The following is a 72,089-nucleotide window of genomic DNA, read 5'->3' on the forward strand; positions in this document are numbered from 1 at the left end:
AGCTGAGCATACGGATACCGTATGACTTGGCAGTTCAAATCCTAGATATATATACCTAACGGAAACTCGTAAATATGTTCATTAATAGATAGGCACTAAAATATTTATAGCACCACTATTCCTAATGGCCCCAAGCTGCAGACAACCCAAATGTCCATCAACAGAGGAATAGATAAATATATTGTAGTATATTCACACAATGGAACATAACGTGACAATGAGAATGAATTATCTACAACTACATTTGACCAAATGGATGAATCTCACATTTATAATGTGAATTTAAGAAGACAGACACTAAAGAGTATATTACTAAAATAGGAAATATAATTGTTGGACTCAATTTATATAAAATACCAAACAGACAAAACCATCTGTGCTGTTACAAGTCAGGATAGTGTTTAACTTGGGGATGGGGGACAAGGCCTGGAATGCTTCTGGAGTGCTGGGCTTCTTCATCTGAGTATGTTCACTTTGTGAGAGGTCACTGAACTGTTTGCTCATGCTATCTGCATTTTCTGTGTACATTATACTTTAATAAAAAGGTTTAAAAACAAAATAAAATTGCATGCGAGAAAGCAAGTCCCTTTTCTTATGAGTGTCATAAAAAACCATTTAAGGCAAAATGAGAAAGTGTCTGTATATCAGTGCCTAAAAAAAAGCAGTGCTCTTTCTAGAGAAGTCTCGCAGTTATTCAACTATAATCATATCCGAGACTAACCAAATACAGTGCGAGATGACTTTATCCTGTAGCAATCTACACAAAACTGCTCTTAACGTGCGTGTAGAATGCGAATGTATCTTATGCAAATTGAAAGGAAAACCAAATCAAAGTTTTAGGTACTGAAACCCAATTTGCCAACCACTCCTTTCCAAACAGGAATCCCAAAGAAAGCAGAAGCCTCAGTGGATGAGGGTCAGCATCTAAGGGGATGAGAAGTCTGTGGTCTGCCAGCTTCCATAAACGATAGCTTTTGGGATACAGGTTAGAATGCATGCACGTCTTTTTTGGATGTGAATCGCCTGCTGCCACAGCATGGAATTAATGAGGGAACAATTGCCACCTTCAGAGGTCTGTAAGGCTTAACAACTATATTTCTGTAACATCCACTACAGCCGTGCCTAAGTTGCCAGTTTAAACCTAAAGCGAGACTTTCAGCTTAAAAATTCTATTTCATTTTTTAAAAATATTATATTTTGGGGGTGCCTGGGTGGCTCGGTTGGCTGAGCGCCCGACTTCGGCTCAGGTCACGATCTCAGGGTTCATGAGTTTGAGCCCCACATTGGGCTCTGTGCCGACAGCTCAAAGCCTGGAGCCTGCTTCGGATTCTGTCTCCCTCTCTCTCTGCCCCTCCCCCCCTCACAAATAAATAAACATTAAAAAAATTTTTTTTAAATATTACATTTTTTAAATTCTATGGTGAAGGGAAGAGACAGAACAGTTCCTCATGGCAATCTTTTTTTTGTGTCTTAAATGTCAACGATCACAAAAACTTGTGGCTTCTACTCACAGACCTGCGTTCCCAAATAGTTTTCTGCCTTGACCTTGGTGCTCTAAAAACTCTTCTCCCCGCCCTAGGAATCTGAAAAAGAAGTGGCCAATATCGAGTACTTTTACACCCCGGGGGACGAAGAACTCATCAGTGCCGAATTTATCAAGTCCTTCATCCAAAAAGTGAAACATAACAGGTTCCAAGTCATCTCCTGGGGTCTCTATTTGTACCGCTTGTAGGAGCTTGAGGGTCTGTGGATGAATCATGCACCCAAATAGGACTATTGCTCAAATGCTTTATCAAAGCGTCTCCCTACGCGTCTAATTGCGCGTCAGCTTGCGGCGATGCAGGTACTTGTACTTCCCGTTGACTGAAGGGTACTTGGCTTTGCTTGCCTTCTGTTCACGGAAGCTGTAGTGTCACGGTCACTCCTCTTCCCGTCTACGAGACATCTGACGCGTACCCAGTTGTGAGGTCCAGCTGAAGGCGTTTGCCGCCAGTGCCTTTATAGCTTTTCTCCACTGTGCGTTTTCTGGTGTTTAATGAGGTTTGATCTGTCGGTGAAGGCCTTCTGACATTCTGTACAAGCGTAGGGTTTCTTTCCTGTATGAATGATCTGATGCATGCTCAACGTTGCTTTCTGGATGAAGGCTTTCCCACATTTACTGCATTCATAGTGCCTTTCTCCAGTGTGAGATTTCTGATGGATGGTGAGGCGGGACTTCCAGGTGAAGGTTTTCCCACAGTCACCGCACTTATAGGGTTTCTCTCGGGTATGGATTTTCTGGTGTGTTATCAGATTTGACCTGTCAGTGAAGGCCTTCCCGCATTCAGCGCATATGTTGGGCTTCTCCCCTGTGTGAATTTTCTGATGCACACGGAGTTGTGACTTCTTAGTAAAGCACTTCCCACAGTCACTGCATTCATAGGGCTTCTCTCCAGTATGAATTCTGTGATGTGCAATGAAGTGTGATTTCTGGATGAAGGCCTTCCCACACTCAGGACAAACGTAGGGTTTCTCTCCTGTGTGGATTCTCTGATGCACACTTAGTGTTGATTTCTGGATAAAGGCTTTCCCACATTCATTGCATTCATAGTGTCTCTCTCCGATATGAGACTTCTGATGTATTTTGAGGCGTGACTTCCATATAAAGGCTTTTCCACAGCCATTGCATTTATAGGGTTTCTCTCCAGTGTGAGTTTTCTGGTGTTTAATGAGATTTGACTGGTCACTGAAAGCCTTTCCGCATTCAGCACACATGTAGGGTTTCTCTCCAGTATGAGTCTTCTGATGTGTAGTGAGGTTCGTCCTATGAGTAAAGACCTTTCCGCATTCTGTACATATATAGGGTTTTTCTCCTGTGTGAATTCTTTGATGCACATGGAGTTGTGACTTCTTAGTGAATGATTTTCCACACTCACTGCATTCGTAAGGTTTTTCACCGGTATGGATTCTCTGATGTGTATTGAAATGTGATTTCTGGATGAAAGCCTTCCCACATTCAGTGCATACATAAGGTTTCTCTCCTGTGTGGATTCTCTGATGCATTCTGAGCGCGGACTTTCTTGTAAAGGCTTTCCCACATTCACTGCACGCATAGTGTTTCTCTCCAGTATGAGTCTTCTGATGTATATTAAGGTCTGAATTCTGGGAGAAGCCTCTTCCACATTCACTACATTCATAGGGTTTTTCTCCTGTATGAATTCTCATATGTCTGAAGAGATACGATCTGTGGAAAAAGGCTTTTCCACACTCACTGCACTTATACGGTTTCTGCCCAGTATGAATTTTCTGATGTGTAATGAGGTTTGACTTGAGAGTAAAGGCCTTCCCACACTGAGTACATATATAGGGTTTATCCCCTGTATAAACACTTTGAGGTCCATTAATCTGTGGCTTCTGAGTGAGGGCATTCTCACCTTTATTGCATTCATGGGATTTTCCCTCAGCATGCATTCTCTGATGCTCAAAGAGATGTGACTTCTGGGGGAAGCTCTTTACACACTCAGTACAAACATAAAGTTGCTCCCCGGTCTGAATTTGCTGCTGGGGGATGAGAACTTGTTTGTTGCCAAGATGCTTTTCACATTGATTAATTTTGCAGGCATTTGCCCCTGTGGCAGCATTCTCGGGGGAGGAAGAGCTGTGGGCAAAATTGTTATCATTTCCAAAAATCTTATCAAGGTTCTTTGTTGAATTGCTTTTATTATGGTTATGTAAGTTTAAAGTGTGCTTCAAACTCTTTCCAAATGTGTCATAGTTATGGAGTCTTTTAATTGAAGGAACAAGTTTGGAACTCACGTGAATTATTTTTTCAATATTTTTACATTCACAGCTCAGCACTTTCACAGGACTTAAAGGGTTATTTTGGCTTCCTGGATACCTCTCTAGCTCGCTATTATTTTGCCACAATTCTTCTAAAATGGAACACAATGGAGCTTTTCTTATAGATTGGCCAAATTTCTCACAGGGGAGTGGAACTTTTCCAGAAATTCTCTGTTGTTGTACTTTCCCAATATCCTCACCTAAAACGAAAAAGAAGAAAGTAAAAATGACTCAAAGGGCAATCAGCCCAGGGTACATGTAGTTCAGACAAGATGGGGCGCGTTTGGGGTGGTCTGGCCGTGGATGGGGTACGAGGTGGACACAGAAATGGAAGGGTCCATATGACAATAATGAAAATAGTAATAATGTAGTAATACAAAATTCTTCTAAAGCACTTACTATATACAAAATAATTTTATAGCATTTATGATGCACCAGGCACTGTTCCAAGTGCTTTATGCATAAATAGCTCATTCAGTCCTCACTAACCCCTAAGAGGCAGCTGTCATGACCAGTCAGATGAGAAAACAGAAGTACAGAGAAGTTGTGTAACTTGCTGAAGACCAAATCGCTAATTAAGTGAGGGAGATGGGCTGTGACCCTGGGAATTCATATCCATCATGTAGGAGGTCTTGATAATGAGACTAACCAGAAGAAGAAACCTAAGTCTGTTAAGGGGAATCCTAGCATGGAAGAAATATTTCAGATTATATGTCTTTATTACTTATCAGCTCTAAACCTTTCTCTCTCTTTTTTTAAAAAATTTATTTAGTTTGAGAGAGAGCCGGAGTGTACACGTGAGCGGAGTGGGGGGCGGCACAGAGCGGGAGGGAGAGAATCCCAAGTAGGTTCTGCGAGCCTGACGCTGGGGCTCGATCTCATGAACCGTGAGATCGTGACCTGAGCCGAAATCAAGAGTCGAACGCTTAACTGACTGAGCCACCCAGGCGCCCTTGCTCTGAACCTTTATAACCTCTCTGCTTTGTCTTGCTTTTCCTCTGAACCACAGGAGCACCAACATTAAATTTCTGTGCCTCAGAGACCCATTCCTCTGCAGCTATACCCAACAGTGTTGCAACATCAACCATCCAAATAGTAAATAGGTATCTGTGCTCCAACTCTATAGCCAGCTGCATGTTTTCCTTGGTCCCAGGGATCTATGCTTTCAACAAGAGCCAGATAGGAGAGGAAAAGCCACCTGAGGCAGAAAGTACAAGCCGTCCGCCCACAACTAATTGCACTTGCATTTACCAGCCTGCCTTTGTCCTCACCAGCGAAAAGTATGAGCAGAAGAGGTATGTGCAGCTTCCAAGCCGGGCCTGAAGTCAGTGGGAAAAACTCCTCTTTTCTCCTTTCTCCTTCCCACTGGACTCAGCAGTGACCCAACATTAACCACGCAGCTGACAATGGTGCCCTGGGGGATGGCAGGGCAATGACTTGGAACATGGCCCCTGAGTGACCCGTCAGGGGTAGAGTTGACCTGTTGACTGCATCCGTTCACCTCCGAATTCTTACATAAGAGAATTTATACTGAGTTTGTTGTTTGGTTTCTCTGCATATTCAAAATGTATTGTCCTTGCTATTAGCTCTAATTTCAGTACACTTCCAGGGAGGTTCTATCTGCTGTGAGTGTAGAAAGCCGACAGGGTGCCGCTCATATTGATACCTAATTTGGCCCAGTTTTCTGCTCCAACAGAAAGGCTGAACATGTTAACATTTCTTCCCTTTCCAAGTATAATGTATGGTCCTTTGAATTTCCCTGAGCAGACACTTGCAAAATCCTGCCAAAAGAGAGCAAGATATCCTCCGCTGCCTATCTCCCCAAATTCAATAACTGGAAGTTTGCCAAACATTTTCCAGGCTCTGCCTCAGTGAACTGAAGAATAAACATGCCAGGTACCAACCTATTGCCTCTCAGCTCTGAATCCACTCCCCTTTGCCTGCTCTACAAAAATGGATGTGAGTCTCTTTAGATATGTTTCCTTTGCCAACTGGCATGATGTTGGGCCTTTTCGGCACCGGGTGATGGAGAAACACTGCAGGAGGAAGGGGTTTTGCTTCCTGGTTACTGTGGGCCCACTCAGCAGCCCCCCTGCCGTCCCAGCAAGGGCAGCTCGTCAGCCACCGGGCTTCCTGCAGCCACCCGTGGCTTCGCCACCACCACGCTGCTGATGCACTTCTAGCTCTCCGGGCGCCCAGGTCTTGCAGTGTGGGCGGCTTCTCTAGACCTCAGCTCCTGCGGTGGGGACGACTTTTCGAGCACCTACCTCCTGTGGCTCATACGGCTTGCCAAGCACCCAGCTCCCGTAAACTCTGGGAGCTTCTCTAGCTCCAGGTTTGTGCAGTGCGACATGGCCAGCAGCACTCAGCAGTTTACCCTAGCACCCCTCTCAGACGATTCGTAGGGGGCTGCCTCCGCTGAGAAGCTTCCGCATGATCAGCTTTCTCTGGAACCCCAGAGAGCCGATTTCCAGCGAGTTCCACCAGTACGGCACCACAGTAACTCTTCTTCAGTGCTGTGAGCCAATGGCTGTGCCTCCCATCAAGGTCTGGATTCATCCCCGGGAAGCAAGGGAGGCCCTTCCTTGGGTGTTCAATCACAGCCCTAGAGGTACCAGCTGTTCTTTTTATCTGCTATTCCTTTATTCTTTAGATTTCTCTTTACTTTTACTAGCTAATCTCTTGTCACTTCAATCTCACCGTAGCCAATCATTCTTTATGTTATACTTTCGCTGTTCAAATTAGTAGGTAGTTTCTGTCTCCTGCTCAGCCCCTGAGTTATACAAGAAGAAACAGGCTCTTAGTTCTGGGAACTTTCTAAAAACAGAGAGGTAAAAGCCTCAGTTACCACATAGTCTAAAGTCTGTGCTTTCTTTCTGAGCCCCTGTGGAAAGAAAGGTGAGAAAGAGGAAAGAGCCACATATGCTAGAGTCACTGAGCCAGGGGCGCCTGGGTGGCTCAGTCGGTTAAGCAGCTTCGGCTCAGGTCATGATCTCGCGGTCCGTGAGTTCAAGCCCCGAGTCGGGCTCTGTGCTGACAGCTCAGAGCCCGGAGCCTGTTTCAGATTCTGTGTCTCCCTCTCTCTGACCCTTCCCCGTTCATGCTCTGTCTCTCTCTGTCTCAAAAATAAATAAACGTTAAAAAAAAAAAAAAAAAAGAGTCACTGAGCCATTTCATGGAACACCGAAATCTGATCACCAGGTGAAAATGTATCACTGAATAGACAGAGCACAGAATAAAGAGTCTGATTCATAGAACACTAACACATATGGTAGACATAAGTAAAAATTCTTAAATGCACATCAAAAAAAAATCAGCAAAATGAAAAAGCAACCTCTGTAATGTGAAAACATTTTTGCAAGTCATATATCTGATAAGGAGTTAATATAAAGAACTCATACAACTCAATAGGAAAAAAGAAATAAACCGATTAAAAATGGGTAGAAGAACTGAACAGACAGTTTTCCAAAGAAGACATCAAAATGGGGCTCCTGGGTGACTCAGTCGGTTAAGCGTCAGACTCTCCATTTGGCTCAGGTCATGATCTCACGGTTTGTGAGATTGAGCCCCACGTCAGGCTCCATGCTGTCAGCAAGGAGCCTGCTTGGGATTCCCTCTCTCCCCCTCTCTCTCTGCCCCTCCCCCACTCTCACTCTCTCTGGCGTGCTCTCTCTCTCAAAATAAATAAATAAACATTTTAAAACAAAAACACGGGGCGCCTGGGTGGCGCAGTCGGTTAAGCGTCCGACTTCAGCCAGGTCACGATCTCGCGGTCCGGGAATTCGAGCCCCGCGTCAGGCTCTGGGCTGATGGCTCGGAGCCTGGAGCCTGTTTCCGATTCTGTGTCTCCCTCTCTCTCTGCCCCTCCCCCGTTCATGCTCTGTCTCTCTCTGTCCCAAAAATAAATAAACGTTGAAAAAAAAATTTAAAAAAAATAAATAAAACAAAAACACAAAGAAGACATCCAAATGGCCAACAGGTACATGAAAAGGTGCTCAACATCACTAATCACCAGGGAAATGCAAGTCAAAACCACAATGAGATACCACCTCACACCTGCTACAGTGGCTACATCAAGATGACAGATAAGAGGTGTTGCTGAGGGTGAAGAAAAGGGAGTCCTTGTGCATTGTTGGTAGCGATGCAAATTGGTACAGCCGCTATGGAAAACAGTACAGAGGTTCCTTGAAAAATTAAAAGCGGAACTACCACATGATTTAGCGATCCCCCTTCTGGGTATATATCCATAAGAACAGAAATGAGGATCTCGTAGAGATATCTGCACTCTTGTATTCATTGCAGCATTATTCACAATAACAAGATATGGACACAATCTGTCAGTCAACGTTGAATCGATAAAGAAGATATATATATACACCCAAGGCAATATAATTCAGCCATGAGAAAAATATTGTGCCATTTGTTAGAACCTGGCTGAATCTTAAGGGTATTATGCTAAATGAAACAAGTCAGACAAAGACAAATACTGTATGGTATTATCACTTGTATGTGGAATCTAAAAGAAGTCAAACTCGGACTAGAGTGGTGGTTACCTGGGGTTGGGGGTGAAGGAAATGGAAGTATTGGTCAAAGGGTACAAACTGCCGGTTCTAGGTTCTATGAGGAACGAGTTCTGAGGATCTAAGATACGGCATGGTAATTCGGGCTCACGATACTGTATCATACACTTGAAAGGTGTTAAGAGAGTAAGTCTTAAATGTTCTCACCACAAAAAAGAATTGGTAACTAGGTGACAGGATGGAGATATTAGCGAAGGCTGTGGTGTTAATTATTTTGCAATACATAAAGGTATTAAATCAACATATTGTATACCTTAAGCTTATATAATGTTATGTGTCAATTATATCTCAATAAAGCTGGGGGGAAATAGCATAAAATGTGGTATGTTTAGGGGGTGCCTGGGTAGCTCAGTTGGTTAAGTGTCCGACTTTGGCTCAGGTCACGATCTCAATGGTTCGTGAGTTTGAGCCCCGTGTTGGGCTCTGTGCTGACACCTCAGAGCCTGGAGCCTGCTTCGGATTCTGTCTCCCTCCCTCTCTATGCCTCCCCCCACTTGCACTCTGTTTGTCTCTCTCTCAAAAATAAATAAACAGTAAAAATGTGGTATACTTAGGGATAAATTTGACAAAAGATGCACAAAACGTCTATACTGAAAGGTAGAAGATATCACTGAGAGGAAGTAAAGAACGCCTAAATAAATGGAAATGTATAACTTATTCATGGCTTCGAAGACTCAATAATGTTAAGATGTCAGTTCTCTCCAAACTGAGCCACAGAGTCAACATAATCCCAGTCAAAATTCACTTTTGTAGAAATTGAAACACTGATTCTAAAATTCAAATGGATATACACAGTACTCAGATAGCCAAAACAATTGAAAGAGAAGAACAAGGTTGGAGGGCTAACACTGCATGATTTCAAATTTATTATATACTAATCAAAACAGTGTGGGAATAGTATAAAGATAAATGAATAGATCACAGGAATGGAGTAAAGACTCCAGAAAGAGATCCACACACATATGGCAACTGATTTTCAATAAACATGCAAAGGCAAATCAGTTGACAAAGGATCATGTTTTTTTCTAATTTTTGTTTTTGTTTTTGTTTTTTTGTTTTTTTGTTTTTTTTTGAGAGAGAGCACAAGTGGGAGGGGGCAGAGAGAAGGGGACAGAGGATCTGAAGTGAGCTCTATGCTGACAGCAAGGAGCCTGACATAAGCCTTGAACTCATGAACTGAGAGACCATGACTTGAGCCAAAGTTGGACATTCAACTGACTAAGCCAACCAGGTGCCCCAAGAAAGGATCGTTTATTTTAATCTTTTTTTTAAATGTTTACTTTTTGAGAGAGAGAGAGAGAGAGAGAGCGTGCGAGAGAGAGAATCCGAAGCAGGCTCTGTACTGAGAGCAGAGAGCCTGATGCAAGGCTCAAACACACAAACTGTGAGATCATGACTTGAGCCAAAGTGGGACGCTTAACCAACTGAGCCACCCAGGAGCCCCAGCATCATTTTTTAAAAAATAAATGATGCTGGAATAATTGGATGGCCATGTGTAAAAAAGTGAACTTTGATCCATACTTGAATCACATAAAAAATTAATAGAAAAGAGATCACAGAACCAAATATAAAATCTAAATTTTCTGTGACCTTGGATTAGGTAAAGATTTCATAGATACAAACCCCAAACACACTCTGTAAAAGAAGAAAATAGATAAATTAGGCTCTGTCAAAATTTACAATGTCTCATGAGAGGTGCCCGGGCGGCTCAGTCGGTTAAGCATCCGACTTCAGCTCAGGTCATGATCTCACAGTTCGTGAGTTCGAGCCTGGTGTTGTGCTCTGTGCTGACAGCTTGGAGCCTGGAGCCTTCAGCCTGCTTCAGATTCTGTGTCTTTCTCTTCTCTCTGTCCCTTCCCCACTTCATGCGCTCTCTCTCTCTCTCTCATTCTCTCTCTCTCTCAAAAATAAACATTAAAAAAAATTTAATGAAAACTTAAAAAAAATAAATAGTGGGAGAGAGCCAAAGCATAAGAGACTGTTAAAAACTGAGAACAAACTGAGGGTTGATGGGGGGTGGGAGGGAGGAGAGGGTGGGTGATGGGTATTGAAGAGGGCACCTTTTGGGATGAGCACTGGGTGTTGTATGGAAACCAATTTGTCAATAAATTTCATATATTAAATAAATAAATAAATAAATAAATAAATAAATAAATAAAATGTCTCATGAAAGACACTGATAAGAAAATAAAAAGAAAAATTTGCAAAACACATATCTTATAACTTGTGTTCAGAATATGCAAAGAACTTTCAAAACTCAATAAGAACACAAAGTTCCCTATAGAAAACTGGACAAAATATTTGTACAAATACTCCATCAGGGAAGATATATGGATGTTAACTATTAGACATTACAAACATGCTAGTTAAAACCATAGTAAGATACTACCACCCACCTACTAAAATGGCTAAAAACATTTTAAATGGACAATTCCAAATGCTGGTAAAGATGGAGATCAACTGGAATTTTCATACATAGCTGGCTAGGATGTAAAATTTTACAGCTGCTTTAAAACTCAGTTTGGCAGTTTCTAATAAAATTAAACATACACTTACTATACAACCCAGGAATCCCACTCCCAGGTATTTACCCTAGAGAACTGAAGTCTTCTCATCACACAAAATCAGTAAATAGACTTCATAGCACTTTTATTTATAATCACCCAAACTGGAAACCATCCAAATAGCCCTCAAGTAGTGGATACACAAACCGTGGTACATTTATACAGTGGAATACCACTCAGCAATAAAAAAATAACAAACAATGGAAACATACAAGAGGATGAATGAGTTTTTAATGCATTATACTAAGTGAAAGAAGCCAGGCTCAAAAAGCTTCGTGCTATATGATTCCATATATATGACATTCTGGAAAAGGCAAACCTTATAAGGACAGAAAAAAGATGAGTATTTTTCAGGGCCAGAAGTAGTGGGAAGAAGTGACAACAAAGGGGTGTGGTGTAATTTTTTGCTCTATATTCTTGACAGTGGTGGCGGTGGTTATAGGACTGTATGCATTTGTCAAAACGCATAGAATTATTTACATTGATAAATTATTAATATCAATTACTGATAGCAATATCAATAAACCATAAAACTGTTTAAAATGGAGATGAGTAGAGGTTATAGAAAATATACAGATACAAGTTTGAATTGGAAATATGTGGCCATATTGTTTATCTCTTTGAAAGAAGAGTTTAATTATGACATACTAATTAATTGTTGGGTTTATTTCATAAAGCTGACAGCATAAATGGAATGTTTTAGGTAATGACATCTGTCATTAGCACTTAAAGAATGGAATCAGCAAATTCAATCAGGAATAGAATCATCGTAATCCAAGCATAAGAAAATAAGAAGCTGGTTTTAGGTGGTATTACTGGGAATTGAGAAGATGAGCTGAGATCCAAAAATGATATTTGCAAAAATGGAAGGGCACTAGGAACTGCAGGTAATTAATTAAAAAAAAAGACTAAAAGATTTAAGAAGCACTGACAGACTGTGACAGAATTTGAAGGTGAGAAGGTAATGCGTGAGATGATTCAAATTTCTTATGTACTGAGGATCAAGAGAAACATCTCAAGGAAACTTTCTAGGAAGCCAAATCTAGTACTAAAGTACCAGTGAAGGGGAACCTGGGTGGGACAGTCGGTTGAGTCTCAGACTCTTGATTTTGGCTCAAGTCATGATCCCAGGGCCGTGGGATCGAGTCCTGTGTCAGGCTCCCTGGTGAGCATGGAGCCTACTTGGGATTCTCTCTTTCTCTCTGCCCCTCTCTCTTGCTCGTACGCCTGCCTCTCTAAAATAAAATTTAAAAATTAAAAAATAAATTTAAAAAATAACGTACCAGGGGCACCTGGGTGGCTCAGTCTGTTCAACATCGGACTCTAGGATTTGGCTCAGGTCATTATCTTGCGGTTCATGGGTTTCAGCCCTGCATCATCAGTACAGAGCCTGCCTTGGATTCTCTTTCTATCCCTCTCTCTCTGCCCCTCCCCTGCTATCTTTCTCCTCCCCTCTCAAAATAAATAACCATAAAAATAAGTAAATAGGGGTATCCATATGGCTCAGTTAAGCATTGGACTTAGGCTCAGGTCATGATCTCATAGTTTGTGAGTTCGAGCCCTGCATTGGGCTCTGTACTGACAGCTCAGAGCCTAGAGCCTGCTTCTGATTCTGTTTCTCCCTCTCTCTCTGCCCCTCCCCTGCTCACACTCTGTCTCTCTCTCTGTCTCTAAAAAATAAACATGAAAAAAATTTAAAAAAATAAGTAAGTAAATAAATAAAGTGCCAGAGAAAACCGGACTGGGGATGTCAAAAGCAGAGTCATCAGAATTCAGTATGGATGAATCCTTGCATGTATATGAAGGAAAGACTGGTGAACAGTAGGCAGGGTCCCTAGAGCAAACTCATGTATGGGGATAAGGAAGAGGAGAAGACTGGGAAAAAGGGCAGGTAATAAATTGGATGTAAACCAGTAAGAAACCGAGGAAACCATAAGAGACTCTTAAATACAGAGAACAAACTGAGGGTTTCCTGGAGGGGAGGTGGGTGAGGGGCGGATAGGCTAGATGGGTGATGGGTACTAAGGAGGGCACTTGTTATGATGAGCACTGGGTGTTGTATGGAAGTGATGAATCACTGAATTCTCCTCCTGAAACCAATGCTACACTATATGTTAACTAACTTGGATTAAAATAAATTTAAAAAAAAAGAAAAAAGAAGAAGAAAAAAGAAGGTAACAATAAAAATTTGAACATATAGAATTGAAGAGAAAAAAAAAAAAAGAAACAGACAGGAAACTCAAGCAAAACACGGGGAACATGAACAAGGTCACTCATAGAAGAGGAAACTCAAACAGACCACAACAGATCAGTCATGAAAGGCTGAAACTAGGTATTGGAGAGATGTGCAATAAAAAAATGAGATACCACTTTATACCCATTGTTGGCCAAAAGATGAGAAAGCTTGGTTCTACTAATCGTTGGCAGAAACTATTGCTAGTATAGACTCGTTCAGTCAACCTGAGAACAATATGGTGGCACTCAGTCAAATTCAGGATGGAAAAATACAATGATCAGGCAAATCCCTTCTTCTGTAAACATCCCCTGAGACATTCTCACCCTCCATAAGGGAACACTGCTGTAGAAAGTTCTCGCAGAGCTGTTTGTATTAGCTGGGAGCTTCATTTAGCAACAACCCTAGGTTCCGCCACAGGGTGAATGGTTAAGATGTGCTGCTGGCACAGGGGGGATGCTTTGCAGCAGTCTGAAGGAGGGAAGCCAGCGGAATACACTGCAGTATGGACAGACCTCATGGATGAGTGAGAAAGAGGAACAGAATTAAGACACGTGGTGCAACACAATTTACATACACTAAGAATACCTACTCACACACCAACCCTCCAGGCTTTAAAAGACCACCGCACAAATTCAAAGACCAGACGCAGTAGGTCAGTTGCCCCTGGGAGGACATGTAGGGAAGGAGCATGTGGAATTGGCATAAAAGGGAAGACATTTTAGAATACCTGAACATACAAGGAAAGAGTCTAAGATAAAGGGGGTGGGAGTGGAGTAGAGAGAATAAAAAGGCCTTAAATAAGATAAGGCGGCACGTGTGTGATTCAGGGTGCAGAGACTAGAGACAGCTCTCCTGTCAAAAAGCCAAACAACCAAGACAATGGCTTTTTGCGAGGGTTGTACTTAGAGACGTTGTTTAGGTATCAAAGACGCTTCTGTCAACCATCTCCAATAAACGACAAACGTTTAGAACTTTCAAGGCCGGTTATCTTCACAGCCTCTTCTAGAAAGAGTCGATTTGTTTTTGTGTCCCCCATCTGCTCTGGTCACACTCACCTGAACAGCTCTGATGTGGGGTTTCTCCCTCCAATGTCCATGGCCCTTCTCCTTGCTCCAATTTGAAGATGACCTCTGGTTTGGGAACCTGGTACCCTGTTGACAGGACATGATACAGGATTGGGTCCAGCTAATTGGGTTTCAGGGGACTTTCAGTGGCATTTCCATTTGCCCTTCAGAAAAGTAATCACGCATTGCACCGGGAACAGGGTAATAATAATAGTCATGGAAAGGGGATGAAGAATCTTGGACCAATCAAGGATGACACCATCACACACTTAAGATGTTCCAGAACACTCAGCAGCTGAGAATGGAAATAGCACACTGACGCCCCTGGCAGACACACAGGGCAGCTGTGCTTACCCACTGAGCGCAGGTGGCTGTAGTTCTCCAGTGTCACATCCCGGTACAGGCGTCTCTGAGCAGGGTCCAAATGCTGCCACTCTTCCCTGCTGAAGTTCACGGTCACATCCTCGAATGACACGGAGACCTGTAACAACACAATCCTGTTCAAGGCAATATGGTCAGCACTGGGGGGTTGGATAGAAGGCAAATAGGAAGTTGTTTTCAATGACGTATCTGTATATGACATAATGACATAATGTATCACACAGGGTTTGCACTCAGTGTCTGGTTTTGTATTTTATGAGAGGAAAAAAAAAACTTGTTGAAGTATCTTAGCATTCATTGCGTATATAGTACATTTATTCATTGATTTATGCAGTCATTCTTTTTCAAAAATGAGGATTAAATTAGGCTTTGTTTAAATCCGCTAGTTAATGTGGGCACTATATACATTTACTGCTTGATTATGTGCCAGCCATGGCAACATAGAATTGAATGAACTAGAATTGACTAAAAAGAAACGTAGGGGAAAAGGCAAAACAATAAAGCCTTTAAAATTAATGCAGAAAATTCCTTCCCAGGTTTTGGCACCAAAAAAAAAAAAAAAATGCAGAAAAAAGACATGATCTCAGATTAGGAAAATAATTCTCAAAACAAGATGCAAAAAAACATTAACCATAAAGAAAGATTGATGTCTGGCTACAACACGTTTTAAAACTTCTATTTATTTAAAAGACAGCATTATAAGAGAACAAAAGGAAAGCCACGGAAAAGGAGAAGATATCTGCAACACATAGTACTGTCAAAGGGTTCATATCTAGAGGATGTAAAGAACTCTTACAAGCCAATAAGAAGAAAAGAGAGCGCCAAGTAGAAAAGTGGGCAAAGCATTTGAACAGGCATTTTACAAAAGGGGAAATCCAAGGTTTCAATAAACATGAAAAGGGCTTAACCTTGGTAACCAGGGAATGCAAATTTAAACCACAGTGAGACACCACTATATGGCTTCTAGAATGTCCTCAATAAAAAAGACTGATAGTATGGAGTGTTGAGGAGAATATGGTGCAATGAGAGCTCTCATATTGTTGATGGTGTAAATTGGCACAACCACGTTAGAAGGCATTTTTTCTTTATTGGGTAATGTTGAAACATGCATACGCTAGGACATAGTGATTCCATTCATGGAAATATGCCCAATCTGAATATGCATACATGTGCAATTAGAGGCATGGTCAAGAATATTTATGGCAGCATTATTCAAATGTGTGTAATATTTCATGATAAAAAGTTAAAAATTACTAATTAAAAAAATCAGTGTTCAACATAATAGTAACAATATCTACTCTGTGAAAAATATTAAGAATAGTTTCTTAGTTGCTTTCATTTGCATAATCTCTAAGCATATACCCCACCCACTCACAAACTAACCAAGACCAGTTTTCTGCTAGAGAGATCTGGGGAGTTGAAGGAGAGAACCATGTGAATGTATTACCTATTCAAAAATTAAGTTAGGGATGCTTAGGTGGCTTAGTCGGTTAAGGGTCCGACTTCGGCTCAGGTCATGAACTTGCAGTTTGTGCGTTTGAGCCCTGCATCGGACTCTGTGCTGACAGCTCAGAGCCTAGAGCCTGCTTCCAATTCTGTGTTTCCCTCTCTGTCTGCCTCTCCCTGCTCGTGCTCGCTCACTCTCTCTCGCTGTCTCTCTCTTTCTCTCAAAAATAAACAAACATTTAAAAACAAAAAAAATAAGTTAAAAATTACCAATGGGACCAAAATGGAATAGACATAATTCTTCCTAGGTCTCCTGCTAAGTATAGCTAAAACCCCTGGATATTATATATAAGACAAAGATAAGAATACTCTGGCCGTTGGAGAGAGGGAGGCAAACCTGTCATGATCCTCAGGTGCTAGAGAAACTGGCAACTTAGAATGCCAACTGGCACAGGCAGAAACAGCCAGAGAAATCTGCTTTCATTAGTTCAAGTACCAGGAAAAAGGCAACGTAGCAAGAGAGAAAAACCTAGATAATATTGCCCTGTTCCAGCCAGGCATCACAGAAATAACTGTGCCCCCTACTTCCATTCTTATCAGTAAAGGCTGAATGGGGAGGCTAGATTTTCATTCCAGCCTGTGGGTAATAAGACCCTTCCCCCACAGCGTCAATTTAGGCTAGGTGGGGATCTTGGACTCCACCCCTGACTCAAAAACTCGGTGTCAGTCTTGTCTTCCCACTAGGGTGGTGTCAGAGGTGGTCTGGTGGAAAGCCTGAAATTCTACCCACCCCCTCCCAGTAGCAACAAGGTGCTTGGCGCCTTCTGGGGTGTCAAAGGAGGCCAAGTGGGGAACTTGAACTTCCACTTCCACGTGGCAGTAAGGAGGATTTTTCTGAATCCTCTTCCGAATTCTCTTCAGAAAAAGAAGATTCTCCTTTTCTAGCAGAACAGTGTCAGAGGAGGCCTATTAAACACAAGATTTAAATAATATCAAAGTCTCATAGTTCCCCAAAATATCCAGGACATAATTGAAAATCAGGCATCATGTGAAGAAGCAGAAAAATCTCAACTGGAACGAGAAAAGATAATCAACAGACACCAACACTGAGATGAGACAGAAGTTAGAATGATCTGACAAGAATTTTAAAGCAGCTATCATAAAAATGTTTCAATACACTTAAATTTGAAAATAGAAAGTCTCAGCAGAGAAAGAAAAGATATAAAGACAAACTGAATGGAAATTTCAGAACTGAAAAATACAATGACTAAAAATTTAAAACTCAACTGTGGGCTCAGCAGCAGAATAGACAGTACAGAGGAAAGACTCAGAGAACTTGACCACGGAACAATGGAAATGATCCAATATGAACAGAAAGAAAATTGGCTGGAAAAAAATGAGCAGAGCCTCAGGGACCTGTGAGACTATAATCGGAGATCTGGCATTGGTGTCATCCGAGTCCCAGGAGGAAGGGAGAAAGAGTGTGGGGCTGAAAGAGTATTTGAAGAAATTGACCAGAATTTTCTCAAATTTGGCAAAAGTATCAACTTAGAGATTCGAGAAGCTGAGCGAACCCCAAAAGGGTAAGCCAAAGAAATCTACACCAAGACACATTATAATCAAACTTCGGAAAGCTAAAGACAAAGAAAAAAATCTTGCAATCAGCAAGAGAGAAACCACAACTTACCTATTGGGGAAAAACAATTAAAGTGACAGTGGATTTCTCATCAGAAACCATGGGGGAGAGAAGGAAGTGGCCCAACAGTTTTCAAGGGCTGGAAGAAGAGAACTGGCAACTCTGAATTCCGTATCTGGCTCTGGCAAAACTATCCTTAAGAAATGAAGTGGCACTGGCCAATACATACATGAAAAGGTGCTTGGCATCATTAATTATGCGGGAAATATGAATCCAAACTACCATGAGATACTACCTCACACCCACGAGAATGGCTAGCATCAGAAAGTCAGATAGCGACAAGTGCTGGTGAGGATGTGGAGAAATTGGAGCCTTTATATATTGCTGGGGGAGTGTAAAATGGTACAGCTGCTTTGGGGAAACAGTCTGACAGTTCCCCAAATGATCAAACATAGTTGCCACTTGACCCAGCAATCCCATTCCTCGGTATATGTATCCTCAAGATAAATGAAAATATATGTCCACATAAAAATGTGTACACATATGTTTATAGTGGCATTACCCATCATAGCGAAAAGGTGGAAACAACCAACATGTACATCAGATGACGAACGGATAAACAAAATGTTGACCCATCAACATTTCCAACAAAATGGAATATTATTCGGCCATTAAAAGGGACGATGTACTGATACATGCTACAACATGTACACGCACAACATGCTACATTCTTCCCCGTCTGCCTATGTACAAATCTACCCACCTATCATATGGAATGGTGACTTCCTACTTTATTCATCAGGTTATAATCGATGGTTATCATTATTTATTTTGCTACTCGAATTGTCCCAAATTTGGCCAGAGGGAGCTCCTTGAAACATTACGTTGAGTGAAAGAAGCCAGACACAAAGACCACAGATTATATGATCCCATTCATGTGAACTGTCCAGAATAGTGAAGTCTAGAGGACAGAAAGTGTATTTGTGGTTGCTTAAGGTTAAGGGACGCAGGGAACACGGGTGGGGTGGGGAGGGGTGATGGCTAAAGGAAATGGGGCCTCTTTTTGAGGTGATGGAAATGTTGTCAAATTGATTGCGGTGGTGGTTGCTCCTATCCATAAATATAAACAACAGTAAGTTGTACACTTTAAATGGGTAAATTGTATGGTATGGAAGTCATTATTTCAGTAAAACTGTTACTAAGAAAAAAGGAAAAGGAAATCAAGATATTCTCAGATGAAGGAAAACTAAGAAAATTTGTTGCCAGCCGACCTACCCTGAAGGAATGGCTAAAGGAAGTTCTCAAAACAGAAAGGAGATAATAAGAGAAGGAATTGGAACATCAGGAAAGAAGAAAAAATGGAAAAAGCAAAGATATGAGTAAAGACAGTAGACATTGCTTCTCCTCTCGAGATTTCTTTCTTTTTTTTAATTTTTATTTATTTATTTTGAGAGAGAGAGTGTGTGTGAGCAGGGGAGGGGCAGAGAGAGAGAGAGAGAGCAAGAGAGAGAATCCTAAGCAGGCTCCATGCTGTCAGCACAGAGCCTGACATGTGGCTCGATCCCACGAACCACGAGATCATGACCTAAGCCAAAATCAAGAGCCGGACATGTAACTGAGCCACCCAGTACCCCACCTCTTGAGTTTTTTCCTAAACTATGTTTGAGGGCCAAAGCAAAAAGTCTAACATTGTCTATTGTGGATCTCCATGTATGTAAGGGAAATATTTAAGACAACTGTATTATAATATAAACCGGTGAGGGTAAAGGGATTTTTTTTTTTTTTGAGGGTAAAGGGATTTAAAGGCAGCTGAGTTTTCTATACTTTAACTGGTAAAATTTTAACACCAGTAGACTTGTTTGGTGATGGAATAGTGCTGTATGTGTATTATTTCCCAGGGATCAATGCATGGTTGGCAGAGAACCACACACACACACACACACACACACACACACACACACACACACACACTGTAGCAATGTCAGTTTCCTAGTGATGCAGGATGTAACCACTGGGGGAAACTGGGTAAAGGGATACATGAGACCTCTCTCTACTATCTTTGCAACTTCTAGTAAATCTGTAATTATTTCCAAAGAATACCAAACTACCAATATGAGCCTCAGAAGGACCGGAGGAATGGGCACACCAGAAAAGATCAGAATGCTATTAAAAAGAAGCACTCAGTTCTCCCTTGTCTGCCTACCTACAAACCTATTTACCTATTAAGTGAACTGGTGACTTCCTACTTTATTCCGTGGGTTATAACTTATTGCTATCTTTATTATACTTTGCTACTCAAATTGTCCCAAGTTGGACCAGAGGGAGCTCCTTCAAGGTAGCTCCTGTGTCCTGTCGACTCGTCCCCATCTTTTGAGCACTTCATTACTTTCCGGAACAATGAGTTCTTCCAGGATAATTTTGTACTCTCTCTGCTCTAGCCCTGGAGTCTGTCTTTTCTCCAAAAAGCTCTAGTTCTTGGTGACTAATGACAAATCGAGGTGTGCTCACTGTGCCTGGCATGTAATTATACTTCCAGCGGTCAGAGAGAGGAATATTTTCCCCTTATAGTAGAATGCCAACTAATCAATGTAGGAGAAATGATGGGATTAGAACATCATTAGGGAAACAGTACAGTAATTAACTGTTACACACAAGAATCACCACAGGATGCTAAAATCAGAGAACATGAGAAACAGGACATTTATGTAGTCTCAAATTATCCCCCCACAAAATGGTTTTTAATTACGCAGGGAAAGATGGTCAGGTTATATTACTTGATGGACACCATTGTAGTCATGGGTAATCAGTTAGTATTATCAAGAAAGGTTACATTGATATTGAATGCCTGCTGACATGAAGCCCTGAGAGGAACACAGCATCATTTTTGTGATATTTCTGAGAAAAAAAAAATGAATAACTTAAATCAAATGAGGAGGCAGGAACAAATCCAAATTGAGGGACATTCTTCCAAATGTTCAGTGTCATGAAAATCAAGGAAAGGCTGAGGAACTGTTCCCGATTAAAGACTAAAGGGACATGACAATTAAACACAATGCAGGCAGCTGGATCAGGGGAAAATGCTCTAAAGGACCTTATTGTGACAACTGGGAAAACTGTATATTACACATGAGATGTCAGATAATTAGATAATACATGGTATGTTAGTACCCTCATGGTATGTAGTAACATCAGTATGAAAGTTCTTGATTCTGGTAACTGTACTGTGGTTATGGAAGATAATGTCCTTGGTTTCGAGAGATACACATTGAAGTATTTAGGGGTAAAGGGGAATTGTGTCTGCAAGTTACTCTCAAATGGTTCAGAACATAAAGTTTTAACTATATCTGTGTGTATAAACATATACACACGCACACACAAACATACGTGCATAAATCAAGAGACAGCAAAAGCAAATGTGGCAAGATGTTACTATTCTTGTAACTTCTCTTAATTTTAAAATGATTTCAAAAGAATCAACAGTTTCAAGAAAATCCAAGCTTTGAAACTCCTAGTAGAAAATTTAAGTGAGGGGCACCTGGGCAGCTCAGTCGGTTGCACATCTGACTCTTGATTTTGGCTCAGGTCATGATCCCAGGGTCGTGGGATCGAGCCCTGAGTTGGGCTCCACACTGAGTGTGGAACATACTTAAGATTCTCTCTCTCTCTCTCTCTCTCTCTCTCTCTCTCTCTCTCTCTCTCTGCCCCTCTCCCCTGCTTGCGTGCTCTCTCTCTAAAATATAAATAAATAAATAAATAAATAAATAAATAAATAAATAAATAAAATTTAGGTAAATGTTTGTTCAGGCCTTGGGGTAGGTGAGGATGTCCTAAACAAGACAGAAAACATGCTAAGTATCAAAGAAGAGATCCAATGATTTGACTATGAGGAAATGAGGAGCCTTTATTCACTTTGGGGGCCTGGGTCACCCTCCCTTTGTTGGTGAATGTTCAGGGGCACCAAGCAGGCAGGGAACTCACAGTACGTTCTCCACCACCAGTAGCTCCTGGAGGCAGATCCATAAGCACCAGAACATGCCCAGCACTTCTCCACCCACCAGCTCTCCTGAGCACGGCCCTGAGGGTTACTGAGAACAGGACCTCCACTTGGGCCCCTAGCAACACCCCCCTGACTTGTGCCCCCTTCTTCACCCAAGAGCAGTCAACCAGGGAGAGCCCTGGGGTCAGGCTTGAGCGAAGCTCTCATTTTGCCTGCCCATCCAACCCACCAGCTTGCCGGCTACCCAGGACAGGCCCGCAGGTGTGTGGGTAACACAGGGGAGGAGCCTCAAGCAGCAGGACAGGAGTGGCTATTTACCAACCAGTAGGAACGAATGAAGATGTTCCATCATTTTACACTCTCAAACATTTTAACAACTCCAGTGGCCCAAGCTGGTGGACGAAAGACCACCCTCATCTGTCTCTCCCCTCCCTGGGAGTCACTAAGGCCACATTCTCAGGGAAAGTGTACAAAGACCATGATAGGCATTACGAGCGTTGACACAAGATGAATACACGAAAGGTACGCTGCCCACAGCTGCCCCTCTTTGATCCTTTCCCCACTAAAATAGAAGCTTTGGGAGGGGGCATTTTGGTACTAGGAATTTGGGTAGAAAGTTGCTGGTACAGATTCACCCAGATTCCAGTCTCATCTGCCACATATGAGAAGGTTTGATTTTCTGGCCCATTTCTACCATGGAGGATGGCATGTGTCCCTATCACCACCAGGACCCCTACAAGGACTTCTTCATCCTAGGTGAGGGTCCCCACTCCAGCTCCTCATGGCTCTCCAGCGACCCACACAGCAATGTCTCCCTTCGGGATCACTGGAGCCGGCACACCGTGCGCTCTCATCCCCAGGGCGTGCTGGGCTGCCGGGATTGACCGCTCACTACCCACTGTGTCCCTGCCACCCTCTCTGTCCCACCCTGCAGCTGGCTTAGGGCTGGGTCCTCCCACTTTGGGGGCTGCCCTCACTCGTGCCCGAGAACATTTCTGTGTCACCTCCTGTGATATATGATCTTGCCTTTCTACACCCTGTCCCAGCCTAGCAGAAGGGCTTCCAGCATGTTCGCTGAGCCGGCTGAAAGTGTGCGGTGACTTCTTGGCTCACTGTGCCCTCCCCAGAGGGCAGATACCCAGCCTCTCTGTATGTCTGCCCTTGGCGGGGGTTGTTCGGATCCTTTCTGCTCCCTCTGGCTATTCCCGTTCCCTGGTGCCCCTATGCTCCTCCCTCTGGCTTTCCCCTGCTTCTCCTGCCCACTACTGTGCCTCACTTCTCCCTGCTGCTCCCTCTGCTGGTCCTTATTCCGCCTGCATAGTCCCCATCTGACTCTTCCTTGGTCCCTCTGTTTCCTGTTCCCTCTTAATGTAGGTTGTCCCTGGCCTCTTTCCTGATTGCCCCTGGATTCCTCTAACTGTTCCATGCCTCCTGTTTCTTCTTCCCTTTGACTGCTTCCTGCTGCCCCTGACTGTCCTGTGTTTTCCTTGGACAGTTTTCCCTTGAGCTGATCCTTAGTCTGTGGTACATTTCTTCTGATTGTGCCCTAGTCCATCGGGCTGTTCCCTGGTCCTGATGAGCCTTACTTGTTCCTTCTGTTTGACACAGATTGACTGCCCTTTGAGCCCTCTGACTGCCGCCCAGTCCCAATTCTTTCCTGTGCCTTGGGCAGTCCTGGAATGCATTTCTCAGACACCCTCACTTGATGCTCCCACATCTGGTTCGGGGACCACACTTTGCGGAGAGCTGGTCGACCTGGCTCCTGGCCTAGGCTCTTGACCACCAAAGTCTACTGGTTCTGTGCACTCTGCACCATGCTTGATTCTGTACTTTCACCTTGTCCATCGTTTCCATCATGTCTGACTATTTGCTGGTTCCTCTGGTTGCCTCCTGGGTAGGGTGACCAACTGTTCCAGTTGTCTAGGACTTCCTCTGTTTTAGCACTGAAGTCTCACGTCCCAGGAAATCCCTGTCACCTTATTCCAGGGAACTCTGGTGGTTCTTCAGCCTCTCTCCAGCTTCTGCAACTGTCCCTTCACCCCAGTGCCTGTTGCGTGGGGCCTCTGGCTGGCAACTAGCTTCAGGAATGGCTACTATGCCTTTCAGCTGTTCTCTAGTCCCTCTTGCTGCTCTCTGGTCACTTGAGTCGCTCTCCAACACCAGGAAAACTTTGAATGCCCACTTCGTTGTGTCCCTGTCCTCTGGTTAGCCCCTGGGACTTCTTAGTAGACACCCAGTGCCCAGCACAGCTTTGCTGTTCCCTCTGGCTGTTCCCCAACCTCAGAGACTATTCCTTGTTCCATGTGGCTCCTGGTTTCCTCAGCTACTCCTCAGCCTGGGAGGCCTTTCTTTGTCCTTCCAACTGTCCCATGGGTCAGTCCCTTCCCCACCCCTCCACCTGTTCTGCAGCCTCAGCAGCTGGTCCCTGCTTGTTCTGGCTGCTATCTAGTCCCTTCCCATTCTTTCCTATTCCTTGTTCCCCGGTACCTCTGCCTTTCCCCATCCCCTCAGATTCCCCTCTAAACCCTGGTGCCTTGAGAAGTTGCTTGTCTCACAGGCTCTTGCCCGGAACACCATACCCACCTGCTTTTTTTCCATTTTAGAGCCAAATCTTCTGTTTTCTCATCCCTCTGGATGGTCCCTGCTCCCTCTGGCTGCTACCTGGTTCCTCTACGTTCTGATCCCTGCTCCTATTTGGAGCCCCCTCTTACTGTTCTCGGACCAGCTTCCTTTTCCTTGCTCTCCATTTCTCCAGCCCCAGTGACTGTTTCTTGGTTTCTCTGCTGCCCCTGGCTTCTGGGCTTCTGTTTCCCCGTTTCCCCTGTTTGTTCCACTGCGTTCTCAATTGTGCCCGGGGCCCCTTGGCGATCCTCTGTCTCCAGCAAGTGCACCAGGGTTCCCTCAGCAGGTGCCTGGGGCTATTGCGCATCCCTCTTTCTCTCACTGACCCTTCTGCCTGTTTTTCCAGCTCCAGCCACTATTTCCTGGTCCTGTTCTTGGGAAGGAAGAGGTGAGTAGAGAAATGTGCCTCGTACAGCCCAGAATCATTCATCTAGAAATTCCCACACACCGGCTGGCCAAGAGGCCACTTGTAGAAAGACTGGGGAGGACCACGTTGTTGTGGCCCCAAAGTGTGGGTCTGTGATGGAGATGACAGAGCAGAGCCTAAACGCCTCCACGGGTACAAGTGCACTGCAGTTAGACAGCATTTCCTACTTATTCCTTATTCGGTGACCCGGGCAAAAAGATTTAAGCGTAGGAATTTTACCACAGCAGTGTTAATCACAACAGAAAACCTGAAACACCCTAAGTGCACACACAGTGGAGGGGTTAAATTAAAGTTTATCCAAAGGACATAATGCGGTGTGTTATGTGTACGTGAAGACAGAAGTATTTAGTGCCTAGAAAATTATGTTAAACTGTCAAATTAAAAACCAGGCAACTGGGCGCCTGGGTGGCTGAGTCAGTTAAGCATCCAACTCTTGGTTTTGGCTCAGGTCATGATCTCACAGTTCGTGAGATCGAGCCCTTGGTCGGGTGGGTTTTGTACTAACGGTGCGGAGCCTGCTTGGGATTCTCTCTCTGTCTCCCCCCCTCTTTCTTTTTTATTTTATTTTATTTTATTAAAAAAAATTTTTTTAACGTTTATTTACTCTTGAGACAGAGAGAGACAGAGGATGAGTGGGGGAGGGTCAGAGAGAGAGAGGGAGACACAGAATCTGAAACAGGCTCCAGGCTCTGAGCTGTCCGCACAGAGCCCGACGTGGGGCTCGAACTCATGAGCCGTGAGATCATGACCTGAGCCGAAGTCGGATGCTTAACCGACTGAGCCACCCAGGCGCCCTACCCCCCTCTTTCTCTGCCCCTCCCCTGCTCATGCATTCTCTCTCGCTCCCTCTCAAAATAAATACATAAACTTAAAAATAAAAAATAAAAATAAATAGAAAGGAGGCAACCAAATGCTGTGATTCCATTTTCAAACTTGAGCTATATAATGCATATGTATATGGTACATATGCACACTCACAGCCCCACACATATACCCATATACGTGCACGTATGCGCATACAAAGGAAAAATCAACTGAAAGGAAATATAGCTAAATATTGACAATGGTTTACTTTGGGTAATGCTGGAATTACAAGTAATGTTTTATTCTCTTCCTTTTGTTTACCTGCATTTTCTGACGTTTTATTAGGAAATAGTGAAGTTGTGAAATAATAAAACCAAAATAATTTTTTAATGTTTACTGTGATCCTAATGACCATATGACCCTGAGCCCCTGTGACAAGGAGCCTGTCCCAGAGGTGACAGCATCCAGGAAGGTCCGAAGGAGGGGCTGTCGGGCAGGGTCTGGCTCTTTCATCACGTTCCCCTGTTTACAGATTCTCAAGGGGGAACTTTTTTTTTTTTTTAATGTTTATTTATTTTTGAGACAGAGAGAGACAGAGCATGAGCAGGGAAGGGGCAGAGAGAGAGGGAGACACAGAATGTGAAGCAGGCTCCAGGCTCTGAGCTGTCAGCACAGAGCCCGACGCGGGGCTCGAACTCACGGACCACGAGATCGTGACCTGAGCCGAAGTCGGACGCCTAACCGACGGAGCCAACCAGGCGCCCCTCAAGGGGGAACTTTTAGTGGGAAACTTGGTTTGGCTGTAGTGCGGCAAGGGTGGAGGACACATTCAGGAGACCTGGTCCCAGTCCAGTGTTGTCACTCACAATCTGAGAGGCTGGGGCAAGTCATGTCCCTTCTCAGGCCATTACCATCTTCGAAAAGAGGAGGAAGACCTAGAAGGACCCTGGAGAATGTTGTCACCCTATTTCCCTGCCATCCTCTCAGTTCCAAAGAAAAGGGATTTTTCTGCCTAGATCAGGATAGAGGAGAAATCAGCAAATCTCCAGACACAAAGGGAAAAGGAGGGTCTAGTGTGGATCAGCTGAGCATCCACGAAGAGCCAATGGAGAGGGCAGGGCCCGTGTCGGGGGTCGGCGGGGGAAGCGTCTCTCTCTGGCTAGGACCCCAGATGTAGGGTGGCCCTCCCATCCCACCTCTCCTCCATCAGCCACATCACAGGTCCATTGAAACACACAGGGCTCTGGATGTGGGACAGCAGGTGGATGGTGATCTGGTAGCCTAGAATCTGCCACTTCTGTGGCCCCTCTGCCCCTTCCCTGAGGGCCTGCTGACAGGTCTGGGCTGTGTCCTCACTGAATGAATTCCTGCCCATGGGGTCCTCTCCCTGCTCACCTCACACGAGCTGCCATGTCCCTCTGGAGCCAGGACCGAGGACCACCGGGGAGAACTCTGGTCAGCTGGCATGTTCCCGCCGGGTCTCAGCTCTCAGGCTCTCTTGCTGACGACTCCACTCTTCCCAGGAGCTTGAAGTCAGGTAGACACCTGTGGACTCAATCAGAGCTGCTGGGGCCGGGAGGTGGGTCCTGCAGCCTTCACTGAGGGGTCTGGCCCAGGGGCTCCTCAGAGACTCCAAGAAGCCCTAGAAAGACAGTGCCCACATAGTCCGTCAAGCAGCAGCCACCCCACAGATGCCTCCTGGGGGCACCAAGGCGGGCAGCTCTCTGTGCCGGATACTGTGAAAGAGAGAAGTTTAGTAAAACCGACACCAAGCGTTAGCATATAACATGAAAAAAAAATACTCATAGGATTTGGTATAAAATGAATGAGGCTTTGAATTCCAGGTCTTCTATGTCCTAGCTAGAATCTGGGGCAAGTCACTTTGGTCTGAGTTCCTTCACCTTAAAATTGAGGATGAAAACACTGGCCTCATAGGGATGTTAGAGATAAATGGTATAAAGCCTCTAAAGCACTCACCCCTGCTTGCTACCTGGAACATATTCCAGTGATATTAAATATTGCTATTATTACAAGGTTGCAAGGCATGTTTTATCAGGTACCTCATTTAATTTTCAAACTCATCCTGGGAACTAGGTAATTCTACTATTATTATTCCCATTTATCATCAGATAGAGGTGTTCAGAGATATCAAGAAATCTGCCCCAAGATCACTCAGATTAGGGGGAAGGACAGGGACTCGAAGCCAGGTACGCGGGGCTCTACAGTACATTTTCTTAACTACCATGCCAGATGGTGTTCTGTATATGGCAGAGTCATAAAAAACATGATTTCCATTTCCTGCTGCCCTTAAAGTGCTCTGGCTAGGGGATGATCATGTCACACGTGTATAAACTGAGTTTCTGTATAATTCAGTGTATGTTCTGGGCAACTTATAAAGCCCACCCTCTTCTGCCATAGATGAAAACATAAACTCATTGCCTCCCTTCCCCAGCTCCCACCTGGGTCCAGAAAACCAGCATGTCTGCATAGGCTCCTAAATCTGTAACCCCCACTGCTTGACAAAACCGTGTCCCAGATGGCACCATCAACTGGTTTCCAGAGGCTCCTCAAATAATCACCAATACAGGCAATTGACCCTCAGTAGAAAACCAATCACTGATCTACTCAATGCCCTTTGAGGGCCAAACCTGACCTCCTAGGGGACCCCATAACTCACAGCCCATATATAGAATGAGGGACTCCCATCAAAACTTCAATAACAGTCCTTCACATACTAACTCACACAGTCCTGCATTTACAGATATCCACAGGTCCCAATCAGTGACTCCTATAGGGCCACCAAAACTGACTCCCGACGATTTGTAATCCCAGGCTTGCAATCAATCATTCACCACCTCCACGTTCCAATCAATAACTCGCATGGGCTAATCGATGCCTTCAGATATTTACATCTCCAACTCTTATAAAACCTCAAGAATTTCCCGATTGTCACTCACTGCTCCAATATGAATCACATCTATAGGCTTTAGATTATCTAATCCTAATGGACCCTAACTCATTGATCCTCCCCCACAGAAATCCCCCCAATCCTGGACTCCCAGAGGAACCAAATCAACCCCAGATCTGATTTGGCACTGAATTTAAAGGATAAAAAGCAAACCCAAAACACTTCCAGGAAGAAACAACACATTATTTACAACGGAAAGGGCTCACAATGGCACTAGACTTTTTACTGGCACCAATAGGAATCATATTAGAAGAAAACATCTACAAATTATTGAGAGAAAAGGGCTGAGATCCGAGAATTTTAAACCCATCCTAGTTCAATACCATTCTTCTGTCAGCGCAAAAGACGATTTTAGACACAAAAGCATCTACAGCATTATGCCAATATTCCTATCTCAGGAGAATACTCCAGGGAATAGTCTAAACAATTATAAACTGAATAGTAACAGAAACCTCAAAATCAGAGGAAAGCAGTCTTGAGAAATGATTCTCATAATACACAGTTATATCTGAATAAAGAAAAATAATGTAATTGGGCATTTTGAATAAATAAGATCATTACTAACTGGAAATTTTAAAATACCCTGGAAAAATCTATTGAGTGAAATGAGGAGGGGAAGGCCAATCAATCACATACCTCTATTAGTAGATCCAAATACTAGTACAACATTATCGGATCTAGTAATAGAGAAAATATAGACCATCATACTTGTAAGAGAGGTGAAGGCAACTACTAGCAGAAATTGATAAAAATAATCAAAACTCCAAACTATCAGAATCCTAAGATATTAAGACCTTTTAAAAATTATTTTTTATTACTTTTTTTTAAATATTTATTTATTTTTGAGAGAGGGAGACAGAGTGAGAGCAGGAGAGGGGCAGAGAGGGACGGAGACACAGAATCCGAAGCAGGCTCCAGGCTCTGAGCCGTCAGCACAGAGCCCGACACGGGGCTCGAACTCACAAGTGATGAGATCATGACCTGAGCCAAAATAGGATGCTCAACTGACTGAGCCACCCAGGCGCCCCAAATTATTATTTTTTTAATTTGAGAGAGAGAGAGTGAGCACAGGCAGGGTAGGGGCAGAGAGAAGGACAGACAGAATCTGAAGCAGGCTCCATACCATCAGCACAGAGCCCGATGTAGGGCTCAGATTCACAAACCGTGGGATCATGACCTGAGCCGAGACCAAGAGCTGGACACTTAAGTGACTGAGCCACCCAGGCGCCCTGAAATTTAATATGTTACAATTCAACTAAACTGAATGAGCTGAATCCTGCCATAAAAGGTAAAGACGATGGGACCGGTTAACAAAACAAAAATACAGTCGCCACACATCTAAATAAAAAAGACAAAGATGTGAGATGAAGCACTGGACAGGAACATGCTGTGCTATTTATCATTCTTTCTGTTATGGTCAGCACTCATTATGTCTTAGTTAGGAAAGCTTTGCCTACCTCAGGGTCATAAAGATGTCCCATGTTTTCTTAATTTTTATTGTTCTTTCACATTTAGATTTATAGTCCTCTCGGGAAGGGTTTTGGTGCATGGTGTGTGTTAGGGTCAAGATTCATTTCTTCCACATGGATATCAAGGTGATCCAGCATGGCTTATTGAAAAGACTACCCTTTCTCCATTGCTCTGCAATGTTGCTCTGTGACTGTATATGTGGAGGTTCATTCCTGAACTCTGTATTTCCATTGGTCTATTTGTCTATTCTTGGACCAGCACTACCGTGTCTTAATTAATGTGCCTCATATCAGGTTTTGCTATCTGGTAGAATAAAAGGTTATTAAATTAGACTACACTAACATTAAAGACCTCTGTTCATCAGAAGATGAAATTAAGAGTGTAGGGGCGCCTGGGTGGCTCAGTCGGTTGAGCGTCCGACTTCGGCTCAGGTCATGATCTCGCGGTTTGTGAGTTCCAGCCCCGCGTAGGGCTCTGTGCTGATGGCTCGGAGCCTGGAGCCTGCTTCGGATTCTGTGTCTCCTTCTTTTTCTGCTCCTCCCCTGCTCACACATAGTCTCTCTCTCTCAAAAATAAATAAAAATTAAAAAAAAAACCCAAAACTTTGAGTGTAAAGGCAAATCCCACAGTGGGGGAAGTTAACTGCAATACCTGTATCTGACAAACAATTCATGTCTCGAATGTATCAGGAATTCCTAGAAACCAATAGGAGCCAGAAGAAAAGAGCAAAAGGAACAGGAACTTCCCGAAGAAGATACCCGAGTGGCGAATAAGCCGAGGAAAAGATGCTCAACTTCATTAGTTAGCAAGGAAATATAAACTGCAATCAGACATGCCTTCATGTCCACCAGAAATGGCTAAAACGAAAACGATGGCAAATAACCAAGAGACCCGGTGAGGATACGAGAGGCGGAAACCCGTAAGTTGTTTTTAAGGAGCACAAAAGAGTACAAACACTTTGCAGAGCTGTTGGGTGTGGTATTATCTACGAAAGCTGAACATAGGCAATATCCTCCTAGGAGTGTACTCCCGAGAAATGCGAACACATGTTCACTGAAAGACAGGATATGTTCAGGGTGGCTTTATTCAAACCTGAAAATTAGGCAAACACCCATCAACATCAGACTAGATAAATAAATGGTCTTACAGTCATACAAGGAAGTACTATACAGCAACAGGAATGAACAAGTGACTACAGACAACACACATGAATCTCATCTGATGCATCGGCCAAAGAAGCCAGACCCAAAAGAGCTATGAGTCAACACTGTACGATTGTGTTTATATAACTTTCGAAAACATGTAAAACCAATCTATTGCCGCTAGAAGGCAGGATATTGGTCCCCCGTTGGGAGGAGGTTGGGGATTGGAAAGGAACACAAGGGGGTGTCTTCTGGGTGCTAGTCACGTTCTATTTCTTAATCTAGGTGGTGATTGTGCGTGTTCGCTCAGTCTGTTAAAAAAATCATCAAGCTAAATGTGCATAATCTGTGCAGTTTTCTGTATTATAATTAAACATTTAAAAAACATATGACACACCAGGCAAGTGCAAGAAAATGCAAGCACATCTAGAAATATGATGATTGAGGTGGAAATTAAGCCCAAAGTGCTCAATACATTAACAAAGGGGGCCATTTTTAATAATAAAATATACAATAAAGAAGGATGTAAACCTTTGCATAAACCTTTAGTGGTCATTCAATATATACAAATAAAAGTAGCACAGATGCATGAACTCACATGAAGTCTTTTTTTTTTTTTTTTTTTTTTTTTTTGAGAGAGAGCACGAGTCAGAGAGAGGGGCAGAGGGAGAGGGAGGGAGAGAATCCCAAGCAGGTTCCATGCTCAGTCAGCACAGAGCCCAATGTGGGGCTCAATCCTACAATCCTGGGATCATGACCTGAGCCAAAATCAAGAGTCGGATGCTCAACCAACTGAGCCACCCAGGTACCCCAAAACCACATGAGGTCTTAAAAATCATAATTATGGAGACTTCTTCTTGTGGAGATGGAGTAGATATGTTTAACTGTTTTTTCTGCTACATACAACTAACAAGTGTGGACATTATATATAAAACATAGGAAGATTCTGAAAGAAATGAAGAAGGCATATTGGCTAGGGATTCTGAGACCCCAAAAACGATGTGGCAGTACGGGGTTTTCTTTTAGCCTCAGATATCCTAGACTTGGTGCTGGAGAAGCCAGCAACCTAGAAAGGCCAATGGGTGCAGACAAAAAGTGCCCAAAGAAAAGCCTGCTCTCTCTAGTCAAAGGACCAGGGAAGAGGCAGTCTAGGAAGATAGAAAACTTTCAGACAATGATGGCTCTACTCAAGCCAAGCACCACAGAAAACACTGGGGTCCCACCACCATCACTAACAGCAAAGGCCAAGTGGAGAGCCCATACTCCCACCCTTGACAAACTGTAACTTCTTACAGTACCCCCAGCCCAACAACCCTTGCCCCCTGCCAAGGCGGTATCAGAGAAAGCCCATTAGGGTGCTGGAGCTTTCTGCCTTGCTGGGCAATAGTAACCACTGCCTCTTCCTCTCCCACCCGTCGGTGACAGTGGAGACAATGTGAGGAGTCTGGGCTTCCATCCTCACCCCGAGCTAACACAGTGTCCTCCCTTCTCCCCACTGAGTGATGTCAGAGGAGGCCTACTAGAGCTCTCACCAAGGCTCAGCAGTAACTAGGCCACTTCTGCCAACAATGTCAAGGGGCATCAAATGGGAAGCAGTGACTAGGCACCTATCTCCCTCCCAGTCAGGGTGGCATCAGCAGAGGCCTAGGGGGAAGCATGAACTCCTACCCCAACAGGGCAATATAAGGGACACCCCCCCACCGCAAAGAAGCCAAGTGGAGTAATGAGCTGACATCTCCCTTCACCCAACGGAGGTCTGTCAAAGGACGCCTGTGAAAACACGAGAGTTAAATGAATTCCAGAGCCTCTTAATTTAATACCCACATGTCCTAGACACGATGAAACATCAGATGTCATACCACCTCAGCTGGAAGAAGGAAACACCTCAGCTGGAAGGAGGAAAGATTACTGAGCAGATGCCAACACTGAAACCCCAACAGATGCCGGAACTGCCTGACAAGGATTTTAGAGCAGCCATCGTAAACACACTTCACTGGGCAATTATGAAGAATGCCTAACACAAATGAGACAATAGAAAACCTCAGCAAAGAAATACAGGCATTTGCTCACTTCGTGTCTCTGTGTCACGTTTTGGTAATATAGTTCTCGTAATATTTCAAACCTTTGCACTATTCTTATATTTATTGTGGTGACCTGTGGCCAGTGACCTTGGACGTTACTATTATAATAACGGTTTTGGGGTGCCGCAAGCCACCTCCATATAACCAGCCACAACATTCCCTTAAGCCAAAGCCTAATCCCCAGCAAGGCACTCGCTCCTTTCAATTCTCTGAAGGCTGAGAGAGGTGAGGAAGTTGCAGAAAAAAAGTTTGATGCTGGCAGAGGTCAGTTCATGCATTTTAAGGAAGGAAGCCACCTCCATAACATACAAGTGTAAGGCAGAGCAGTGGGTGCTGATATAGAAGCTGCAGCAAATTATCCAGAAGATCTAGCTCAGATAATGAAGGTGGCCACACTAAACAGTAGATTTTCAATGTAGACGAAACGACCCTCTATTGGAAGAAGGTGCCATTTAGGACCAGAAGTAAATGGCACAACATTTTTCCTTAAAAAAATTTTTTTTAATGTTTATTTATTTTCAGAGAGAGAGAGACAGACAGACAGACAGAGACAGACAGAGACAGAGCGTGAGTGGGGAAGGGGCAGAGAGACAGAGGGAGACACCAAATCAGAAGCAGGCTCCAGGCTCCGAGCTGTCAGCACAGAGCCTGATGCGGGGCTTGAACCCATGAACCACGAGATCATGACCGGAGCTGAAGTCAGATGCCCAACCGACTGAGCTACCCAGGCGCCCCGAACAACATGTTTCAAGTGCTAAAAGGAAAGACTTGTTAGCCTAGCATCCCATGCCCATAGAAGATATCCTTCAGGGATGAAAGAAGTATTGAGACATTTTCAGGAAAAGTAGGAATTTATTACCAGCAGGCTTACCATAAAAGAACGGCTATAGGAAGTTCTCTAACCAGAAAGAAATGATAAAAGAAAATGGACCATCAGTAAGGAAGAAAGAATATGGAAAGGGCAAAAAATATAGGTAAATACAAAATGCTTTCTTTCTCTTAAGTTTTCCAAAATAGGTTTGACAGTTGAAGCAAACATTATAACCCCATCTAATGTGGTGCTCAATGCATATAAAGGAAATATATAAGACAATTATATTAAGACAATGAATAGGGGAGGATAAAGAGAAAAGGGGTAAGGAAGATCTCCACACTTTGCTGAAAGTGGTAAAATGATACCAATAGACATTGATAAGTTGTGTATATATTACACAATACATAAAACATCTGGCAAAAAAAAAGCTCCATAAGGAGATCCTCCTGAAAATACTATATAATCAAAATGGAATTCTTCAAAATGTCCATATATCCCAAAGAAAGGGGAAAAATAAAGGAGAAAACAAAAACAGAACAAACAGAAAACACAAAATGTGACAGGCTCCAACCTTAACATATAAATAGTTATATAAAGTGTAAATGGTATAAATGCACTAATTAGAGACAGAAATTGGCAGATTCAATTTAAAAAATCATGATCCAGGGGCACCTGGGTGGCTCAGTCAGTGGAGTGTTCGACTCTTGATTTCAGCTCAGGCTCAGGTCATGATCCCAGTGCTGTGGGATCAAGCTCCGTATTGGGCTCCATGCTGAGTGTGGAGCTCTTTCTCTCTCTCTCTAAAATAAAAAAATAAAAGGGGCACCTGGGTGGCTCAGTCAGTTGGGCGGCCGACTTCGGCTCAGGTCAAGATCTCGCGGTCCGTGAGTTCGAGCCCCGCATCGGGCTCTGTGCTGACTGCTCAGAGCCTGGAGCCTGTTTCAGATTCTGTGTCTCCCTCTCTCTGACCCTCCCTCATTCATGCTCTGTCTCTCTCTGTCTCAAAAATAAATAAATATTAAAAAAAAATTTTTAATAAAATGAAAAAATAAAAAATCGTGACCCAACTATGTACTGCCTACAAGAAATGTGCTTCAAATATGATGATATATGCAGGTTGAACTAACTAGAGTTTAAATAAAAATTTGAAAAAAAATAAAATAATAAAAATTGAAATGGAAAGCTGTAGCATGCAAACATTGATTAAAAGGAAGCAGGAGTGAACTTATTAATATTGGATAGAGTAGTAGACTTCAGAGTGAAGAAAATTACCAGGGACATACAGAGACATTACATAATGATATAAGGGTCAATCCGCCAAGAAGACATAGCAATTTTAAGTGTGTATACACCATGCAATAGAATTGCAAAATATATGAAGCAAAATTTGATGAAACTGAAAGGAGAAATAGACAAAAGTCACAATTATAGTTGGAGGCTTCAATACCCTTCCTTCGGCAACTGACAGAACAACTGGACAGAAAATCAGCAAGGTTAAAAAAAGAATTCATGAACACCATCAACCGACAGGATCTGAGCAACATTTATAGAACATTCCACCCAACAGTAGCAGAATATACATTCTTTTTAAATGTCCACAGAAAATAGACCATAAAGACCATATCCTAGACAACATGACAAACCTCAACAACTGTAGAAGAATTGAAATCACACATAGTATGCTCGCTGACAACAATGGAGTGAAACCAGTAATCAAAACAAAAAGGGAACAGGAAAATCCCCAAACACTCAGAAACTCAACAACATCTTCTAAATAAACCACAGGCCAAAGAGGAAGTCTCAAGGGAAACTTCAAAAAAAAATTTTTTTAATGTTTATTTATTTTTGAGACAATGCAAGAGACAGAGTGCAAGCAGCAGAGGGGCAGACAGAGGGAGACACAGGATCTCAAGTGGGCTCCAGGCTCTGAGCTGTCAGCCCAGAGCCTGATGCGGGGCTTGAACTCATGAACCGTGAGATCATGACCTGAGCCGAAGTCGGACGCTTAACCGACTGACTCACTCAGGTGCCCTGTCTCAAGGGAAATTTTTATTTTAAAAAAAAATTTTTTTTAACATTTATTTATTTTTGAGACAGAGAGAGACAGAGCATGAACGGGGGAGGGTCAGAGAGAGAGGGAGACACAGAATCTGAAACAGGCTCCAGGCTCTGAGCTGTCAGCACAGAGCCCGACGCAGGGCTCGAACTCACGGACCGCGAGATCGTGACCTGGCTGAAGTCGGACGCTTAACCAACTGAGCCATCCAGGCGCCCCACAAGGGAAATTTTTAAAAAATACATGGGACTAAATAAAAATGAAAATACAACATATCAAAATTTGTAGGATACAATCTCAGGCATATAATCTTTTAATCCCTACTTGATGACCTAAGAATTGACCTAGGGCCTAGAACAACACTTCCTTCCCAAAAGACAAAGAGCTCACATAGCCTGTGTTGGGTTTATTGCCTTGTGTGGGAATATTTTTCCCTACTTCAGACTGAGTGTGTGCTGTTCCTTTTTAAAAATTTTTTTACATGTTTGTTTATTTTTGAGAGAAAGAGAGACAAGAGACAGAGACAGAGCATGAGCAGGGGACTGGCAGAGAGAGACTGAGACACAGAATCCGAAGCAGGGTCCAGGCTCCGAGCTGTCAGCACAGAGAGCCCGATGCGGGACTCTAACCCACAACGGTGAGATCATGACCTGTGCCAAAGTCCCAACTGATTGAGCCACCCAGGTGCCCCAGTGTGTGCTATTTCTTTCTGCTGAACTTTTGTACATCAATGGCCCCCAGCTTTCAGTATTTCAGACTCTGCAAGGGAGGGGGTGAGGTGCTTCCACTGTGACATGAGAGGTGTGTGAATTGTATCTAAGTTTAGTTTAATTTCTATTTCCTTGCTAACTAATGGAGTGAAGGATCTTTTCCGATGCTTATTTGCCATTTGGCTGCCAGGGGACCTGCTAGCTATGAGAAAAGAATGCACACTCCTGATGCTGATCTCGCTCTGTCTCTTCTCCGTGTGAGTAAAGCATTGTTCCATTCCATGCTTGACTGTGTTGTGTTTTCCTTGGTGACTCTGATACCAAAGTGCAGTGGGCAGAAGTGTTGGGAGTCCTCCCCTGGGATTGATAACCAGTGCCCAAGACACTGCTCCATAAACTAAAGGAGTACTGTAAGTGAAATTTATGGCACTAAATGTTTACAAGTAAAAAGGAAAAAGCCTCAAGTTAGTAATCTAAACTCTCATCTCAAGAAATTAGAAAAGAAGGGGTGCCTGGCTGGCTCAGTCGGTAGAGCATGCAACTCTTGAGCTCAGGGTCATGAGTTAGAGTCCCACGTTGGGTGTAGAGAGTACTCAGAAATAAAGTCCGAAAAAAAAAAAAAAAAAAAGAAATTAGAAAAGAAGAACAAAGCAAACCAAAGCCAACAGCAGAAAAGAAATAATAAAATAGGAGCAGGAATCAAGGACACTGAAAACAGAAAAACAATAGAGAAAAACAATCAATCATAGGGCTGGTTTTCCAAAAAGAATAATAAAATAAACAAACCTCTATTAATATTGATAATGAAAAAGTCAGAGACACAAATGATTAATATTAGGAAGGAAATAGGGGATATCACTATAGGCCCTGAAGACATCAAAAGAATAATAAAGAAATACAATTATAAATTTGACAACTTATATGAAATGGACTAATTCCTCGAAAAGTACAAACTACCACAACTCTTCCACTATGAAATAGTTCATTTGAATAGCCTTGTAACTATTAAGGAAACTGAATTTGTGATTTTAAAAATAATGCTTGCAATAGGTACCCGGGGTGCCTGGGTGGCTCACTTAGTTGAGCATCCGACTCTCGATTTCAGCTCAGGTCATGATGCCAGGGTTGTGGGATTGAGCCCCACATCAGGCTCCACATGTGTGGAGCCTGCCTAAGATTCTCTATTTCTCTCTCTCTCTCTCTCTCTCTCTCTCCCCCCCTTGCTCATGCGCGCTCTCTCTCTAAAATTAAAAAAAAATTAAAAATAAAAAAGAAATGTCTAGGCTAAAATGGTTTCACTGGAGATTTCCACAAACTTCTCAAGAAGAATTAACATCAGTCCCACTCCATCTCTTCCAGAAAATAGAAGAGAGAATTCTTAACTCATTCCCTAAAGCCTGATACCAAAATGAGACAAAGAGTACAAAAAATACACTGTTGATGTGCTAATGTTTTCCCACTGGGTTTATACCTGGTCTGCATAGCAAATTTTGCATTCTGTCATCAGCTGTATTTGAAAATAGGATGTTTCTTGATGAATTATTCTATTACCTAACCAAAAAAGTCTTTAAAAAAACTACAGACCAATATCCTTCATGAACATAGATGCAAAAATTCTTAACAAAATATTAGCAAATATAATTCGGCGATATACAAAGAGAATTGTACACCGTGACCAAGGGGGGTTATTGCAGGAATGCAGGATGAACTCAATATTTGAAAATTAATCAATGTAATCTACCATATTAACAGGCCAAAGAAGAAAAAAATCACATGATCATATCAATCAGTGCCGAAAAAGATTTTGACAAAATCCAACACCCATTCATGATAAAAAAAAAAAAAAGAAAAAAGAAAAACTCTTAGAACCTTGGAATAAAAGGAAACTTTGTCAACTTGATAAAAAAAGACCTACAAAAAAACCTATAACTAACATCATATTTAATAGTGAGAGACCAAATGTCCCCTAATATCAGGAACAATGCAAATATGTTGACTATTACCACTTTTTTTTTAATTAAAAATTTTTTTATGTTTATTTATTTTTGAGAGAGAGAGAGAGAGAGACAGAGTGTGAGTAGGGGAGGGGCAGAGAGACAGGGAGACACAGAATCCAAAGCAGGCTCCAGGCTCTGAGCTGTCAGCACAGAGCCCGATGAGGAGCTCAAACTCATGAACTATGAGATCATGACCTGAGCTGAAGTCAGATGCTCAACCGATTGAGCCACCCAGGTGCCCCTCACCACTCTTATTCAATATAGTAATGAAAATTCTAGCCAGTGCAATAAAGCAAGAAAAAGGAATAAAAGGCATACAGGTTGAAAAGGAAGAAATAATACTGACCCTATTTGCAGATAACATGATGGTCCTGATAGAAAATCCCTAGGAACTTACACAAAAACTTCTAGAAGTAATGACTTCAACAAGGTTATGGGACACAAGAACAATACACAAAAATCAGCTGTACTTTTATATACTACAAATGAACATGATGAAACAAATAAATACAATAATTTACATCACTCAGAAAATGAAATATTTAGGTGTCAATGTAACAAAACATGTATAGGGCTCGCATGCTGTAAACTAGAGAATGTTGATGTAAGAAATCAACAGAGATCTAAATAAATGGAGAGAGCTACTGTGTTTATGGTTTGGCAGCCTTAACATAGGAAAAATACCAATTCTCCACAAGTTGACATACAGACTTAATAGAATTCCTATTAAAATCTCGACAAGAAGTTTTTGTAGACATAGGCAAAGTTATTGTTTTCTTTTAAAAATTTTTTAACATTTATTTATTTTTGAGACAGAGAAACAGAGTGTGAGCAGGAGAGGAATAGAGAGAGAGGGAGACACAGTATCCGAAGCAGGCTCTAGGCTCCAAGCTGTCAGCACAGAGCCCAATGTGGGGCTCGAACTCACAAAACGTGAGCTCAAGGCCTGAGCCAAAGATGAATGCTTCACTGACTGAGCCACCCAGGAGCCCCTCTTTTTAAAAAATGTTTATTTATTTATTTTGAGAGAGACAGAGAGCGAGCACAAGCGGGGGAGGGGGAGAGAGAGAGGGGGAGAAAGAATCCCCAACCAGGCTCTGCACTGTGAGCACGGAGCGCAACGTGGGGCTCGAACCCACAAACCATGACATCACGACCTGAGCCAAAACCAAGAGTCAGACGCTCAACCGACTGAGACACCCAGGAGCCCCTGGGCAAAGGTATTCTTAAATTTATGTGGGAGGACAACGGATCTACAATAGCTAAAACATTTCTGACAAAGAAACAGGAGAAATCAATCTACCTGATTTCAAGACATTTTATTTAACTACAGGATTCAAGACAATGTGGTACTGATGAAGGGCAGACACACACATCAGTGACACTGAAGAGAGAACCCAGAAATAGCCCCACACAAGTAGAGCCAACTTTTTTTTTTTACAAAGGCGCAGAAACAATTCAATGGATGAAGGAAGGTCTTTTCAACAAATGGTGCCAGAGTAACTGGATCATTCATAAGGAAAAAACAAAATGAATCTTGATTGAAATGTCACACTTCATAAAAAATTAACCTGAAATGGATCATAGATTCAAATGCACAATGTGAAACTGTCAATGTGTTAAAAGACAACGTCGGGGGAAATTATCAGGACTTAAGGCTTAGTGAGACGTCTTAGATACGACACCAAAAACATGATCAATAAGAGAAAATGCACATATATTTGATTTCGCCAGATTAAAAACTGTAGCAAAAGGCACTGGGAGGAGGATGAAATGACAAGCTACAGACTTTGAGAAAGTATCTGGCAAAGACTCATAACTGCCACGTATGAAGGATTCTCAAAATTCAATACTGAAGGAACAAAACAATCCAGTTAGAAAATGGGCCAAAGACATGAAGAGATTTCACCAAACACGATATAGGGGGCACAAATAAGCACCAGAGAATATGTTCAACATCCACAGACAAGCATATTCTAGAATTTCTATGGAAAGGCACAGCCCCTAGAATAGCGAAAGCAGTATTAATGGAGAAGAATAAGGTGGGAGTGAACAAAATAATGTGAGTATCGCACGCAGCTCTATGAGAATATAAAATCCGCAGCAGACATAAACTACCGAAATTAATCCCCCCACCCCCAAAGGCCGTTAAGACCAGTAACCAGAGAAAAGAAAATAATTACAATTTTTGGATTTTAAAAGACCAGTGCTGAATGTATATTGGTGCAGTCACTGTGGTAACAGTATAGAGATTCCTCAAAAAACTGAAAAACAGAAATACCATATGATTTGGTAATTCCACTACTGGGTAGATACTCAAAGAAAATGAAAACACTAATTCAAAAAGATATATGCACCCCTATGTTTACTGAAGCATTATTTACAATAGCCAAGATATGGAAGCAACCCACGTGTCCATGCATGGATGAATGGACAAAGAAAATGGCTGAATCTTAAAGAAAATAATCTCTATGCCATTTTAACATATAAAAAGATAGAAATCTCCTGGATTCCTGTTAAAAAGTGGCAGAACCTTAATATCGACATATGCAAATATAGTACAAAGACAAGAAAAGTATAAACAGTTTTCTTCTAGTGGCAAAATTTTTAAATAAAATATTACTAACTCAAATCCAACCATGTCTCAAAGAAAAATTCCTCCTAGCCAAACAGAATTATCCCAGGAAGTCAAAGATGGGGCCACACTACATATCAGTATAATTCATTACAACAGTTCAATTAAAGAGAACAACACCATAAGACTAGTAACATCAAAAAGCATCTGGGGGCGCCTGGGTGGTTCAGTCAGTTAAGCGGCTGACTTCAGCCCAGGTCATGATCTCACGGTGAGTTCGAGCCCTGCGTCGGGCTCTGTGCTGACAGGTCCGAGCCTGGAGCGTGCTTCGGATTCTGTGTCTCCCCTCTCTCTCTCTGCCCCTCCCCTGCTCATGCTGTCTCTCTCTCACAAGAATAAACATTAAAAAAAAACATTTTTTTAATATATGAAATTTATTGTCAAATTGGTTTCCATACAACACCCAGTGCTCATCCCAAAAGGTGCCCTCCTCAATACCCATCACCCACCCCCTCCCTCCCACCCCCATCAACCCTCAGTTTGTTCTCAGAGAAAAAACATTTTTAAAAAAAGCATCTGACACAATTCAGGAGCCATTCCTAATAAAAATACAAATTAAAATGGGAACATAAAAAGCTACTTAAATATTATAATGGCTACCAAAAAATCACCAGAAAACATTATGCTAAAGAGTGCCCAGATCATAAGACTTAATATCATTAGGATGGTAATATTCTTCAAAACGATGTTCAGGTACAACATGACCCCTGTCAAAATCCAAGCTGGAATTTGTACAGAGGGTTCTAAGTGGATCTTAAAATTCATATGGAAATGCAAGGGGCCCTGAATAGCCAAAATATTGAATAAGAACATAATTGGAGGACACACATTTCCCAATCTCAAAACTTACTACAGGAGCGCCTGGGTGGCTTAGTCGGTTGAGTGTCCGACTTTGGCTCAGGTCATGATCTCCTGTTCAGCACAGAGCCCACTTCAGATCCTCTGTCTCCCTCTCTCTCTGCACCTCCTCTGCTTTTGCTCTCTTAAAGATAAATAAAACATTAAAAAAAATTTTACTACAAAGCTACACAAATCAATACAGTGTGGTATTGGCAGAAGGGTAGACATATAGATAAATGAAATAGAATTGAGAGTTCAGAAATAAGCCCTTATATTTACAGTCAATTGATTTTAGATGAGCGCCCCAATATAATTCAATAATTCGTGCTACAAAGTCAACCACCAAGAAAGTGAAAAGATACCCACAAGATGGGAGAAAACAAATGCAAGTCACATAGCTGACAAGGGACTTGCATCCAGAATGTATAAAGAATGTTTACAACTCAATAATAAAAAAAGATCAAATCACTCAATTAATAATAGGCAAAGGATTTGAACTGATATTCCTTCAAAGAAGATACACAAATGGGCAAAAAACACATGGTCAGTGATTACGGGCTGCTATAATGAACTACCACAGACTGGGCAGTTTAAACAACAAACATTTCTCACAGTGCTGGAGATGGGTAAGTCCAAGATCAAAGCATCAGTAGATCTGGTATCTGGTGAGAACTGCTTCTTGGTTCATAGATGGCCATCTTCTTGCTGTGTCCTCACATGGCAAAAAGGGGGAAAGGACTCTCTGGGGTCTCTTTTATAAGGGTGCTAATCCCATCATGAGAGCTCCACCCTTATGACCTAATCATTTCCCAAAGGCCTAATCTCCTAATACCATCACATTGGGAATTAGGATTTCAACATATGAGTTTTGGGGGGGACCCAAACATTTAGTCCATTGCACACACGAAAAGGTATTCAATATCAGTAGTCATTAGAGACATAGAAATCAAAACCACAATGAGATACCACTTCACACCCACTAGGATGGCTAGAATAAAAGAAGAAAGGGGTGCCTGGGTGGCTCAGTACGTTGAGCATCTGACTCCAGCTCAGGTCATGATCTCACGGTTCGTGAGTTCAAGCCCCACATCGGGCTCACTGCTGTCAGCACAGAGCCTACTTCAGATCTTCTGTCCCCCTCTCTCTCTGCCCCTTCCCAACATGTGCTCTCTCTCAAAAATAAATAAATCTTAAAAAAAACAGTAGGGGCGCCTGGGTGGCACAGTCGGTTAAGCGTCCGACTTCAGCCAGGTCACGATCTCACGGTCTGTGAGTTCGAGCCCCGCGTCGGGCTCTGGGCTGATGGCTCGGAGCCTGGAGTCTGTTTCCGATTCTGTGTCTCCCTCTCTCTCTGCCCCTCCCCCGTTCATGCTCTATCTCTCTCTGTCCCAAAAATAAATAAACGTTGAAAAAAAAATTAATAAAAAAAAAACAGTAGAATAAAAGAAGACAGTGACAAGTGTTGGTGAGGGTGAGACTCATTGGAACCTTCATACATTCCCAGTGGGGTGTAAAATGGCACAGCCATTTTGAAAAACAGTTTGGCAATTCCACTCCCATTCATTCACTCAACACTTAATGAGTTCCACTCCCAAGAGACATGAAAATGTATGTCCACACAAAAACTTGTACACAAATGTGTACTCAGTAACTGTTGAGTGAATGAATGAATGAATGAATGAACACCTTTCACTTTCAAATTAGTAACAAAATAGGGATTCCCTCTATCAAGTATCATTTAACATTGTTCCAAAAGCTCTGGCTAGTGTAAGAGAAGGCAAGGTAATCTGCATAAATATTTGGAAGGAAGAGAGAGTATTATTGTTAATTGGATGGACTGATATTCTATCTAGGAAAACGAAGAGACTATAAAAAGCAACTAGAATTCACATGAGAATCTAATGATTGCATTGGATAAGAAATAAAATACAAAAAAGAAAAAGAAAAATTGACAGATTTTTTTTTCTACAGAAATAGAAAAAATATGCTCTTCACTCTGGTGACAAAAACAAATGTAAAATATCTAAGAATGTAATTTTTTTTTAAGAAAAAGGTGCTGGGTCTACAAGAAGAAAACTATGAAATACTATAGCTTTAATGGTCATTTTGAAACAAAATAAAATGGTCTTAACATTCAAATGGAAGAATAAATGCTAAGAATACTAAAGAAAACAACCAAAAAAGAAAGAAAGAAAACAGTGAGGGGACTAGCACTGTTGGCTATTAAAGTATTTCTAAAGTCAATACAATTTTTTGAAAGGGAGTAGATACATATATCAGAAGGAAAAATAGAGCTCAGAAACAAAGTGATACACATTTAAAAATTTTGTGACGGGGCACCTGGGTGGCTCAGTCGGTTGGGCGTCCAACTTCCGTTCAGGTCATGATCCTGTGGTTCATGGGTTTGAGCCCCACGTCAGGCTCTGTGCTGACAGCTCGGAGCCTGGAGCCTGCTTTGGATTCTGTGTCTCTCTCTCTCTCTCTCTCTCTCTCTCTCTCTCTCTGTCCCTCCCCTGCTCATGCTCTGCCTCTCTGTCTCAAAAATAAACATTAAAAATAATAATAATAAAATTATTCTAAAAAATAAAAAAATTTTGTGACAAAAGAGGCATTTAATTGAGTTAGAAAAGTATATTCCTTTAATGATTGGTGCTGGCAAATTTCCTATCCAAATGGAAGATACAAACACTGATCTCATCTCACATCACACACCAGAGTAAATTTCAGTTTGATTGAAATTTAACTTTAAAAATTAAAACAATAAAAATGTTGGGGCGCCTGGGTGGCGCAGTCGGTTAAGCGTCCGACTTCAGCCAGGTCACGATCTCGCGGTCCATGAGTTCGAGCCCTGCGTCAGGCTCTGGGCTGATGGCTCAGAGCCTGGAGCCTGTTTCCGATTCTGTGTCTCCCTCTCTCTCTGCCCCTCCCCCGTTCATGCTCTGTCTCTCTCTGTCCCAAAAATAAATAAAAACGTTGAAAAAAAATGTTAAACTTAAGGCATATATATATTTATTTTTTTAAGGCATGTATTTATGGAAGCACAAAGCAGGAAGAATTCAGTAGGCAAGACAAGATACTCATAATATGAAAAGGAAAAAGAGAGCTCTAATCAGAGGATTATTTTTTTCTATGTGAAGACATCTTTCAAAAATCAAGATATAAAGAGAGATCGAGGGGAAAAAAATCACAGTAAATGACAGAGGGTTAATATTCACAAATTAGAAAGACAAACCACTTGAAGGGAAAAAAGAGCAAGGAATATGAAAACTTAAAAAAAAATAGATTTTGGGGCACCTGGGTGGCTCAGTCAGTTAAGCGTCTGAGTCTTGATTCTGGCTCAAGTCATGATGTCACAGTTGGTGGGATGGAGTCCTGCATCGGGCTCTGCGCTGATGGCATGGACCCTGGCTTGGGTTCTCTCTCCCTTTCTTTCTGCCCCTTCCCCACTAATTCTCTCTCTCTGTCTCTCTCTCTCAAAAAAAAAAAAAACATTGAAAAATACATTTCAATGGCGAATAAATACGAGAAGATATTCAACCATTAGTTGCCAGGAAAATGCACATCAAAGTAAAACAAGATACTAGGTACCATTTACTTTACGAAACTAAAGACAAATACCATTCCGTTTGGCTCTCAGAATGGGGAAAATGAAGAAAAGCAGCACTATTCAGTGTAGGAGACAATATTAGAATGAGCCCTTTGAGTATAGTTTAGAAATCAATAACCAAAATGTCAACTCTTGGGGAAATTGAAATCTCCTATCTAAATATGAGGGTCAGAGAGAAAACTGCAACACAAATCAGAAAACGTTAGAAGTAAACTACAGTGAAAATGTTACACATCAAAATGCGTTACACGGAGCTAAAGCGTTCTTAGGGGAAAATTCATCAACTTAATGCTTATATTATAAAAGAAAATGATTGAATGTTAACGAGATAAGCATTCAAGTCAGGAATTTAAAAAGACGCGTGAAAGAAAAAAAAAAAAAAACCCAAAGAAGATAAATAATGAAACCAAGGGGAGACATTAATGACGTAGAAGAAAAAGATACAAGAGGCCCAACAAAGTCAAAGTGGGGTTCTGAAACCATCCCATGTCAGTTTCAGACCACCTATCACTGACTGACTCCATGAAGCATCATATCTGATTCCCTTGGCCCCTCTGTCACTAGTCCCAAATAAATGCATCAATGACACCACAGAAACCTTGACCATCAACTCAATAAATCCCATCACGCACCTCATAGACCATGCAACACTCACCTCGCGGTCGGAATCACTCATTCATTCATTCATTGATTCTTCAATACTCACCCCACAAACTCTCCACCATTTACTCCACAGACCATTTCATTACTCCCTAAAGGCCCTCATCACTCACCCACTGAACTCCAATCAGTCATCTTGCAGACCCCCTATCACTTACCCCACCAACCCGCTATGACTTACCCCTCAGAACTCCCATCATTGTTCCACAGACCTCCATCACTTACTCTACAGACCCCCTCAGTGGCCTGTGAGAGTCGTCACCACTCACCCCGTAGACTCCTCATCGCTCACCTCATAGACCCGCCAATAGTCACCCCACAGTTCTCCCATCACTCATCCCACAGACCACCCATTTTATTTTCCCCGTTGACCCCATCACTCACCCCCAAACCCTTGTCACTCCCTCTACACACCTCCTCCCTAGGGACCTCAGAGAAGCCTCATCATCACTGGCCCTAAAGAGTACCATCACTGCGTACGAAATCCATGTCGTAACAGCCTCATAATCATATCAATTGCTTTACTGGCCCAACTGTGCCGCCTCTGTTAAACTCCGTCCCGGGCCCCTAAGTGTTGAAACTACCTCTGAGGGACTCTTCCGTGTCTGGACTTCCCCGTGCACATGCTCAGTGTCAGCTTGGGAGCGGCCGGCCGCCCGCAACCCCACGGGGTGCACTCGCGAGGTGCCAGCGCGTGTGCGCGTGTCGGAGGAGAGGCGGGCTTTCAAGTGTTCTTTAGTGACTTTGTCAGGCAACTAACATGGCTGTCCCCTCGGGAGTGTCTCTACGGGAGTCGCCATCTTGGAAGGGTGGTCATTTCGGCCGCGGGGCCGCCGGGTCCCAGGCCCGATCCGCCCCTGCGGGATCTGCCGGGGAGAGCGAGCCGGCCGGAGCGCGCGCTGGGCGCCGGGACTCCTCCCGCCGCGGGGCCGCATCCTCCCCGGCGGCCGCCCGGGCGCAGGCCCTGCCCAGCACTCAGGGGGCCCCGCCCTCGGGCCGCATCCCCCGGGGGTGGGGAGGGGGGGGGAGCCGCGGCGTCTTCAAAAGCCGCTGGGCCACCCTGCGTCTCCCGCCGCCCCGTCCCCGCTGGCAAGACACCGCGGAGCGGCAGGCTCAGAGATCGGCCCGCCCCCGCCCTCGCCTCGGCCTCCGCCCCGGCTCCCCCGCTCCGGGGAACGGAAAAGGCCCCGGACGGCCCGAGGCGCCGCGACATGCCCACCTGCCGGCGCTTCTGTCCGCCCCGTCGGCTGAGGGCATCGCCGGGCTCCTCCACTGTCACCGACCCTGGGTGGTTCCCACGGGGTGGGGGGAACAGTACGTGTCAGATTTAGGCCAGGAAGCGGAAGTCGCCCGCAGCGAGAGTTTAACCACTCTGGGCGCGGGGAGCGGAGGTGATTTAGCGCCAGGGACCAAGTGTCTAAGGAGCGACTAATTGCGGGACCTGTGACATCAGTGGTGGGGCATTTCCTCCAGTTTAAAAAAATCGAGGCATCGACCTTCCTGGCCTCCTTATATAAGCATTAAGGCTAAAAAGTACCAAAGATCCGAGTTTTGATTTATTTCCATCCGTGTTCGGTTTCAAGTGCTCATTTGTAAATTCCGCCCCCCCCCCCTTTAAATCCATGAATTATTGAGAAGTCCATTGTCCAACTTGCAAAACTTCAGGACACACAGGGTAACGGAATGGGTACTTTATTCAGACTGCTGCCCACAGGCAGAACAGCCCAGCCCAGAGTTTCCTGGAGCCTGGGGAGTTTTATAAGAGGAAGGAAACAAAAGCGGCCGAATGCCAGCTGCACGTTTGGTGGGCTTTGGTCCACACGTGTCGAAAGAAATGCTGCCCCGAAGGAGCTGTTTGCGATTTGACTCATCTCAGTCTGTCACATACTCCTCTAAAAATTTAATGACTCTACAGCGGATTTAGAGGGAGTGCAGCAAATTTGACAGTTCCTTACACCGTTTTTCATTTTCCCAAACACCAAGATAATCCAATGTTACTGATTTCTAACCTAATTGCATTGTGGTCTGGGAACATTGTCTGAATGATGTTGAGTGTTTGAAATTTGTTGAAACTTGTCTTAAGGCTCAAGTATGGGCCCAGTTTTCAAAAATGTTTCATCTCTTCATTGAAAAGACGGTTATTTTGGGGCGCCTGGGTGGCTCCGACTTTGACTCAGCTCACAATCTCATGGTTTGTGAGTTTGAGCCCAGTGTCTGGCCCTGTGCTGACAGCTCACAGCCTGGAGCCTGCCTTGGATTCTGTGTCTCCCTCTCTTTCTGCCCCTCCCCTGCTTGCGCTCTCTTTCTTTCAAAAATGAATAAACATAAATTTTTTTTTAAAGAAAAAATGGCTATTTTCCAGTTGTGGCATTTAGCATATGTGTTTGTTGGCTCAAGCTTGTTAGTTGGGTCTTTAAAAATGTGTTAGTTTGTTCACCTGGGTGGCTTAGTCCGTTGAGCCTCTCACTCTTGATTTCTGATCAGGTCACGATCTCAGGGTTCCAGATGGTCCTGTGATGGAGCCCACAGCATGGAGCCTGCTTGGGATTCTCTCCCTCCCCTGTGTGCACATGAGTGCACATGCGCTTGCTCTCTCTCTCTCTCAAAAATAAATAAATACTTTTTAAAAATGTGTTATTTCCTTCCTGATGACTTTCTTCTTTGTGCGCTGAGTTCCTAGAAAGGAGAGAGATTCTCCCACTGTATTGCTAAGTCAGGTTTTCATTGTGCTAGTCAATTTTTGCTTCCTATATTTTGAAGTTTATTAATAAATTTAGGTAAGGATATTTTGTTGTCGAATAGATACAGCCAAATCACTTTCCCAAAAGACTGTACCATTCCTACTCCCTCCCACCAGCAACATATGAGTTCACAGAGGCAAATTTTCTCAGCCCTGGATGTTGATGCTGTCTTTAATGTTTGCCAATCTGGGGGCTAGTAGTATTTAATTTGCTTTTTCCTGATTACTAGTGCAACTGAGGATCTTTTCCTGTTTGTTGACCACTTAGATTTTCTCTTCTGTAAGTCTTCATATCCTTTGTCCAATTTACTTTGATTTGTGTTTTTTTTTATCCGTTTGTAGAAGCTCTTTGTGCATTAGGGATATCAACCCTTTGTGAGTTGCATTGTAGTATTTCCCCCTTCACTCTTTTTCTCCTTTGCATTTTATAGGTGTCCTTTGATATGTAATTAGAAAAATGTATTCTCTCATCAGAAATGTCTATGCTTTCCTTCCTGGCTTCTGTATTTCCTGTCTAGCGTGGTCCTCCTCCTCCGTTGCAGGTAGGCTTACAAAGATAGTCTTAACATTTATTTGATTTGTATTGCTTTAATTGTTTCTACTTAAACCTTTAATCTAGTTGGAATTTACTGTGGCCTACGGTATGAGGTCAAGGTCAAGCTTTGTTTTTGCTGCGTCAAAAACAAGTCGTGACTTAGATTGGGAGATATTAATTATAAAGACGGTTGCAAATAGGGAGAAAGCTTCCATTTCAGAAATCTGCAATTATCTCCAAACCAAACAAAAAGGCTTCTCCTTTATAGATAGGGTAAGGGGGAGGCAAGCCGAGCTAAGCAGAATCTGTAAGAGGAGAAGCTGCTTAAGCAGGGGAATGGCCAGTAGGATCTGACTGGAAAGTGCCCACCGTGGTCAGTGGATTCCCACCCAGGAGAGGCTGAGAAGAGGGAGCAGTGTTCCACATGTTCTTGTGTTTTCTCAGGGGCGGGGACGAGCAGAGTTCAGGAGCCTGTAGGAAAGAGAGGAGCTCAACTGAAGTTTGGCTACCAGCATCTTGTTCTGATTAAATCAGTATTTCTGAGGCAAGGAACGGGAATTTGGAAGGTGTCTGTCCTTGTCATAGGTAAACAACAGGAGCATCCATGAGTCCTAAGTCACGTAGGGAAGGGGAGTTCTTTGCAGTAAGCTGTTTTCCAGGATCACAAGGTTCAGGTAAAATTCAGCAGTAGGGGCACCTGGGAGGCTCAGTTGGTTGAGCGTCCTGCTTCGGCTCAGGTCATGATCTCACGGTTTGTGAGTTCGAGCCCCGCCTCAGGCTCTGTGCTGACCGCTCAGAGCCCAGAGCCTGCTTCGGATTCTGTGTCTCCCTCTCTCTCTGCCCCTCTCCTGCTTGCACTCTGTCTCACTCACTGTCTCTCAAAAATAGATAAACATTAAAAAAATAAAATAAAAAAGATATTAAAAAAAATTCAGCAGCATCAGCTGGCACTGTTCATGGGACACACTGCCCTGTATCCACTGAATGAAATATCACTTTTGTCATACAACATTGCAAGTATGTTTTGCTTGATCTGAACTCTGTTGTGTCTCTGTAACCGAATTTCAAAGGATTTTTGTTTCTTGCAAATTTATTTTTCTAAGAACTCTCTGAAGTTTGAGATGGAGTTTCAAAATGAATGTTGGGGCGCCTGGGTGGCTCAGTCCATTAAGCGTCCGACTCTTCATTTCTGTTCAGTCACGATCTCATGGTTCGTGTATGCAAACCCTACATCGGGCTCTGTGCTGACAACCCAGAGTCTGCTTCGGATTCTCTCTCTCTGTCTCTCTCTCAAACTAAATAAACAATACAAAACTATTGGGATTCTGATTGGAGCTTATTACCCTAATATAATAGTTTGGGAAGAGTTACTGTTTTTTATTTCATGTGTCTCTATTTGATTATGTCTTATATACTGCAATGACATTTTGTAGTCTTCTTATAAGTCCATCGTCTTTTTTGGTTAAATTTGTTCTTAGGTATTTACCATACCTTCATTGTAATTGTCAAGACTTAATGTTGGCTAATCCTATCTGCATACTGTTAGTATAGGATGAAAATACCTATTTTTATAATTTTATCTTGTATCCAGCCCCTTACCAAAACTACCTACCAATTCTGGTAGCTTCTTAGTATAGTCGCTAAAGTTTTCTAATTGTACAGTGATATCAGATACAGATAATATTCTCTCTTTCATCCAATATTTGGTGTGATTATTTCTTCTTTTTTATTGTGTTAGCTGTTCGGCACAGTAGCTCGTGCGGCTCATGTGGCTCTTTAAATTCATTAGGAAACAGACTCTTAATTATAGAGAACAAACTGATGATTACCAGAGGGGAAGGGGTGGGGGATGAGTTAAATAGGTAATGGGAATTAAGGAGTGCACTTGTCATGATGAGTGCCGGGTGATGTATGGGAGTGCTGAATCACCTGAAACTAATATAACACTGTATGTTAACTAACTGGAATTAAAATAAAAACTTTAAAAGCCTAAATAAATAAACAAACAAACAAATAAATTTAAATGTATTTAAGCCAAATAAATTAAAATTCAGTTTCTTAGCCACATTTCAGATGTTCAATAGCTACATATGGCTAGTGGCTACCATCTTGGGCAGCACTAAATATACAACATTTCTGGACAGTGGTATTGGACAATGCTGAAATACAGCCTTCAAAATAATGTTGAGGGGCGCCTGGGTGGATCGGTCGGTTAAGCATCCGATATTGGCTCAGGTCATGATCTCATGGTTTGTGGGTTCAAGCTCTGCATTGGGTTCTGTGCTGATAGACCAGAGCCTGGATCCTGCTTCGGATTCTGTATCTCCCTCTCTCTGGCCCTCTCCCACTTGCACTCTGTCTCTCTCTGTCTCTCTGTCTCTCTCTCTTTCAAAAATAAATAAACATTAAACAAAAATTAAGAAAACAGGGGCGCCTGGGTTGCTCTGTCCGTTCAGCGGCTGACTTTGGCTCAGGTCATGATCTCATGGTCCATGGCTGCTTCAGATTCTGTGTCTCCCTCTCTCTCTGCCCCTCCCCCATTTGCACTCTGTCTCTTTCTGCCTTTCAAAAATGAATAAATGCTAAAAAAAAATAAAAAATAAAAATTAAGAAAACAAAAACAAACCCAAAATAATGTTGAATAATACATGTAGTAGAGAACATCCCTATCTTGTTGCCAATTTTAATGGAAATAATTTAAACATTTTACCATTTAGTATAAAGTTTTCAGGTGATTTTTGGAAAATGGTTGTGTTAATTTTAAGTAGTTTCCTTCTATTGCTATTTTGAGTTTTTAATCATTCATGTAATGGCTACTGAATTGTACCATATACTTTTGAAATATTAATAGCATTATATAGCTTTTCTAAAGTATTGATGTAATGAATATGTTGACTGACTTATAAATATTAAACCATACTAGCATTTCTAGAATCATCTTCTTTTTAATTTTTTTGTATTTGAGAGAGAGGGGGGGAGAGAGAGAGAGAGAGAGAGTGTGTGTGTGTGTGTGTGTGTGTGTGTGTGTGCAAGCTGGGGAGAGGGGCAGAAAGAGAGAGAGAGAGAGAGACAATCTCAAGCAAGCTCCACACTCAGCGCAGAGCCCGACATAGGTAGGACTCGATCCTATGACTGTGGGATCATGACCTGAGCCAAAGCAAGAGTCCAAATTTTGGCTCAGGCCATGATCTCATGGCTCACGAGTTCGAGCCCCATGTCAGGCTCTGTGCTGATCTCTTGGAGCCTAGATCCTGCCTCCAATTCTGCATCTCCCTCTCCTTCTGCCCCTCCCCTACTCACGCTCTGTCTCTCCCTCTCAAAAACAAACAAACATTAAAAAAATAAGCTGAGTAGTTTTATAACTGTTTTTTGGTTTTAGGACTCTGACAGCCTTTCTTCACGTTATTCTATCTTTGTCCCTTTTGGTCCACACTGTCAGTGTTTCTGACGGTCTAACATTCTCAAAAACCTTGCAGGTCTCCCGTGTATGTCACAGGGATTCACATCATTAGAGAAGAAGAACGTCCACAGGTTTTTCTTCATTAATCCCCTCTCTACTCCTGGCTTCTGCTGTGAAGGTTGAGGGGCTCCATGAAACACATGCTTAATCTCTTCAGTACTAGCAGAAGGTTGTATGGCCACACCCTTGGCCCCATCTCCAGAACATGCTTTCCTGACAGTGAATCTCCTAATTTTATCACCTTCTGCAATCTTGATAGGCTGAGGATTTCCCAAATCATCAAGTGCTGGCTCCTTTTTACTTAGTAGTTCTTCCTTCAGTTTCTCTCCTCTCACTTTTTACTATAAGCAGCAAGTAAAAACCAGGCTGCACCTTTAACACTTTGCTTAAAAATTTCCTCAACTAGGGGCGCCTGGGTGGCTCAGTCGGGTGAGCGACCAACCTCGGCTCAGGTCACGATCTCACGGTTTCTGAGTTCAAGCCCCGCATCGGGCTCTGTGCTGACAGCTTGGAACCTGCTTCAGATTCTGTCTCCCTCTCTCCCTGCCCCTCCCCTGCTCACACTCTGTGTGTGTGTGTGTGTGTCTCTCTCTCTCTCAAAAAGAAATAAACGTTAATTTTTTAAAAATTTCCTCAGCTAATAAAACTCAACACCCAAAACCAAATAATCCCGTTAAAAAATGGGCAGAAGACATGAATAGACATTTTTCCAAAGACATCCAGGTGGCCAACAGACACATGAAAAGATGCTCCCCATCACTCATCATCAGGGAAATGCAAATCAAAGCCACGATGAGCTACCACCTCACACCTGTCAGAATGGCTAAAGTCAACAACACAAGAAACAACAGGTGTTGGCAAGGATGTGGACAAAGAGGAATTCCTCATGCTAGGAATGCAAACTGGTGCAGCCATTCTGGAAAACAGTATGGGGATTTCTGAAAAGGTTACGAATAGAACTACCCTCCAAGCCATCAATTGCACTACGAGGTGTTTACCCAAAGGACACAAAAATACTGATTCGAAGGGGTACATGCACCTTGATGTTTATAGCAGCATTATCAACAATAGCCACATTATGGAAAGAGCCCAAATGGCCATCGACTGGTGAATGGACAAAGAAGTGGTAAATATGTACAATGGAATATTATGCAGCCATAAAAAGAACAAAATCTTGCCATTTGCAGCAACGTGGATGGAGCCAGAAAGTATAGTGCTAAGTGAAATAAGTTAATCAGAGAAAAACAAATACCGTATGATTTCACTCATATGTGAAATGTAAGAAACAAAACAAATGAACACAGGGGGAAAAAGAGAGGCAAGCTAAGAAACAGACTCTTAACTATAGAGAACAAGCTGAGGGTTACTGGAGGGGAGGTGGGCGAGGGGAATGGGTTAAACAGGTGATGGGGATGAAGGAGGGCACGTGTTGTGATGGGCACCACGTGTTGTATGTAAGTGATGAATCACTAAATTCTACGCCTGAAACTAATATTGCACTGGATGCTAACAAGCTGGGGTTTAATAAAAACTTGGGGCAAAAATCTCCTCAGCTCAACATCCAAGTTCATTGCTTATAAGTTCTGCTTTCCATATCACTGTAGGACACAATTAAGCTACATTTTCTGTTACGCTATAACGAGAATCGCTTTTCCTCCAGTTTCCAATAACACGTTCCACCTTTCCTTCTGAGCCCTCATGAACAGCACCTTTAATGCTCATATTTATGCCAATATTTTATTTAATATATAATATATACTATATTATATTAATATACATCATATCACTATACATTATATATTATAATATATATTAATATACATCATATATTAATATATTATACTATATTATATATTTTATATATATTGTCTAAGACAATATAAGCTTTTCCACCATGTTCCTCACTTCTGAGCCCTCACCAGCAGCACCTTCAGCATCTATATTTCCACCAGCAGTCTGTTTTGGGCAACCTAGGCCTTTTCTGTCCTGCTTTTTAACATTCTTCCAGCCTCTTTTACCCAATTACCCCATTCTGGAGCCACTTTTGCATTTTTAGAAATCTGGTATAGTTATACCATCCTTCCAGTACCAAACTCTGTTTCCTATTGTGGCTGGGACAAATCACCACAAAGCTGCGTGGCTTAAAACAACAGATATTTATAATCTCACAGTTCTGGAGGCCAGAAGTCCCAAATCAGGATCACTGGGCCAAGATCAAGGTGCTGGCAGGGTCATGCTCCCTCTGGGAGCTCTAAGGGAAAATTCACTCCTTGCTCTTTCCAGCTTCTGGTGGCTTCTGGCATTCCTTGGCTTGTGGCCCCATCACTCCAATATCTGCCTACATAGTCACATTTTCTTCTCTTTGTGTGATCTCCCTTTGCCTCCCTCTTATAAAGGCACTTTCCACTGCAATTAGGGCCCACCTGGATAGTTCAGGAGACTCTCTTTATTGCAAATCCTTCATCACATCTGCAAAGTCCTTTCACGGTAACATTCACAGGTTTCTGGGGTTAGAACATGGGTTTCTTTCAGGGAGACATAACTCAGCCTACCTCAATAAGGAAAGAGAATGTCCAGATAATAGTAGGTAAATAGAGCCAAGAGTTCTCAGAAACAAGTTGCCATTAATTTTTAGCACTATGCAAAAACAACAGAAGAGGGAGCTCTGACATTTAAGAAGCTAACCCTGAACCCCACCTCCCTCCAAAAGTCAAGGAAGATCACTTTTGTATAAAGAGCTACAACAATGTTCGGAGGGGAAATCCCATGCAATGTCGTTAGAAGGCTAAAGAATCGGGCAGAATACCATCCTTAGAGACAATAAAAGCACGCCAAAAACACATGCTAACAGAACAGATCAAAGCTATAGCCAGCTATTTTGAACAAGCTAAGAGACATTAAGAAAATGACGGAAGGGGGCGCCTGGCTGGCTCAGTCGGTGGAGTGTGCCACTCTTGATCTCGGGGTTGTGGGATTGAGCCCCGTGTGGGGTATAGAGATTACTTAAAAATAAAATCTTTTAGGGGCGCCTGGGTGGCGCAGTCAGTTAAGCGTCCGACGTCAGCCAGGTCACGATCTCGCGGTCCGTGAGTTCGAGCCCCGCGTCAGGCTCTGGGCTGATGGACCAGAGCCTGGAGCCTGTTTCCGATTCTGTGTCTCCCTCTCTCTCTGCCCCTCCCCCATTCATGCTCTGTCTCTCTCTGTCTCAAAAATAAATAAACATTGAAAAAAAAAATTAAAAAAAATAAATAAATAAAATCTTTCAAAAAAAGAGGAAATGGTGTAAGATAATGGAGAACATAAAATAAGTACTAGAAAAATTCAGAAATGACTTGATAAATCTCAGGAAATATTTGGAAATAAAAGAAAAAGATCATTTGAGAATAGAAGATTAAACTACAAGGAACACAAAGCAAATACACACAACACATGATGGCTTAAGAGAAGTAGAAGGTGACAAGCAGGAACGTGTTTCTTCAAATAAAAAAGAAAAAGATTTGAGAACAAATGACAAATATCAAGTTAGAGACGATCTAATTGTTACACCATCAGAGTCCCTGAACAAGAAAACCAGATAGGGGCGCCTGGGTGGCTCAGTCGGTTAAGTGTCCGACTTCGGCTCAGGTCATGATCTCACGGTTTGTGGGTTCGAGCCCCGCATCGGGTTCTGTGCTGACAGCTCAGAGCCTGGAGCCTGTTTCAGATTCTGTGTCCCCCTCCTCTCCCCCCACCCCTCCCCCACTCGCCCTCTGTGTCTCTCTCTCAAAACTAAATAAACATTAAAATAAAAAGAAAACCAGATTAAGGGAACAAAAGAAATACTGAAAACTATAATTCCATGAAACTTTCTGGAATAAAAATACCGAAAGAGCATACCGAAAGAGCATGCCAGATTTTCTTCTGCTTCTGACTGAGTCGGAGTCACAGGGACCAGATTTACCCTCTCACCTGAAACAAATGAAGTGAGCTCTACGGACATCTCAGCCTGGATAGAGTTTCCCATCACAGCCCTGAGAGGGGAATCCAGGCAGAGCCCGGTGCTCTCCCTGAGTTAAGGAGATGGACTCGGGAGTCCAAGGAGACCAAGGCGGCTGGAGTTCAAGGACAGGGTACTAGAGAGGAGAAAGCTGCACAGAGTTGAAAAGAGCTGAGCTGTAGAGGTCTGTAGAGGGTCCCGCTTGAGCCTTCAGCTAAATACTCCTCAGCTCTTGCATGTGAGGAAACCACCCAAGGCTGGGCAAAGAACCACCAGAAATGATTAGAGGGAATAATCCTCGGAGTTTGCAGAGGGCTGGAAGAAGTTCCTGATCTCACTAGATAGAGTGGAAAGCCTCATAATTTACAGAGGATCAAGTAGATGACTTAGGAGGCCAGCAGTGGGGACCAAATTAGCCCTAGACTAAATGCTGCTCTGCTCGTGCCCAATATGGCTTAAAAGCCAGACCCAGAAGAATCAAACTGTTCCCAGACAAATGAATTGTGTCTTAGAAGAAAGCTGAACAATATTCATAGGAATACAAAAATATCCAGCCCCAAGCAAGATAAAAATCACAATGCCTGCCACCTAGTAAAAAATAACCAGGCATCCAGTGAACCAGGAGACATGATACATAATTTTGAGAAAAATAAATCGATTCGAATTGACCCAGAAATGAGAGAGAATCTGAATCAATAGTGAAGAACATTAAAACGGTCCTTATAACTCTATTCCAAATGTTCAGAAGCCTAGATTAAGCATATTAAGGCCCAAATAGAACTTCTGGAGATTAAAGCTATAAAATCTGAAATGAAAAATGCATGGATGGAAAAGAACAAAGAAAAAGAAAAAAAATGCACGGACAGGATTAACAACAGATTAGACATTGCAGAAGAAAAGATTCATGTATTCGAAGGCATAGTGATGGAAACTATCCAAACTGAAGGGAAAAAGAACTGAAAAATGAGCATATCCATCCAGAGTGAACACCACTACGTCATACCCTCGTAAGTGATTGCACTTTAAAATAAAGAAAAAGAGAAAAAAAAATCTTTGAGCAGCTAGAAAAGAAAAAGAGCAAGTGATAGATCAGGGTAAGAAAATTAGATCATCACACTTGGACAGTAGGATGAAAGAAAATGTGAGCCAAGAACTTTATACCAAGAAAAGCTGTTTTTCAACAAAATGTTATCAGCATGCAAAAACTGAAGGAATATTGTCCTCATCATTCCTTTCTGAGGAATCTATGAAAGAACAAGCTTCAGAAAACCACAATGACCCAGGGGTCTTTGACCTAAGGTACAGTAAGTACTGAACGAAGGAGTAAGACTAAATAGTAGTTCAAACGGAGAGGTGAGTATGTAGTGGCTCAGGTAGTGTAGATAAAAACGCAACCACGAAAATAATTGGGGGAGGGGCGCCTGGGTGGCTCGGTCAGTTGGGCATCTGACTTCGGCTCAGGTCATGATCTCGCAGTTCCTGAGTTCGAGCCCCACGTCGGGCTCTGTGCTGACGGCTCAGAGCCTGGAGCCTGCTTCGGGTTCTGTGTCTCCCTCTGTCTCTGCCCCTCCCCTGCTCACACTCTGTCTCTCTCTCCCTCTCTCTCTCTCTCAAAAATAAATAAACATTAAAAAAATAAAAACAATTGGGAAAGAATATGCTCATGTCTTTAAACTATTCGTGGTAATTAAATCAGTGGTGTAATTAGTATTGTTTTTCTGAGACTGGAGAGCACGCACTAGCAAGTCTGAGCCCGTCCTCCGAAAGTCCTGTTCACAGGTTTGCCCCTGGCTGGAGTCTCATAACTTGGATTTCGGGAGGTTTCCCACCATTCCCTGACTGATAGGGATGGCTCACGATGTGCACCGTGACGGTGCAAACAGTGTGGTGTATGTCAAACATCTGCTTTCGTGCTGGGAATCTGGAATATTGGTACGTGCTTGGCAGAGGGTGCCTAGTGACTAAGTCCCAAGAATAACTAATCTTGGGCACTGGGTCTCTAATGGGGCTTCTCTGGGCAGAAACATGTATGGCTGCATTTTTGTTGCTGGGGGAACAGCAATCTGTGTGTGACCCCTCGTGGGAGGAAGACAGTTTTGTTTTGTTTTTCCCTTGCAGATCCTACCACATAGTTACATGCTGTTATCAAGCTTAGCCATGGGTACAACTATATCCCCGAGTCCTATGAGTCCTTTTAGCTAATCACCGGATGTGGTGGCAGCAGTGGGACTCACTGAAAATTTAGGAAAATGGAACGGGGGTGGGGATGACAAAATCCTGGTGTCTCGGTGGCTGTGGAGTAACCTACAGTATTAAACAGTAACAGGGCTGCAGTCTCTTGGCTACTCTTGGCCCTGCTGGCTAAAGGGAGGAAAAAGAACAACTCAGAAGGTGGCTTTGGTTTTCGTTCTGTCCTCCAAGTAGAGGAGAAAGGCCCCGAATATCCCTCCCCCACGCACAAAATGAGCTTTGCATGAGTTAAAGACAAGGAGGGGAAAGAATCCCCAAATTCCTGCAGGCGGATTTTTGGGTGGACGGAAAATGTTTAGTCCTGGCTTGCTCTCTCCTCCAACTGGAAGAAAAACAGCTAAATTGGATCCGAGGGCTGCAGCAAGGCTTTAGATAAGCCAGAGGGACAAAAAGGGCAAAAGAAACAAACAAACAAAGAACAAAAAATCGCGCCAGCCTTTTCTTTGGCTTAGCAGCTGCCCCTCCTGACTGGGCTGCAAGGATCTCCTCCTGGCAGCTGTAATGTTAACCCTGTAAATGCTGATTTTAGAAGCTGGGGGTTTGAGGAAAAAAGAGGGATTTTTACAAAGACCTTGGGTTCTGGGGCTACCGCATGGTGGTGGGGGAGGGGGGTCTGATAACAATTGATGAAGACATTAGACGTTTCATCAGTGCTAGGAAGGTAGAGGAAAGCCATAAGTGAAACAAAAAGTGTTGATGGATCACACCCCCCTCGTTTGTCTTGCCTGTGGGCAGATCGCAGTTTAAAGTCTCTGAGTACTGGAGACAGAACAAGACTGTGGAAAAAGGGAGGATGTGAAAAGAGGCAATCTCCACATAGGACACTTCGGGGGAGGGGGGTGGGGGGGGGCGCCTGGGTAGCTCAGTAGGTTAAGCGACCAGCTCGGATCATGATCTCACAGTTCGTGGGTTCAAGCCCTGCATCGGGCTTTGTGAGGGAGGCACAGAGCCTTGGGATTCTCTCTCTCCCTCTCTCTCTCCTGCTCGTGCTTGCTCTCTCTCTTTCAAAAATAAACATTAAAAAAAAAAAAAAAGAAATGGCACTTCAGGAGATTTAAAACTCAGCTTTTAGTGTGCTGGTGTCCCAGCCCCAAACACGTATGTTTGTATGTTTGAGGGGGTCTGTTTGGACTCTAAAAAATTGACAAAATAAAAAGAGCAACTGGGAAAGCATTGCTTGGCACTGGGACTTGGGAACACAGCTGTCCCCTTCCTTGTCTCGGCTTTGCTGCTCCTGAAGAAAGGCTGCTGGCTTAAAAAAAAAAAAAAAAAAAAATCCTGGATTCCCCAGATCCTAACTGCCTGGGCCCGACTCTGAGCTGAAAGCTGATACTGGCTTCTGCAGCTGTTTTCAGCCCATCCATGAGTTGTGCAGGACTGCAAGCATATCTCAAAGAAAAGAACTCAGATTCTGCACCGGTCCCCTGTTTAAGACAGCCTCTGCGGGGCCATAAGCTATGAAAATATCGTAGAGGGGCGCCTGGGTGGCTCAGTCGGTTGAGCATCCGACCGGCTCAGGTCATGGTCTCACGGTTCGAGGGTTCGAGTCGCCGCGCGGTGGCCTCTCTGCTGACAGCCTTTCAGCATCCCCTCCCCCTGCCCCTCCCCCCTTGCACTCTCCCCAAAATAAATAAATATTTAAAAAAAGAAAGAAAATATTGTGGATGCCAAGTGAATAGGATATTTGAGCTTTTTTTATTATGTGTTTTTTATCATTGAACTAGGGTTGACACACGATATTATATTAGCTTCAGGTGGACAGCGTCGTGATTTGGCACTTCTATACATCGTGTGATGCTCGCCATGGTGTGAGCATAAGTATGGGCACCATCTGTCGCCGTATAGCGTTACTGCACTTTATTGACTATATTCTCCACGATGTACTTTTCATCCCTGTGACTTATCTAATTAAAAAAATTTTTTTAATGTTTATTTATCTTTGAGAGACAGAGACAGAGAAAAAACATGAGTGGGGGAGGGGCAGAGAGAGAGGCAGACATAGAATCCGAAGCAGGCTCCAGGCTCCGAGCTGTCAGCACAGAGCCCGCTGCAGGGCTCGAACCCACAAACTGTGAGATCATGACCTGAGCCGAAGCCGGAGGCTTAACCGACTGAGCCACCCAGGCACCCCGTGACTCATTTATTTTATAACTGGTAGTGTATATTTATTCACCCCCTTGACTTATTTCACCCATCCTCCACCCCTCCCCTCTGAAAACTGCCAATTTTTCTCAAGAAATGCAGAAACAAAGCAAGCCAACAAAAAAAATCAGAAACAGACCCATGAATATATTGGAAAATCACACAGATGCCGACAGGAGACAGCTTGTTCTTGGATTGGCTTCAGATTACTGATATGGGGACTAACTGTGAGGGAACGCACAGGAAATGTAGCCCTTCACCCACTCCCTACGGATGAGACTCCCGACCCTCTCTTGGAGATGTCTCACTGCTGTTGACTTGCAGTCTTCAAAGTTCTAGATTCCTCGCAGTTTGTAGCCCTGAATTGATAGCCTGACTCTCTTTTCTTCATCTCCCTCTTGCTACACATGCATTTGCCAGCCGTTTGCTTATCAAATGCAGCTGTCCCCAGCATTTTTTTCTAGGCTGTTCACTGGGAACACGATCTGGACCAAAAGAGTGGGAGTTATGTAAACCCATTTTGGAAAAAAAAAAAAAAAAGAAAACGAAAGTTGAGAATTTCTCCTGACCAGTTCCTGGACGTGATGCATCTTTCTGGTTAAACTGTATAACAATGTTTTTCTTGGGAAAATGATTCTGTCCTTGTTGCACGCAACCCTTCCAGACAAATAAGGTCTGGTGGAGAATAAAATGCTTGGGAAATGTAAGCTTAGGTCACTGAGTGAGACACACTGATGGTGTAACCATGGAGAAATAAGGAAATATCCGGGGAGGAGCCAGGGAGTACAGAGGGCATTAGCGCCCTTTGCCTTTCTGAAGTGTTCCTGGAAGCTTCCCTTCTTCCGGAAGAAAAATGCCCCCTTGGTGTTTCATTTCCAAGCTGCTGTGAGCACCTTGAATGCAAAGTGACTGATGAGCCCAAGTCACACCTGCCAGGGTGCTGACACCTCCAGATGTTGTCCACGCTCATGAAAAGGCGGACATACGGGGGCGCCTGGGTAGTTCAGTTGGTTGAGCGTCCGACTTCGGCTCAGGTCATGATCTCGCGGTTCGTGAGTTCGAGCCCCGCATCGGGCTCTGTGCTGACAGCTCAGAGCCTGAAGCCTGCTTCGGATTCTGTGTCTCCCTCTCTCTCGGCCCCTCCCCCGCTCATGCTCTGTCTCTCTCTGTGTCAAAAATAAATAAACATTAAAAAAAATTAAAAAAAAAGAAAAGGCGGACATACGTCTCAGGCATATGTCTCAGGCAAGCAGAACCGACGGAGTCTGGCTTGCCTTCAGGCAGTCTCTCTGGAACTAAGAGCTAAATGTAATTCTGTGGTTTGGACTGGGTGGGAGGCCACACTGGGGACCTGTTAACCCATACCTCCTGACTATTGTCTGTCCTGCTCGGGGTGGGGGGGGCCCCTAACAAGTCTAAACTGTTTCCTGGGGTGCCACATGTGCCCTCTGGATTGCACTTCCTGTGTGTGCACCGACTAGCCCGACACTGTCTTGGCCTGGAAGGCTTTCAGATCAGCTTCTGCTTCCCGACCAGGCTATGCTGTGTCTGAATGGACGCCGTGAGCCAGGTCAAAAAGGATTAAAATAGAAATGTAAGGAGGAAGCCACCTGGCTTTCTAAGATGGGTCTTTTTTTTTTTTTAATTTTTTTTTCAACGTTTATTTATTTTTGGGACAGAGAGAGACAGAGCATGAACGGGGGAGGGGCAGAGAGAGAGGGAGACACAGAATCGGAAACAGGCTCCAGGCTCTGAGCCATCAGCCCAGAGCCTGACACAGGGCTCGAACTCACCGACCGCGAGATCGTGACCTGGCTGAAGTCGGACGCTTAACCGACTGCGCCACCCAGGCGCCCCTCTAAGATGGATCTTTATGGTTAATGAGATTTGGGTTTTTTTTTTCATTTTTTTAATGTTTATTTATTTTTGAGAGAGCGCGCGCGCGCGCGCGCGAGAGAGAGAGAGAGAGAGAGAGAGAGAGAATGAGTAGGAGAGGGGTAGAGAGAGAGAGGGAGACACAGGATCTGAAGCAGGCTCCAGGCTCTGAGCTGCCAGCACAGAGCCCCATGCGGGGCTCGAACTTACAAACTGCAAGATCGTGACCTGAGCTGAAGTTGGATGCTTAACCGACTGAGCCACCCAGGCGTCCCTGGGATTTATTTGAACTGGTGAAATCTAGGACCCCTGGAGTGTATAAATGAGGTCAATACTACAGGCCGGTCTCACCCTGCTGCATGCGGTCCTACTGATAATTTTGCTGTAAACTTGACTTGGCCAAGGGGTTAACACAGCAGGCCTGAGACTGCTATCTTTTGAAAGGCCTGCTTGAGAGGTTGGCACTTGGCTGGGACCTTGGATTTGGGGACTGCTCCCACTATCCCTTAACTGATAAGAACGGTTCACTGTGCCCAGACTGTGCAAACAGCATGGTTTATGCATCATCTGCTTTCCTCTTAAGAGTCTAGAATTTGGGAATGTTCTAGGCAGAGAGTGCCTAGTGACCTGCCCCGCAATAATGGGGCATTGAATCTCTAATGGCTTCCCAGGGCAGAAACATCACATATTCGTCACTGTATTTTCGTTGCTAGGGAATAGTGAGCTGTGCATGACCCATCGTGGGAGGGAGACAGCATAAGGCAGGCCCGTGTGCATGGCATCCTTTAGACTCTGCCTATGTCTTTTTCTCTTGTTTTTTTTTTTCCTGCGGCAAATCCTTTCTCTGTATTAAAACTTAGCTGTGAATACAACTATATGTTCAAACCTGTGAGTTTTTCTTTCTTTTGAAGTTTATTTATTTATTTTGAGAAAGAGAGAGAGAGAGAACCACTGGGGCAAAGACAGACAGAAACAGAGGATCCAAAGCGGGCTCCATGCTGACAGCAGAGAGCCCGATGTGGGGCTCGAACTGATGAACCATGAGATCATGACCTGAGCCAAGGTCTGATGCCCGACCGACTGAGCCACGAAATGTGAGCTGGTCTTGGGAACCCCTAACACAGTGGGATAAAATAAATGAGTAATTAGGGTGTATTCTGTCTGCCCCTGTTATCTTCGAGAACCCTTTATTTTTGATGTGGAAGAAGGAAACACAGATACAATATACAAGAGGTTAAAAACCCAAAAAAATCTGTATTCCTGAGTTTAAATTGGAAATATCAGTATGATGTCATAAGATAGTGTATTTAAAATAATAAGAATGTGTATGTGTGTGTGTGTGTGTGTGTGTGTGTGTGTGTGTGTATGCACTTTCTAGCCCTATCTGCCCAAGAGGCCTAGAAACAGTGAGCAACTCAGTAACTGAGCCAGCCAGGTGCCCCAAACACCTAACAATATCTTTTAAAGCAGAAGACCAAACCACAATGTTTGGGATGTACCCTCGGGCAATAAAACAATAAAGAAATGCAAGGAAATAATTGCTATAAAGTCAGGGTAATGGTTGATGGGTTGGTTCAGTTTGGATGAGGCTTCTGGGGTGAGTGGCAAAGTTCTTTCTTGAATTTGGCAGTGGTTATAAGGACGTTTGGTATAATAACCCCTTAAGCTATACTTTTGTATTATATGGCTTTCTCTATCTATATTGTATTTAAATTTTTTTTTCAAAGATTTTGCTTTTTTAATGTTTATTTACTTTGAGAGAGAGAGAGAGAGCAGGAGAGGGACAGAGAGAAAGGGGGACACAGAATCTGAAATAGGCTCCAGGCTCTGAGCTGTCAGCACAGAGCCCGATGCGGGGCTCAAACCCACGAACCATGAGATCATGACCTGAGCTGAAGTCAGACGCTTAACCTACTGAGCCACCCAGGCAGCCCTCAAAGATTTTATTTTTTACTAATCTCTACAGCCAACATGGGGCTCGAACTTATAACCCTGAGATCAAGCGTCTCATACTCTACCGACTGAGCCAGCCAGGCGCCACTGTCTTTTATTTTTTAATAAAAATATTTAAGTCCTTGACTATTGTGTTTTTCTCTTAGAGCAGAGAATATTTATATTAAATGCCCAGTTGTCATCCATTTAGATTTCATTTTATGCCTAATTTACAAGAGTCATTTCTTGCTACCATTTCCTTCATTTTGAGGTTTCTGTGCTAAGGTTAGAGAATTTTGTCGAATATTTTTCTCAAGCCCAGAACATTGATGGTAAATTCTCTGTACTCTTGGTCTGAAAATACCTTTATATTGACAGATAGGAATTTTCATACCCATCTTTCAGACAGAGTAAGTGAAAATCACCTTCTTTCTATTTTCACATCTAAAAAGAGGAAGACCTGAAACTGAAACTCGTTAGCTTTACTCAGAATTTCATGGTATTTCCAGTATTTCGGGGTGACTAAAACCTAGAATCGATTTTTACTGTGCTTTGTATATTGTATCTAGCACTGTGGTCTCTATCCAGTGCCTCCACTATATATTCATCCCGTGAATTAAAAAATTAAAAGAACTGGGGCGCCTGGGTGGCTCAGTCGGTTGAGCGTCCAACTTTGGCTCAGGTCATGATCTCGTGGTTTGTGAGTTCGAGCCCCGCGTCGGGCTCTGGGCTGATGGCTCAGAGCCTGGAGCCTGCTTCCGATTCTGTGTCTCCCTCTCTCTGCCTCTTCCCTGCTCATGCTCTGTCTCTCAAAGATGAATAAACATTAAAAAACGTTTGTGGGTTTGAGCCCCGCATTGGGCTCTTTGCTATCAGCAGGAAGCTGGCTTGGATCCTCCCACCCTCCCCCCTCTCTGCCCCTCCCTCACTCGCTCTCTCTCTCTCTCTCTCTCTCTCTCAAAATAAATAAACTAAAACAAAAGTTAAAAAAAAAAGTATTAATCACACCTGCTTTGTCGGGCTCCATCTGAGACCTGCTGGAAGCCTGGGGGAGCTGCCCAGGTTTGGGGGTGGGGAATTTATCTGCTTTCACCGCTTTAGTTCCGCTGAGGAGATCAAGGAGGCCAAGGCCAAAGCCAGGCCCCAAATCTCAACCAGTAAAGGGCAGAGCCCGGCACCACTCACCCACCTGCCCCAGTGCCTGCTTTTCAGAGCAGCAAGCGGACTCTGGATTCTACCAGTCGTTAAACTCCTGGTTAGGGACCCAGCTTCCATGCCGTCTCCAGGCACCACTCTCCCAACATCTTGGGAGTTTATAGAGGCTTCATCGCTTAGGCATGATTGATTGATCATTAACTCCATTTTCAGCCCTTCTCCCTTTTTGAGAGAATGGGGGGTGGGGCTGAAAATCCCGAGTTTCGGATCATGGCTTAGTCTTTCCAGTGACCAGCCCTCATCGGGGAGACCACCCACAGGTTGGTATCACCCAGCAAGTTGCAACAGTTTTAGGGGCCCTGTGTCCGGAAGCAGGATCAAAGACCAACTATTAGAACAAAAAGTGCTTCTACTGCTCTTATCAATTAGGAAATTACAAAGGGTCTTGAAGTTCTGTGCCAGGAACTGGGGGCAGAAACCAACCTGTATTTTCTATTATCTCATATCACCCCATATCACATACTAGAAAGTGGTGGTGACAGGATTCAAATCCAGACAATCCGGCCTAGAGTCCATTCTTGCAAATAATAGAAGTAGGTTACTCATTCCGTCTCTGCTTGAAGAATTCAGCTTTGTGACCTGTCCCAATGGGAACTGACTGTCCTACACTTGACTACCCACTCTAATCCTAGAATCTAGCAAGGTCACTGCTGTGGGTCAGTTTATGGGATATCCTTCCAGACCATTTTCTATGCATTAACAGATATATTGTATATAGAAAAATGCATAGTTTGTGCTTTTTCTTTTTATGGGGATATGCTTATTGTTCTGCCAATTGATTTTCCAATAAAAAATATAGCTTAAATATGCCTCAGACAGATTTCCATATTGGTGTTTAGAAAGCTACCTGTGGCATTCAGAATAATGACTCCCTCAAAGATATCTACACCCAAATCTCTGGAATCTAGGAACCTGTGACCTTACATGGCAAAAAGGGACTTACAGATATGATTAGATTAATTGTCTTAAAATGAGCAGATTTTTCTGGCTTATCTGGACGGTCCCAATATAATCATAAGGGTCCTTATAAGAAAGAAACAGGGATGCCTGGCTGGCTCAGTCGGTAGAGGGTGTGCCTCTTGATCTTGAGGTTGTGAGTTTGAGCCCCATGTTGGGTGTAGAGATTACTGAAAATAATAAACTTAAAACACACACACACACACACACACACACACACACACACACACAAAGGCGCCTGGGTGGCTCGGTCGGTTGAGTGTCTGATTCTTGATTTCAGCTCACTTCATGATCCCAGGGCTGTGGGCCTTGTGTCCAGCTCTGCATTGACCGTGGAGGCTGCTTGAGATTCTCTTTCCCTCTGCCCCTCCCCCCCAACTCTCGCTCTCCATTTCTTTTTTTTTAATATTTTTTTAACGTTTATTTATTTTTGACACAGAGAGAGAGCATGAACAGGGGAGGGGCAGAGAGAGAGGGAGACACAGAATCTGAAACAGGCTCCAGGCTCTGAGCTGTCAGCACAGAGCCTGATGCGGGGCTTGAACTCACAGACTGTGAGATCATGACCTGAGCCGAAGTCGGACGCTTAACTGACTGAGCCACCCAGGCGCCCCTCACTCTCCCTTTCAATATATATATATATATATAACAAAAAAACCAGGCAGGCATTCTCAGCAGAGAAAGAGAATTTTTTTTTTTAAAAAGATAGAGAGAAGCAGAATGGTGAGAAAGAGAGAGAGGGAGATTCAATGCTAATCTTTTGAAAATGAAAAATGGGATAATAAGCCAAGGAATGCAGGTGACTTCTAGAAGGTAGAAAGGTCAAGGAAACAAATTCTTCCGTAGAGTGTCTAGAAGGAATGCAGCCTTGCGAACACCTTGATTTTAGCCCAGTGAGACCCATTTAGAACTTTCAACCTCCAAAACTGTAATATAGTCACTTTGTTTTAGGCCACAAACTTTGTGGTAATTCATTATAGCAGCAAAAGGAAGTGAATATACTTACTACCTCATCATTTTTAACTGCTACCTTGTCGTTACTCCATAGTAGGGGAATGCCATTGTTTACTTGGTTAGCCATTTCTCTGTCAGTGAACTTTGAGGTCACATCTAAGTTGTCATTGGAATGTTCAGCAGATTCTTTGGCACATGATTCTGTGGGTACTCATGAGAATCTTTTTTTTTTCAATGTCTGTTTATTTATTTTGAGAGAGAGATAGAGTGTGAACAGGGGAGGGGCACAGGACAGAGCCTGACAAAGGGGCTTGAACTCATGAACTGTGAGATCATGACTTGAGCTAAAATTGAATCAGACACTAATGGACTGAGCCACCCAGATGCCCCAGGGTTCTTTGTATTTTATATCTCATGTATTTTATATCTCATGTATTCATGCCATGGGGCGTGAATCTTTTAGTAGGAGGATGTCTAGAAATAGAATTTCTAGGACAAAGAGGGGCGCTATTAATTTTAATTAAACTGCCAAATTATCCTCCAAAAGGCAGAACAAGCAAAATCAAATCTTACATTTATTTTAATTTGCATGTGTCTAAATACCTTTGTACTCTAGTGCTGAGCATAATTTCCTAAGTTTATTGGACATTTGTATTTTTTTCTATAAATTGTCTATTCATATGACTTACACATTTTTCTGTTGGGTTTAAAAAATCCTGGGGCGCCTGGGTGACTCAGTCCGTTAAGCATCTGACTTTGGCTCAGGTCATGATCTCATGGTTCATGGGTTTGAGCCCCGCCTCGGGCTCTGTCCTGGCAGCTCAGAGCCTGGAGCCTGCTTCGGATTCTGTGTCTCCCTCTCTCTCTGACCCTCCCCCGCTCATGCTCTGTCTCTGTCTCTCAAAAATGAATAAACACTTAAAAAATTTTTAAAAATCTTTTTCCCATTGGTTGGTTGGTTGATTTTGGATATTAATCTTCATCATGCTTCTGTGGCTTATCTTTCAACGTTATTTGTGATCTGTTGTGCAGGAATTTTGAACTTAGATGTGGTAATATTTGTCGATATTTTTCCTTATGGCTTTTGTATTTTATTTTTTAAAGTTTATGTATTTATTGTGAGAGAGACAGAGCAGGGGAAGGGCAGAGAGAGAGGGAAAGAGAGAATCCCAAGAAAGCTCCAGGCTCCGTGCTGTCAGCACAGAGCCCAATGTGGGGCTCGAACTCATGAACTATGAGATCATGACCTGAGCCAAAATCAAGAGTCAGATGCTTAACCGACTGAGCCACACAGGCACCCCAGGCTTTTATATTTTATATTGTTAATTTAAAATTTTCATATCTTTTAACACATACATTGATTCACATAACTACTACTGAAATTGGTATACGAAACAGTTTCCTATCTTTTTTTTTTAAGTTTATTTATTGACTCTGAGAGAGAAAAAGCACACGCACAAACAGGGCAGGGGCAGAGAGAGAGAGGGAGAGAGAGAGAATCCCAAGCAGGCATTGAGCTGCCAGCGCAGAGCCCAATGTGGGGCTCGAACCCACGAACCATGAGATCACGACCTGAGCCGAAATCAAGAGTCAGACGCTTAACCGACTGAACCACCCAGGTGCCCCAACACTTTCCTATCTTAAAAAATTCCCTCCTGCTGCGCCTTTATGATCAAACCCCCCTCTCATGCCAGCCCTTGGCCACCACTGATCTGTCTCGATCCCTGTAGTTTTGTTTTTACCAGAGTGCCATATAAATGGAATCATCAGGACCTTTTTGTTCAGGTTACATTATGTAACATACTGGCTTCTTTCACTCAACATAATGCTTTAAAATTCATCCATGTTGATGCACGGATCAATGGTTCATTCCTTTTTATTGCTGAGTATACTCAGCATAGCCTGTGTGTTCTATTGTACGAATGTATCACAGTTTCTTTACACATTTACTCACTGAAGGCCATTTGGGTTGTTTCCAGTTTGGGGCAGTGATGAACAGGGCTGCGATCAACCTTCACGTACTGGTTTTGGCGTGCACAGAAGTTTTCATTCCTCCATGGCACAGGCCAGCAAACTATAGCCTGTGAGCCAAAACCAGTCCAACGCCTGTTTTTGTAAATAAAGTTTTATTGGAACCAGACACACTCATTTGTTCATGTATTGGTTGCCTTTCTGCTATAACGGCCGAGTTGGGTAGTTGTGACAGAGCCTGCACGGGGCACCGAGTCTAAAATGGTTACTGGCTGGCCCTTTACAGGACAAGTTTACTGACCTCTGGAGTTCATAAATAATTTTATAGGGTTGCTTTTACCAAGTTCTTCACCCTAGGGAGGGAGCGAGGGAGGCCCCACCCTCCTGGGCCCACAGCTCCACCTACTGGAAAGGAAGGTTCCCCTCCCTCAGAGTTCTAGCTCCTCTGAGGTGTCCTTTGGCCCCTGCAGATGCCACCATGATATTGCTTAAAGGCCTGAGCACAGGAGACCAGAGAAAATAAAAATAAAAATAAAAATAAAATGGTAGGGGGATTTCCACACTCTCTCTGAGCATTAGGCATTCTCTTTTCTATTCCTCAAGCCAGAACTAAAGGGCTTCTCCCCGATTTCTTTCTGCACCCCAGTCCTCACTTCTGATTTCAACTGCATTTAGTTCAGGTTGGAGAATGCTCTGGAGGGAAAAAAAAATATTAGCCTCACCGCCATTTCAGCGGTAGCTTGAATTCAAGTTTCCTTTCCTCATCCTTCTGTCTCTATTTACTTTTGAGAACTCTCTAAGAGCTGGTCCATGCATTTTGCTCAGGTTTTATAGCTGAGCTAAATCTGCAAAGTCTGTCTCCCCTGCAATGTCCAGCCACTGAAGTCTCTGCTCGGTTTTTGTTTTTGTTTTTGTTTGTACTTAAGGTGGCTTTTGAGGGGTCACCCCTGTCTGTATAGCTTCATGTTCAGCCAAAGATTGATCAGAGGTTGTGTGAAAACATGGCAAGCCACGTTTAACTTGCTTTACTGCTGGAGAGTACATTCAAACCCCAGGCCTTTTGCAAGTCTGCCCTGCCTTTTATTTTTCATTTATTTATTTTAAAAAAAATTTTAAATAATTTTTTCATGTTTATTTATTTTTGAGAATGAGAGAGACAGGGCATGAGTGGGGAAGGAGCAGAGAGAGAGGGAGACACAGAATCCGAAGCAGGCTCCAGGCTCTGAGCTGTCAACACAGAGCCCGACTCGGGGCTTGAACTCAAGAGCCGTGAGATCATGACCTGAGCCGAAGTTGGACGCTTAACCGACTGAGCCACCCAGGCACCCTTAAAGTTTTTTTTTAACATTTATTTACTTTTGAGAGGCAGAGAGAGACAGAGCACAAGTGGGGGAGGGTCAGAGAGAGAATGAGACACAGAATCTGAAGCAGGCTCCAGGCTCCAAGCTGTCAGCACAAAGCCCAATGCGGGGCTCGAACCCACAAACCCCAAGATCATGACCTGAGCAGAAGTCAGACACTTAACT

The 72,089-nt window shown here is 43.2% G+C and overlaps 1 protein-coding gene across 4 annotated transcripts; it reads right to left on the reverse strand.

Annotated features, from left to right (window-relative positions):
- Positions 1 to 1,319: 1,319 nt before the first annotated feature.
- Positions 1,320 to 47,971, reverse strand: ZNF41 (zinc finger protein 41). Of its 4 annotated transcripts, none has more exons than XM_045050781.1 (5): positions 47,776 to 47,971; positions 26,972 to 27,218; positions 14,618 to 14,760; positions 14,255 to 14,350; positions 1,320 to 4,019 (listed from the first exon to the last, which is right to left on the reverse strand). In XM_045050781.1, exons 2-5 carry the CDS (start codon positions 26,986 to 26,988, stop codon positions 1,999 to 2,001), a joined length of 2,277 nt encoding a protein of 758 aa, XP_044906716.1. In that variant the 5' UTR covers positions 26,989 to 27,218; positions 47,776 to 47,971; the 3' UTR covers positions 1,320 to 1,998. The 4 variants fall into 4 exon arrangements, with proteins under 4 accessions (XP_044906716.1, XP_019678915.3, XP_044906715.1 ...); XM_019823356.3 differs by having other exon boundaries at positions 14,618 to 14,744; positions 47,776 to 47,965; XM_045050780.1 differs by lacking the exon at positions 47,776 to 47,971 and adding an exon at positions 47,141 to 47,275 and having other exon boundaries at positions 14,618 to 14,744.
- Positions 47,972 to 72,089: the final 24,118 nt, after the last annotated feature.

This window comes from Felis catus, chromosome X (genome assembly GCF_018350175.1).
Source record: "Felis catus isolate Fca126 chromosome X, F.catus_Fca126_mat1.0, whole genome shotgun sequence".
Classification (NCBI taxonomy): domain Eukaryota; kingdom Metazoa; phylum Chordata; class Mammalia; order Carnivora; family Felidae; genus Felis; species Felis catus.

Bases quoted from the DNA above. Each gene is read 5' to 3' on its own strand.
- ZNF41 (XM_019823356.3), bottom strand. From the start codon at position 27,043: ATGCCAGCTGACCAGAGTTCTCCCCGGTGGTCCTCGGTCCTGGCTCCA. The intron at 14,745-26,971 runs GTGAGCAGGGAG...GTGTTGTTACAG, and splicing joins GACATGGCAGCTCGTGTGAG to GTCTCCGTGTCATTCGAGGA. The intron at 4,020-14,254 runs GTGAGTGTGACC...TTTTCGTTTTAG, and splicing joins CCCACATCAGAGCTGTTCAG to GTGAGGATATTGGGAAAGTA.